General features: G+C 38.5%; 2 pseudogenes; both read right to left on the bottom strand.

Moving 5' to 3' along the window:
- Positions 1–35927: 35927 nt before the first annotated feature.
- LOC133754116 (heat shock protein beta-1-like) lies at positions 35928–36786 on the bottom strand (annotated as a pseudogene).
- A 17199-nt stretch (positions 36787–53985) lies between these two features.
- LOC133754047 (protein cornichon homolog 1-like) lies at positions 53986–54559 on the bottom strand (annotated as a pseudogene).
- Between the last annotated feature and the right edge of the window lie 17530 nt (positions 54560–72089).

The following is a 72089-nucleotide window of genomic DNA, read 5'->3' as shown; positions in this document are numbered from 1 at the left end:
CTTTAAGGATACGTGAACCAGGAAAATGAGAACTATAATAGGAATAAAAAGGCCCCATGAGATTCCAAATTAACCGTTTAAGTGCCTATTACAGAGTCCTCCACCTAGTGTCATAATTGAGATTTTTGTTCAAATAAATATACACCTTAATGAGTTTTAAGCTTTTTGAGCTGGTTTCTACCTTTTGAGAGTTATTTATCCAAAAGCAACACATTTTCTTGAACAAGGCAAAAGTACCTCACCTGCCTTAGCTTATAGTGTTGAGGGCATAGCAATTTTTTTTCAGATTCATTAATTTATTTATTTGAATGTTGGAGTTACACAGAGAGAGAAGGAGAAGCAGAAGCAGAAAGAGAGAGAGAGAAAGGTCTTTCGTCTGCTGGTTCACTCCCTAATTGATCGTGATGGCCAGAGCTGTGCCGATCCAAAGCCAGGAGCCAGGAGCTTCTTCCAGGTCTTCACATGGTTGCAGGGCCCCAAGGGCTTGGGCCATCTTTTACTGCTTTCCCAGACCACAGCAGAGAACAGAATTGGAAGTGGAGCAGATGAGACTCAAACTGGCAGAGAGCACAGCAATTTTACCAAACTACCTTTACCAGTGATTTGAGACTTTTTTGTGGTGCCTTGATTTCCTTGACCATAATCTCCTAGGATGCCTAGAATTCTAAGGAGAAATGTCAGTCAGAAATATCCTTGAAGCATTTCTCTTTTTGAGTTTATGTTGATACTATTATATCCTTGCTTTAAAATTAAGTAGAATAAATTATTTTGGATTTATGTTTTTGCCACTTATATGTATTTATTTGTAAATTAAATTGACAAATTTCATTTTAGAACTTTTAGAAGTATTTAATAGTATTTTCAAATTATTTTGCAAAATAAATCCTTTGCTTGAAAGTTAATAAATTCTATAAACTTACAAATTTATACTCAGAAAAATTATAATATTATATATGAGATTATAAGTGAATGACTTTTTCATTTTTATTTTATCTTTGAATTATTATCTATGTATATCATCATTCTCTCATTTTATGACATCTCTAGGACAAGACCAATCTTTTTTTCCAAAATTATTTGAAATGCAGTGGCACAAAGGGAGAGACACATACACACACACCTACAGAGAGAGAGAGAGAGAGAGAGAGAGAGAGAGAGAGAGAGAGAGAGAGAGAGAGAGAGAGATTTCATCAACTGGTTCAGCACACAAATGAATGCAATGACTGACTCAGTCAGACCAATTCCAGGAGCCTGGGAACACATCTGGGCCTCCTCTGTAGGTGTCAGTAGTCCAAGCATTTTGGTCATCTTCTTTTTCCCTCATTACCAGGGAGCTTGATTGGAAACAGGTCTGACAGAACTGGAACATGTACTCTGATATGACTATTGGCAATGCAAATGACAGCTTAGTCCACAGTGCCAAAAGGCAAGTCTGGCATATTTTTCTTTTAATTCTTTTCTACTGACTTCTTTTCTTTTTAAATAGTAAACCGATTTCATGTATTTCATATATACAGATATAGGAACAGAGCAATACTTCTCACCCTCCCCACCCTCCTCCATGCTCCCATAATTCTTCCTCCTATCTTTTTTATTGGTTTAATTTTAACTGTGAGATTGGCAATGACCTGTCCATTCTAGAAATTGTCTAGCTAATTTTCTATTCATAAACTTTCATTTGCACTTAGAATCTGTTTACATGCTCATTTTCAGATGACCTTTGCTTATTTTTTTTTTTTATTTTTGACAGGCAGAGTGGACAGTGAGAGAGAGACAGACAGAAAGGTCTTCCTTTTGCCATTGGTTCACCCTCCAATGGCCGCCGCGGTAGGCGTGCTGCGGCCGGCGCACTGCGCTGTTCCGATGGCAGGAGCCAGGTGCTTCTCCTGGTCTCCCATGGGGTGCAGGACCCAAGCACTTGGGCCATCCTCCACTGTGCTCCCTGGCCACAGCAGAGAGCTGGCCTGGAAGAGGGGCAACCGGGACAGGATCGGTGCCTCGACCGGGACTAGAACCCGGTGTGCCGGCGCCGCAAGGCGGAGGATTAGCCTGTTGAGCCACGGCGCTGGCCTTTTTTACCATTTTCATTCTTGTTAATAATGTCAATAAAAATCTGTAAATGAACTAATGAAGTTTTAGTTACACATTTTCTGAAAGTTGGATATAGGATTCATTCATACTTTGAATGATATATGTTCTTCTTATTTCATTTTTTTATTTGTAGACACCAAATTGAAACTGGTATTTAATTTTTCTTTTTTTGTTAAGATTTATTTATTTATTTGAAAGCCAGATTTACATAGAGAGGAGAGGTGGAGAGGCAGAGAGAAAAAGAGAGAGAGAAAGAAAGAGAGAGGTGTTCCTTCTTTTCCATCTGCTGGTTCAGTCCCTAATTGGCCATCACACATGGAAAAATTAGTATTGAATTTTTCAATACATTAAATTTACTTATTTTTGGCATAAATTTATTCATTTATTTGTTTATTTTTAATACATTAAATTTATACACTGATATGTTTAATTTATTCTAGCAAGTTGCAAGAATGGTTCTCAATTTATGTTCCTACAGCTTTCTATGCTTTGTAAATGAAATATTAGGGTTTTTAAAAAAATATTTCCTTTACTTGTTTGGAATTCTTGGACACATCTGTAGACATTTCTCTGTTACTTATAGCAATAACAATATAATATTTAATATATCTGAATCATTCTTGTTTGTGTTTGAGTTAATTTTCATGTATGACATGAATAATGAATAATCTGTCTTACTCCAATTCTGGCAGAGGGGACTTGGGCTGATTTCCATCTATGATTTTATATGAGATTATCAATGACATGGTAACTATGGATGCTATGCATATTATCTTCTCATTCATCACTTTGCAGAAGTCACTAGGTCCTACTGTCAAAATGTATGTTGCAGCATCACATATATACCATATTTACACACTATATATTATGTGTTATTTATATTACATATTATGTATATATTACATATTTATCCAAGCCATGCAAACACATGATTCTGTCATTTTCATTTTCATGAAATTGCTCAATTTCCATAAGATACACTATCAAATTCCATGTACTTTGTTTCTCAGTTTCTCAGAACTGTGCTTGAGCAGTCTCATGTCCTGTTTCTTTCTTTTTTTTAACTTTTATTTAATGAATATAAATTTCCAGTGTACAGATTATGGATTACAATGGCTTCCCCCCCCATAACTTCCCTCCCACCCGCAACCCTCCCCTCTCCCGCTCCCTCTCCCCTTCCATTTGCATCAAGATTCATTTCAATTCTCTTTATATACAGAAGATCAATTTAGTATAAAGATTTCAACAGTTTGTACCCACATAGAAACACAAAGTGAAACATACTGTTTGAGTACTAGTTATAGCATTAAATCACAATGTACAACACATTAAGGACAGAGATCCCACATGAGGAGCAAGTGCACAGTGGCTCCTGTTGTTGACCCAACAAATTGACACTCTAGTTTATGGTGCCAGTAACCATCCTAGGCTGTCGTCATGAGTTGCCAAGGCTATGGAAGCCTTCCAAGTTTGCTGACTCTGATCATATTTAGACAAGGTCATAAAAGACAGAGTGAGGATAGTAACCAATGATCCTAAGAGTGGCAAATACCAGGTTTGAACAATTATACAGCATTAAGTGGGGAAGAGGACCATCAGTACACACAGGTTGGGAGTAGAGCCATTGGTGGTAGAGTAGAGGTTATGATTACAAAGGAATGAGGCCCAAGTGCACTAGACAGGGCCTAGAACAAAGGACAGAGTCATTATTAGAGGAGCTAAGAAAGGTGCTGTCTAAGCTACAATTAAGTTTCTGATTGAGAGGCAAATAGAACCTGATAGAAGGGGCTTGATAATAATCTGGTGGGCCTTAGGCCTTGTAAATTCAGAGGCCCAGACCTATCTATCTCTTCACATGGGTATATCCTAAGGGAGGTGTGAACCTCCTAGTGGAAGGCACTCTGTTGACTTTCATTACTTGGCTGGCCTGGGAGGAGAGCTGGCCAGGTAAAGGCAGGGGGCATCTCTAACAAGAAATTGACAGTTCTGCCTGCAATGTTGCTGACCCTACTTGACCATCCCCTCAGCTGCAGTGGTCATTTTGGAAGTTGGGCTGAGTGAAGGGCTTTTCAGCTTAGAGCCAATAAGATCTGTGGCTCTGACCTGGGCATCCTTCGACTCCAGGGCAGGTCCATTTCCAGTGATCCAACTCTTGGCAGTGCTGCCAGGGCTCTTCACAAGCTGACTTCTGCTGAAGCCCAGGCTTACCACATTGAAAGCCACTGCAGTGGACTGGCCTGTTGGGTCTCCTTGAGGGCAGATCACTGTACAGATCAGCCATTAATAGGCCTGCCACCCATTGCTTCTGATGCTGAGCTATCTTTTCCTCCTGGTTTGTGTTAAAGCAGACCAGAGGATGCAAGTCAAGGGAGTGCCTGTGTGCCATCTCTAGTCTTCGGTGGCCTGAACTACAAGTCTATAGTCACAGGCATGTTCTGTAGTAGTTTTTCTAAGGTAGACAATGCCCATGAGGAAACTTATATTCTCACTTTAAAACTTTCTTTCCCTTTGGTCTGAAAGGGAGGTTTTTTCTACTTACTGTATACTTTGCTGATGGCGAAGTGAATCTAGCTATGAGATTATTATTTGAGTTCTTATTTTGGCTATGCTATTGCAGAAAAATGTTAGCCATCTCTTTTATAAGGTCTAAAGATTAAATTGTGCATCCTACAGATTCCTTCATAATAGAATTAGTTTCCTACCTTGAAGAGAATAGAGAAATGAAAGAACAAGTTGGGCTTAGAATAGAGAAATGAGGGAGCAAGTCCTAGATCGCTTGCTGACAATAGCAATATCACATGAATACTTAGCAAACCATTTCAACCATTAGATAACAACTTAAGGAAACATTTACCAGAAGGTCCAATGCCTTCTATAAATTTTAAGAATCATGTATTTGAAAACACCTCTTAAATATCTAACATGGTGTAGTTTGTTTAGCCAGTAAACTTAAGCACAACCATCTAAAATGTTTTTAGTTTCTTTCTACCAACAAGTCTAAAACATATGATACACAGATTCAGGTCACAAATATTAAAATATATCTTTGATTGATTTTAGCAGCTTAAATTTATGGACAATCTTATCTATAAGCCCTTTAAAATAAAACTCTTAATAAAATTTCCCCATGTGGACATACAATATGTACACACATATAATATAGCATAATAGACCAATATAGCAATTTTAATAATAGCTTTTAAAATCTTTAACTCTTTTGTAGATTGCCAATTGATTTGAATTGCTTTTTCTTTTTAGTAACCTCAGTTAACCATACTTTCTCTCAGTTGGTACTGTTAATACATTATTGGCTTCATCTGTTTACAGAGCCATCCCAAAGTACTGAATACAATAAAAGTGGCTGGAAAAAGTCCATAGGAACCTATAGGAGGACAGCTAAAGACAGAACCAACAACGCTTTAGTTTTATGAGCAGCAGATCATATATAACTGTGGATGACAAAAGACTTTAAGTCGCCAAGTTTAAAATTCTAAACTCATCAACCAACAAGAGGCACTTGCTTACTTCACAGTATTTTTGAAAGCACCTACCTGTAGGATTTTACAAGTATTTAACCCTTTAAGCCTCTGGGGCTTTCTCATTAAGATAACTATCATGTCTAGTAAAACAAGATCATTAGACTTTTTAATTCTCAAACATTTGTATTAATAGCATTTTCCATTATAGAAACTTAAAGTCTGGTACCACATCACATCTTGACAGTACTTCTAATATACTCCAAATAGACTGATTAGTTGGTGTCTCTATAAGATGAGAGACATAGGTCCTTCGATTTTTTCAGTTGGGACCAAACTGGAAAAACCAAATATCTGGTTTCTCTTCAGACCGTATAAATGTCCTGTTTTTAAAATAAATTTATTTGATTTATTTCTAAGGCAGAGTTATGGAGAAAGGACTCAGAGAGAAATAGATCTTCCATCTGCTGTTTTAATCCCCATATGGCCTCACTATCAGGCCAGGAAATATGTTGCTTACCTTTTATGGATATATATGGGATTCTAAATATTCCTTTAATTTCTAAAGTTAAAGTAGTTGTAAGTGTTGTTTTTAAATTTCCCTTCTTAATGAATTTCATTTGTCTATTTTTCACCCATGTTGCTTATGTCTCTTTTTCAGTCTATTTCCTCCACTGAGCTAGCTATTTCTACTCAGTTAACCACAATATATTTACTTCATAAGTATCCATTTCTTATTTTTTTATCTTATCTTTCAGATTACCATCACATCCTATAATAAAGTCAGTGGTACTATTTAAACCTGTGGCCAAATTGACTGAGTTTTTACTATGAGGTCATGCATTCTATTGAATTTCTTTATGTTCTGACAACCAACATGTACTTATATCCTCGAGGCATCATAGGCCTGCCTGATATTTCACACATTCTATATAATACATTTTAACTTATCTGAATTTTGAGGAGACTATATTTGCCATCAATGAATGAAAGTTTCTGCAGAATAGATCCAGATACTGGCTTCTTTAAGATTATTATATTAACAGGTTTGATCTTTGATTTAACATTTCATAGAAAATTTTTCCTTCATTTTCCCTTATAAGGCAATTGTAGTTATATTGTTTCCAGCCAGTTCCCTTATAACTACTTATTGCTCTATTAATTTGGTCAAATTATCCATTGTTTCTCATTGTATTTTTGATTTCATAACATTACTTCCTTATTTAATATTTCTGTGCTTGAGTTTTTAACTGTCATCTCCTAAAATTGTTTCTATGCCAATGTGGGTATGTTAACCTCAGGCCATCTTGCTTCACTTTTCATTATGAATTGTTAATTGGCACAAAGTTGTGTAAGTTCTGGGAACATTCATGCATATTTTTCAAATATATTTTAGGTAAATATGGTCATTACCCCTTTTTAGGGTACATATTTCTCAGCAATTGTGAATATTTCTGAAACTATGAGATTAACTTTGACATTTTTTAGAGTGTCAATAGATTGTCTCTAGATATGGTTATCTTTTTATTCCAGCAGCTGGTTGTTTTATTTACATTTCATGGTAATTGTTTATTATTATTTATTATAACTATAATAACCTAGTTTTCTTTTAAATCTACATGTCAATATTTTATTAGAGGTAATCAGTTTTTCTCATTGTAATCACAATGTATTTTATTATACATCTATATTTATTCCTTATTTTTGTATTTGATTTTATAACAAGTACTTATATATCTCTTTTATACTGCATGGTGGGCCAGAATGGGCCAGAACTAACACTGTGAATGTATGACCATCTTGTTGGTTACTTTAATTATGAGTTCATCAACACCATCAAAATATTTTCAGACATCTAAGGCTCATCTGGTCATTCTTTCTGTGTAATAATTTTTAAATTTTTTCTGAGTTTTTAAGAATTTTCATTTATCTTTGATTTTTGAAAATTTCTTTTTTTTTACTTTGAAAATTTATATTTATTAAATAAAAGCTTTCTACAGACCTACTATATGATCCAGGAATCCCACTCCTGGGAATTTATCCAAACCAAATGAATTCAGCACCTGAAGGAGTTATCTGTACCCTCATGTTCATTACAGCACAATTTTCAATAGCTAAGATATGGATTCACCCCAGATGTCCATCAGATGTTGACTGGATAAAGGAGTCATGGTATATATACACTATGGCATCCTACTCGGCTGTAAAAAAAATGAAATCCTGCCTTTTGCAATGATGCAACTGGAAACCATTATACTTAGTGAAATAAGCCAGTCCCAAAAATATAGATACCATATGTTTTCTCTGATCCAAGGTAACTAATACAGTACCTGAAATATAATGTATTGGAGTGAAACAAACATGTTGAGATTCGATGATTGTTTATAGCCCTTGTCTCTTCTGTTGAAGAAGAGAGAAGATTTTTCTCCATACTATTTGTTGAACTCTTTTACTTAGTGTAGGGTTAACTATTAGATCATTAAGTAAACTGAAAATAGATCTTTGCAAAAATTAAGAGTTGGAATGGGAGAGGGAGGAGGAGGCAGAGTTGGAGTGTGAGCAGGAGAGAGGATAGGAGGGGAATTATCACTATGTTCCTAAATTGTATACATGAAATACATGAAACCTATATAACATAAATAAAATTTCTTTTAAAATAATAGGTTCTGATAAATATGAGAATTATTAACTAAAAAATGTTCAGAGACTAAACTTAATAGTACAGATCTGATTACATGTTCATTTTACTTATTGTTTGTATGCATTTTTAAATATAAACATAAATGAGTGAAATAGATGTCCTGAGATTTGATTATTATTTATAGCCCATGTAGACTAAACTCCTAAGAAAGTGATGTACTTATTACTTGCTAAATTCCTCATTTTGTAGAGGTTTAAGCATATGATTATGAAGTAAGCTGAAAGCATGTTATCACAAAAATTAAAATAAAAAAAAGAAGGAGGATGAAGGGTGGGAGTGAGGGAGAAGGGGTGGGAAGTATTCTTATTTTCTTTTTTTTTATTAAACTTTTATTTAATGAATATAAATTTCCAAAGTATAGCTTATGGGTTACAATGGCTTCTCCCCTCCCACAACCTCCCTCCCGCCCGCAACCCTCCCCCCTCCCGCTCCCTTTCCCCTTCCATTCATGTAAAGATTCATTTTCAATTCTCTTTGTATACAGAAGATCAATTTAGTATATATTAGGTAAAGATTTCAACATTTTGCCCATATAGCAATATCAAGTGAAAAAACTACCATTGGATTACTAATTATAGCATTAAATAGCAATGTACAGCACATTAAAGACAGAGATCCTACATAATTTTTTTTCAAAATAATTAATTTTCTATGCCATTTCCATTTTAACACCAGGTTGTTTTTTTTTTTTTCATTTCCAATTCTCTTTATATACAGAAGATCACTTCAGTATATAATTAGCAAAGACCTCATCAGTTTGTGCCCACACAGAAACGCAAAGTATAAAAATACTGTTTCAGTACCAGTCATAGCATCACTTGGCTTTAGACGACACATTAGGGACAGATCCCGCATGGGGTGTAAGTACACAGTGACTCCTGTTGCTGACTTAACAATTTGACACTCCTGTTCATGGCGTCAGTAATCTCCCTAGGCTCTAGTCATGAGTTGCCAGGGCTATGGAAGCCTTTAGAGTTCGCTGACTTTGGTCTTATTCCGATAGGGTCATAGTCAAAGTGGAGGTTCTCTCCTCCCTTCGGAGAAGGGTACCTCCTTCTTTGATGGCCCCGTTCTTTCCACTGGGATCTCACTCACAGAGATCCTTCATTTAGGTCTTTTTTTTTCCATGATATCTTGGCTTTCCATGCCTGCTATACTCTCATGGGCTCTTCAGCCAGATCTGAATGCCTTGAGGGCTGATTCTGAGGCCATAGTGTTGTTTAGGACATCTGCCATCCTATGAGTCTGCTGTGTATCCCACTTCCCATGTTGGATCTTTCTCTCCCTTTTTGATTCTATCAGTTAGTATTAGCAGATACTTGTCTTGTTTGTGTGATCTCTTTGACTCTTAGACCTATCAGAGCTATCAATTGTGAGCTGAAATTGATCACTTGGACAAGTGCGATGGCATTGGTACATGCCATCTTGATGGAATTGTGTTGGAATCCCCTGCACATTTCTAACTCCACCATTTGCGGCCAGTCCGATTGAGCATGTTCCAAATTGTTCATCTCCTCCCTCTCTTTTTCCACTCTTAGATTTAACAGGGATCACTTTTCAGTTAAAATTTAAACACCTGAGAATAATTGTGTGTTAATTACTGAGTTCAACCAATAGTACTAGAACAACAACAACAACAACAAATACTAAAAAGGATAAAGTATTACATTGTACATCTAAAGTCAGGACAGGAGCTGATCAGTTCATTGTTGCTTATAGTGTCCATTTCACCTAACAGGTTTCCTCTTTGGCGCTCAGTTGTCATCGATCAGGGAAAACAAATGATATTTTTCTCTTTGGGACTGGCTTAATTCACTCAGCATGATGTTTTCCAGATTGCTCCATCTTGTTGCAAATGACTGGGTTTCATTGTTTCTTACTGCTGTATAGTATTCTATGGAGTACATGTCCCATAATTTCTTTATCCAGTCTACTGTTGATGGGCATTTGGGTTGGTTCCAGGTCTTAGCTATTGTGAATTGAGCTGCAATAAACATTAATGTGCAGATGGCTTTTTTATTTGTCAAATTAAATTCCTTTGGGTAAATTCCAAGGAGTGGGATGGCTGGGTTGTATGGTAGGGTTATGTTCAGGTTTCTGAGGAATCTCCAGACAGACTTCCATAGTGGCTTAACCAGTTTGCATTCCCACCAACAGTGGGTTAGTGTCCCTTTTCCCCACATCCTCTCCAGCATCTGTTGTTGGTAGATTTCTGAATGTGAGCTATTCTCACCGGGGTGAGATGGAACCTCATTGTGGTTTTGATTTGCATTTCTCTGATTGCTAGTGATCTTGAACATTTTTTCATGTGTCTGTTGGCCATTTGGATTTCCTCTTTCGAAAAATGTCTATTGAGGTCCTTGGCCCATCTCTTCAGTGGGTTGTTTGTTTTGTTGTTGTGGATTTTCTTGATTTCTTTGTAGATTCTGGTTATCAATCCTTTATCTGTAGTATAGTTTGCGAATATTTTTTCCCATTCTGTTGGTTGCCTCTTCACTTTCCTGACTGTTTCTTTTGAAGTACAGAAACTTCTCAATTTGATGCAATCCCAAATGTTAATTTTGGTATTGACTGCCTGTGCTGTTGGAGTATTTTCCAGGAAGTCTTTGCCTGTGCCTATATCTTGCAGGGTTTCCCCAATGCTCTCTAATAATTTGATGGTTTCGGGTCGTAGATTTAAGTCTTTAATCCATGTTGAGTGAATTTTTGTGTAAGGTGATAGGTATGGGTCTTGCTTCAAGCTTCTGCACGTGGACATCCAATTTTCCCAGCACCATTTATTGAATAGGCTGCCCTTATTCAAAGGACTAGTTTTGGATCTTTGATCAAATATAAGTTGGCTGTAGATGTTTGTGCATTGATTTTATATCCTGCTACTTTGCCAAACTCTTCGATGAGTTCCAGCAGTCTCTTAGTAGAGTTCTTTGGGTCCCCTAAATAAAGAATCATATCATCTGCAAAGAGGGATAGTTTGAGTTCGTCCTTCCCGATTTGTATCCCTTTAATTTCTTTTTCTTGCCTAATAGCTCTGGCCAAAACTTCCAGAACTATATTGAATAGCAGTGGTGAGAGAGGGCATCCCTGTCTGGTACCAGATTTCAGTGGAAATGCTTCCAACTTTTCCCCATTCAATAGGATGTTGGCCGTGGGTTTTTCATATATTGCTTTGATTGTATTAAGGAATGTTCCTTCAATACCCAGTTTGCTTAGAGTTTTCATCATGAAAGAGTGTTGTATTTTATCAAATGCTTTCTCTGCGTCTATTGAGAGAATCATATGGTTTTTCTTCTGCAGTCTGTTAATGTAGTGTATTACGTTGATTGTTTTGCGAATGATGAACCATGCCTGCATACCGGGGATGAATCCCACTTGGTCTGGGTGGATGATCTTTCTGATGTGTTGTTGCAATCTATTGGCCAGAATTTTATTGAGGATTTTTGCATCTATGTTCATCAGGGATATTGGTCTGTAATTCTCTTTCAATGTTGCGTCTCTTTCTGGCTTAGGAATTAAGGTGATGGTGGCTTCATAGAAAGAATTTGGGAGGATTCCCTCTTTTTCGATTACTCTGAATAGTTTGAGAAGAATTGGAGTTAGTTCTTCTCTAAATGTCTGGTAGAACTCAGCAGTGAATCCATCTGGCCCTGGGCTTTTCTTTGTTGGGAGGGCCTCTATATAATAGTTTCAATTTCTGTGTCAGTTATTGGTCTGTTTAGGTTTTCTATGTCTTCCTGGCTCAATTTAGGGAGGTTGTATGTGTCCAAGAATCTTCCATTTCTGATAGATTTCCCTGTTTGCTGGCATACAAGTCCTTGTAGTAATTTCTGATGATTCTTTTTATTTCTGTGGCGTCTGTTGTTACGTTTCCCATTTCATCTCTGATCCTATTGATTTGGGTCTTTTCTCTTCTTTTTTTAGTTAGTTGGGCCAATGGGGTGTCAATTTTGTTTATTTTTTCAAAAAACCAGCTCCTCGTTTGGCTGATTTTTTGTAGTGTTTTTTTGGATTCAATCCTGTTGATTTCTTCTCTGATTTTAATTATTTCTCTTCTCCTACTGGGTTTGGGTTTGGTTTGCTGCAGATTTTCTAGATCCTTGAGATGACTTGAAAGCTCATCTATTTGGTGCCTTTCCAATTTCTTGATGTAGGCACCTATTGATATAAACTTTCCTCTTAACACTGCTTTTGTTGTATCCCATAGGTTTTGGTATGTTGTGCTGTTATCCTCATTTACTTCCAGAACATTTTTGATTTCTCTTTTAATTTCTTCTATGACCCGTTGTTCATTCAGGAGCATGTTGTTCAATCTCCATGTGTTTACACGTGCTCTAGGGATTCCTGAGTTGCCAATTTCCAATTTCATTCCTTTGTGGTCTGAGAAGCTGCATGGTATGATTCTAATTCTTTTGAATTTGCTGAGACTTGCTTTATGGCCTAGTATGTGGTCAATCCTAGAGAGGGTTCCATGTACTGCTGAGAAGAATGTGAAGTCCTTAGATGTAGGATGAAATGTTCTGTAGATGTCTGTTAGATCCATTTGGGCTATAGTGTCATTTAAATCTACTGTCTCCTTGTTGATCTTCTGTCCTGTTGATCTGTCTATCTCTGAGAGTGGAGTATTGAAGTCCCCCAGTACTATTGTATTGGGGTCTAAGTCTCCCTTTAAGTCCCTTAACAAGTCTTTTAAATAAGCTGGTGCCCTGTAATTAGGTGCATATACATTGATAATCGTTATATCTTCCTGTTGAATGGATCCCTTAATCATTATATAGTGCCCCTCTTTGTCTCTTCTAACAGTTTTTGTGGTAAAGCTTATGTTGTCCGATATTAACATGGCTACGCCCGCTCTCTTTTCATTTCTGTTGGTGTGGTATATCTTTTTCCAGCCTTTCACTCTCAGCTTGTATGGATCATTGTTGGATAGATCGGTTTCTTGTAAGCAGCAAAAGGATGGGTTTTGTTCCTTAATCCAATCAGCCAATCGGTGTCTTTTAACTGGACAGTTCAAGCCATTAACATTCAATGTGACTATTGAGAAGGAGTAACTTTGCCCTGCCATTTGCCAAAGATATTTTCTAATATCTGGTTTGAGATTCCTGTGATCTTTTGCTCTGAGTTTTCCTTCCTTTACCTTCTTTCATATTGGTGACCGTGTTTCTGTGTTTCTGTATGTAACACATCTTTAAGCATCTTTTGCAGGGCTGGACGAGTGGCGACAAATTCTTTCAGTTTCTGTTTGCTGTGAAAGGTCTTAATTTCACCTTCATTCACAAATGAGAGCTTTGCAGGATATAATATTCTGGGCTGGCAGTTTTTCTCTCTTAGTACCTGGGCTATATCTCGCCATTCTCTCCTGGCTTGTAGGGTTTCTGATGAGAAATCAGCTGTAAGTCTAATTGGAGATCCTCTGCGAGTAATCTGTCGTTTCTCTCTTGCACATTTTAGGATCTTTTCTTTGTGTTTCACTGTGGTGAGTTTGATTACGACGTGTCGTGGTGAGGATCTCTTTTGATCATGTTTATTAGGGGTTCTCTGAGCTTCCTGTACTAGGATGTCTCTGTCCTTCTCCAAACCTGGGAAATTTTCTGCTAGTATCTCACTAAAAAGGCCTTCTAATCCTTTCTCCCTTTCCATGCCTTCAGGAACTCCTAGAACCCGAATGTTGGGTTTTTAAATAGTATCCTGTAGATTCCTGACAGTAGAATCTTCTTCTTTTCTTTGATTTGACTGTTTCCTTTCCTGTTCTCTATCTTCTAGTTCCGATATTCTCTCTTCTGCTTCATCCATTCTGTTTTTAAGGCTCTCTAATGTGTTTGCCATTTGATCTATTGAGTTCTTCATTTCATTGAGGTTTTTTTTTCATTATCGCAGTTTCCTGTTCCACTAGTTGTTTCATTTCATTTTGATTCCTCCTTAATATTTCATTTTCACGGGAGAGATTTTCTATCTTGTCCATTAAGGATTTCTGTAGTTCAAGAATTTGTTTTTGAGAACTTCTGAATGTTCTTATGAATTTTTTGAAATCTGCTTCTTGCATTTGCTCTATCTCTTCATCTTCATAATCTTGCATTGGAGTGTCTTGTTCACTTGGGGGCGTCATAGTGCCTTCCTTGTTCTTGGTACCTCCGCTTCTATGTTTCTTGCTTGGCATGTTAGAGATAATTTGTGGTGTTTTTGTTTTTTTTTTTTCTCTCGTTATACTATGCCTCTAAGTGAGCTGTCTGTTTTGTTGGAGCCTTAGGGGCTGTGATGGGTGTGGCCAGAGAGCTATGCTTGTTTCTTGAGGTTTAAGGCTGTGTAAAGAGCAACTCTCCCAGATTATTTGCTCCTTGCTGGGACGCTCTCTCTCTCTCTCTCTTTTTTTTTTTTTTTTTTTTTGACTCAGTTGGGAGTGGAGTTGAGGGTAGTTGAAATCTAGCCTCTGTGAGTATTCGTTTGATCTACCCCTGGGACCATACACAGAGTTTATGCAGCCCTCAATGTGTTCTCCAGTTTCGCTAAAGATACTGAGTTTGGCTGAGCTTTACATATGTAAAATCGCGGTGCTCTTTGTTTTGCTTGGTGAGTGAAGGGAGAGGCCTCTGTTCCCCCTCCCCCCAATGTCTCGGACTTCTCAGGTCTTTGTCTTTCTTACCCTCCTCCGTTCCCGCACTGGCGAGATTCTGTGGCTCTGGCTCGCCGCTCGGCTCGTCTCGGTTGGTTTTCCACGTGGTGGGTTCCCTGTAAGTCCTCTGTGTCTCCTCCACAAGGTCCGGAAGCGATTCCTCTGCAGTTTTTTTCTTGAGTCTTTTCCTGAGGCTACAGTAATTCCACTTTTATGAAAGTTTATTTTCCCAAACTAAGGCACACGTCCTCACTATCCGCCATCTTGGCTCCGCCCCCCCTGATTTTTGAAAATTTCAACATAACAATTCTAGATATATTCTTCTTTAATATCATTGTGGTAAGTCATATGATCTTTGGTTTAATTTTCCTCAATTTTTTATTTTAATTTTAAAGTGTAGTTTTATTGGCCTATTTCACACTAACATCTCTTACATATCCTTTTCTTACAATTATGAATCCCCCAAATTATTAATTTCTCCTCAGTAATTATAAATGTTTTTATTTCATCAATGTCCTTGATTTCATAACATATCCTTGATTTATGCTTCCTATATATAATGTAGTTATAACTATTTTTCAGCAGTTTATCTGAAACTGGCTTGTTACTCATCTGTTGCTTTTAACAAGCCTCTTATTTTTTCACAGTAATCACAATATGTATATCAACAATTTCATCCACTTACCATTTTGTTTCTGCCTTTGTAATTATAACCACTTTTGTGCATTGTAATATCTAGTTTAAGCTAATCCTGGTATTGTGATGCTGCCAAACATCTGTTGGCTTTTTCCTTATAATATGTCATAACCCCCCCCCTGAAATTATGTAACCCTATCTTTGCAAATTTTATGAATGCAATTGTCCAGATAAAATTTAGACAAGACCTGATCATTCACTCTTTCCAGATAACATATGTTGCAGATTTTGCTGATGAATTTTATGAGAATCTGTTTACCTTTTAATTTTGAAATTGTGTGACAGTTCTGGATAACGGAAACACATTTTTAAAATATCTATGTTATTCATCTTGTTTTAGCTTATTATTATATTTACTTATATAAGATGGACAAATGACTTTATTTAAGAGCTTAGTGATATTTCCCACCTTAACCCTCCCTCCTGCCCACATTCTCAACCTCCTTCCTTTTTCATTTCTTATTCTTTTTTTTTTTGACAGGCAGAATTAGTGAGAGAGAGAGACAGGGAGAAAGGTCCTCCTTCCATTGGTTCACCCCCCAAGTGGCTGCTATGGCAGGTGTGCTGTGCCAATCCATAGCCAGGAGGCAGGTGCTTCTCCTGGTCTCCCATATGGGTGCAGGGCCCAAGCACTTGGGCCATCCTCCACTGCACTCCTAGGCCACAGCAGAGTGGGACTGGAAGAGGAGCAACTGGGACAGAACCAGAGCCCCAACTGGGACTATTACCCAGAGTTCTGGTGCTACAGGAGGAGGATTAGCTTAGTGGGCTACAGTGCCGGCCCATTTCTTATTCTTTATTTTAACTTTACAATGACATATTTTTAGTTTATACTATACTAGTTACATTAACCCCCCATTAAGTAAAGAATTCAACAGATAATAAGACAAAAAAAAAAAAAAAACTGTTCCACAATGGTAGAGACAAAGTCTGTAAAAAGAACAAATTCTCAAAATATCAATTTTACTCATATACATTTTTGTACTCTGTTAATATTTATGTATTGGGATATTACTCAGCCATAAAAAGAATGACATCTTGTCTTTTGCAAGAAAATGAATGCAACTGAAAACCATTATAATGTTAAAATAAACAAATACAAAAGAAGACAAATTCCAAATGGTTTTCCTGAGCTGTTATAAGTAATAAAATATAAAAAAAAGATTTTTAAAGGCAGAGTGTAAAAATGAGAGATTAGAATATATAGAGAGAAATATTCCATCCACTTGTTTGCCCACCTAAGTTCCATAACTACTGGTACTGAGACAGTCCAAAGCCAGTAACCAGAACTCTACATAGTCTCCCATATAGATGGCAGGAAATTAACTACTTAGTACCTCCAAGGTATATTAGCAGTAAGGTTGATCATTATCTGAATGGATCATACTAAAGCCAGGTACTCGAATATGGGAAAAAGGAATCCCAAACATCTTTAACTTGTAATAGGGGGCATGATCTTTATTTGCTAAAACTCTAGAATTTTTTTCATTTATAGTTATTTGTTTTTAATAAATTTTTAAAAATTTATTTGACAGAGTTATAGACAATGAGAGAGAGAGAAGGGGGAAAGGTCTTCCCTACACTGGTTCATTCCCCAAATGGCTGCTATGGCCGGCACTGCACCTTTCTGAATCCAGGAGCCAGGTGCTTCTTCCTGGTCTCCTATGCAGGTGTAGCAACCCAAGCACTTGGGCCATCCTCCACTGCCTTCCTGCAGATAGCTGGACCAGAAGAGGAGCAACTGAGACTAGAACCCAGTGTCCATATGGGATGCCAGCACCACAAGCAGAGGACTAATCAAGTGAGCAATGGTTCTAGCCCCTTTTATATTCATTTGCAATGTATTTGTAATTGTGTGATTTTCAGACAATTTGCTTGTATTTACTCTTTTCATTATTTCCCCTCCCAATTATTAACTTTTTTCTCACAGTAATAACAAGTTTTTCATAACTGCATATCCTTTTAAATCCTCACTGTGTAGATATTATATCTATTACTAGTGCATATATGCAATATCTTAATCTAAACCAACCCAGAGCTATGAAACTGTGAATTGCTTTGCTAGCATTCTGATTGTGAAGTTATCAGTTAAAAATCTTGTAGGTTTCCTGGAAACTCCCATTTGCACAGCTTCATGGAGATGTTAGTCTACTGTGTTCATTCACTCTATCCAGATAACTCTTTCTGGATGTTCACAGAACTCTAATTTTGCCTTTGATTTTAAAGTTTCTATAGTATAACCCTAGACATTTAAATTTATTCTTTATATGTTGTAAAATCCGGCATGTATTTTGTTTTATGTTTTTGAGATGTTTTCATATTTTCCAATATTAATGTGCATACTTATCAGAAAACTCCCCATGTCTGCTTCTAATACTAACATTGTTCCTTTCAAAAAACACTTCTTGGTTCTTGCAGTAGTCACATTGTATCTGATTCATAACATGTACATCCTTTTTATTATTGTTTTGTTTTTGCATCTATTCCTGTAACCTGTGTATCAATAACATCTTAGTAAAACAATAGTGATATTGTGGACCAGTGGCAAATTTTGTAAATTTCTGATCTGTCTAAAATAATGTTTGCCTTCTTTGATTTTTATGACTCCAAAGTTATCAATGAAAAGTTGCAATATTATCCTTTACACTTTATCATGAAACTATTCCAGGAGGTATAATGCTGCTTTTTATACATTCACTGTTTTTTATGGTTTTACATACACTTCAATTTTGTTGCAATTAATGTTTTCACCAAATGCCATCATATCTACTTTTTAATATAATTTATAAAATATAAATTATCCTTTGGCTTTAGAAATTTTATAAAATGTACTTCTAGATTCTAGGATGCTTCCTTTAAAGTTATTTTCACTTTTTAAAAATTTATTTGACAGATCAAGTTAGACAGTGAGAGAGAGAAAGGTCTTCCTTCCATTGGTTCACTCCCCAAATGGCTGCCATGGCTGGTGCTGCACTGATCCGAAGCCAAGAGCCAGGTGCTTCTCCTGGTCTCCCATGCAGGTGCAGGGCCCAAGCACTTGGGCCATCCTCCACTGCACTCTGGGGCCACAGCAGAGAACTGGACTGGAACAGGAGCAACCAGGACAGAATCCAGCACCCTGACCAGGACTAGAACCCTGTGTGCTGGTGCCACAGATGGAGGATTAACCTATTGAGCTGTGGTGCTGGCCCCTCATGAATCTTAACCGAGCCTTTTAGAAACAATAATGAAGATGTTTAGGACCTAAGAGGTGGGGTAAAATATATACATATTGCTGATACCTCATGTTTGTGGTTGGTGTTTATTTTTAAAATAATTATGACCTTGCTTTCAATAATTTCTAACTTTGAGAGCAACTGGGCTGCAATGAGTCTGAGCTATTAGTGAGCTGGAAAGTGAGTTGTGGGCTTGAAGGGTCAGTGCCCATGTGGAAAGGGATGGAGAGGAGAGATGGGTAGGCAGGTGGATCAGAAGCAAAATGACTTCACAGGGACTTTGTTGGCTATCCTGACCCATTTCACAGGTGAAGAAATTAAGGCTCATTATGTTGTTGGCTTGTCCAACTGAGACCTCTGGACTCCCTGGCTCTCTCTGATCTCTGTACTCATGGGAACCTGGGCACCAGGCAGATGGCCAAGAATGCCTTACTGTGGACCCTGCGAGTAAGGACACTGGGGACCATTTCCAACTGTGCAACACTGCCAGTTAAGGATTACAACGGACCCTTTGCCCTCACTTTGAGATCTATCTTGGTGAGGAAGTCTCTACTCTCCAGTTTGCTCCTGTACTTCCCCAGCCCTGCACCTTCTTTCACCATTCCTATCTTCCTCTGAACATCCCAGGGCCAGAAGTCACTGGGGTGGTGTAGCTGACTAGATGCACATACCCATTCCCTGTAAAAAGACCCAAATCAGTAAAATCAGAGATGAAAATGGGAATGTAACAACAGACACAACAGAAATAAGAATCCTCAGAAATTACTACAAAGAGTTGTATGTCAGCAAACAGGGAAATCTATCAGAAATGGAAATATTACTGGAAACATACAACCTACCTAAATTGAACCATAAAAACATAGAAAACCTAAACAGACCCATAACCGGGTCAGAAATTGAATCAGTAATAAAGTCCCTCCCAACAAAGAAAAGCTCAGGACTAGATGGATTCACTGTTGAATTCTACCAGACATTTAAAGAAGAACTGACTCCAGTTCTTCTCAAACTATTCAAAACAATTGAAAAAAGAGAGAATCCTCCCAAATTCTTTCTATGAAGCCAGCATCACCTTAATTCTTAAACCTGAAAAAGATGTAGCCAAGAAAGATTATTACAGATCAATTTCCCTGATGAACAGACACAAAAATCTTCAATAAAATTCTGGCCAATAGAACACAACAACACATCAGAAAGATCATCCACCCAGAGGAAGTGTGATTTATCCCTGGTATGCTGGGATGGTTCAACATTTGCAAATCAATCAATGTGATACACCACATTAACAAACTGCAGAAGAAAAACCATATGAATCTCTCAATAGATGCAGAGAAAGCATTTGATAAAATACAACACTTTCATGATGAAAACTCTAAGAAAATTTGGTATAGAAAGAACAATCACCAATAGAATCAAGACAATTCATGAAAAACCCATAGCCAGTGCTCTACTGAATTTGTAAAAGTTGGAAGCATTTCCACTGAGATGTGGTACCAGACAGGGATGCCCACTCTCACCATTGCTATTCAATTTAATACTGGAAGTTTTAGAGCCATTAAGCAAGAAAAAAAATTAAAGGGGTACAATTGGGAAGGAAGAAGTCAAACTACCCCTATTTGCAGATGATATGATTCTTTAGGGGATCCACAGAATTCCACTAAGAGTCAATTGGAATTCATAGAAGAGTTTGTCAAAGTAGCAGAATATAAAGTCAATGCACAAAAATCAAGAGCCTTTGTATACACAGGCAATGCCATGGCTGAAGAAGAACTTCTAAGTTCAAGTCCATTCACAGTAGCTACAAAAATAATCAAATACGTTGGAATAAACTTATCCAAGGATGTCAAAGATCTCTATGATGAGAATTACAAAATCTTAAAGAAAGAAGTAGAAAAATGGAAAATTTTCTCTGATCATGGATTGGAAGAATCAATATCATGAAAATGTCCATTCTCCCAAAAGCAATTTATAGATTCAATGTGATACCAATCAAAATACCAAAGACATTCTACTCAGACCTGGAAAAAATGATGTTGAAATTCATATGGAGGTACAGGAGACCTCAAATAGCTAAAGCAATCTTGTACAACAAAAGCAAAGCCAGAGGCATCACAATACAAGATTTCAAGACATACTATAGGGCAGTTATAATCAAACAGCATGGCAATGGTACAAAAACAAATGTTTGCATTGATCTCTAATGATTATCTAGGATTAAGAGTCAAAGGGATCACACAAACAAAACTAGTGTCTGCTAATACTAACAGATAGAATTAAACAGGAGAGAGCAATACTGCATTGGAAGCAGGATAGAAGGCAGACTCAGAATGGCAGATGTCCTAAACAGCACTCTGGCCTCAGAATCAGCCCTTAAGGCATTCAAATCTAGCTAAAAAGCCCATGAGAGTATTTCAGGCATGGAAAGCCAAGATACTGTGGCAAAAATTTATTATAATAATGCTTTGTGGGGCACCTGCAGTACTAGCATCCCATATGAGATAGTCCAATGTGCCCTTGTGCATATAAGTTATGCAATCTTCTGTGAATCCCATGATTCTTTTTTTATCACCTAGTATTCAAAGCAATTCTTAGCTTACTTTTTCTATGTTTGTACATTTTACTAAAAAGAATTAAACTATCACATCTGCAGTTGTTAAATTGTGTACATTTTTGTTTTTAAAGATTTATTTATCTGAAAGGCAGAGTTGAGTGAGAGAGAGAGAGAATATCTTCCATCCCCTGGTTCACTCCCCTTAATGGCCTGATACAGGCCAATCTTAGGCCAGGAGCCAGCAGCTTCTTTTGGGTCTCCCATGTGAATGCAGGTGTCCAAGTATTTGGAGCAGCTTTCCCTGTTTTCCCAGGTGAATTAGCAGGGCGCTGTATCAAAACTGGAGCAGCTGGGATTCAAACTAGCATCCCAGTGTGATGCTGGCACCACAGGTTGCAGCTTTATCATCATACCACATTGCCAATCCAAATTTGGGAAATTTAAATCAGAAACTTAACTGAGTGGAAGTTAAAGGGTTTGATCATTCCAGGGCTGGTGCTGTGGTGCAGTAGGTTAATCCTCCACCTGTGGCATGGCATCCCATATGGGTGTTGGTTCTAGTCCTGGCTGCCCCTCTTCCAGTCCAACTCTCTGTTACAGCCTGGGGAAGCAGTAGAAGATAGCCCAAGTCCTTGGGTCCCTGCACTCATGTGGGAAAGCAGGAAGAAGTTCCTGTCTCCTGGCTTCTGATGTGCACAGCTCTGGCCATTGCGGCCATTTGTGGAGTGAACCAATTGAAGGGAGACCTTTCTCTCTGCCTTTCCCTCTCACTGTCTGTAACTCTACCTCTCAAATACAATAAACAAAATCTTTAAGATTTTTATCATTTATTCTCTATTAGATATCTGGCACAGTTTACACATAAACCCAGAGTGCCCAACTTTACTAATTGGATTGCTGTCTATACTGAGATGAATCCATTGGCAGATGTTACCTCCTTGTGAAATTTGTACTTAAAAACAAAGCAAAGGGCTGGCGCCGTGGCTCACTAGGCTAATCCTCCACCTTGCGGCGCCGGCACACCAGGTTCTAGTCCCAGTCAGGGCACTGATCCTGCCCCAGATGCCCCTCTTCCAGGCCAGCTCTCTGCTGTGGCCAGGAAGTGCAGAGGAGGATGGCCCAAGTGCTTGGGTCCTGCACCCCATGGGAGACCAGAAGAAGCACCTGGCGCCTGCCATCAGATCGGCGCCATGCGCTGGCTGCAGTGCGCCTACCATGGCGGCCATTGGAGGGTGAACCAACGGCAAAAGGAAGACCTTTCTCTCTGTCTCTCTCTGTCCACTCTGCCTGACCAAAAAAAAAAAAGCAAAAGAAATACCAGCACTGTTTGCAGACATCAGATTTATTGTAAAATAAACAATGTATAAACTTCCATCTGCAGCAGTCTGTAGTGTCTTACTCTTTCATGCTGTAAATTTGCAAAACATCAGAAAGACAATAAGAATAAATTAAGGAACAAAAACTCAAAAATACTTAACAGTACTGATAATGTCAATGATGTTAACATTTTATTTGCATGCCCTATTCTAATTAAGTTCTTTCAAATTCTGACCCAAGCACCTGGATCCCCATAAGCACCTTCATATACACTTAAAATCTGGAATCCTATGTAGAAAAGTGCTATTCTAACCCAGACCTCATTTGACAACATAAGACAAGGGAATCTACAAGATGTACACTGGTTTGTCATAGAAAGTGGGGGAGAAAAAAACATGTCAAAGCACTCCAAATGAGAAAATCTCACTCACTTGGATTTCAAATAATAAACTTTACAGATGTTTACATGGACAATCTATACTCACACAATTATCTTTACTTTTAATGCATTTCATTTTTTTTATAACTATCATGTCTAGTAACACAAGATCATTAGATTTTTTAATTCTCAAACATTTGTATTAATAGCATTTTCCATTATAGAAACTAAAGTTTGGTACCACATCACATCTTGACAGTACTTCTAATATAATCCAAATAGCCTGATTAGTTGGAGTCTCTATAAGATGAGATAAAAGGTCCTCCGATTTTTTCAGTTGGGCCCACACGGAAAAACCAAAGTCCAGGATTTACTGGAAATTTTAGAGACCAGATTGTTTGAAACTTTGATTTTTTGAATGCCTGTCAAGAATGCCAAGAAGGCTCAAAATCCAAAATATCTGGTTGAAATAAGATTCCTTAAAATCATGACATAACATAGACCAAATTTGATCATTGTTACAAGGTGATTATTCAAATCTTTGAAAATAAGCACATATTTACATAACCCATAGATCTTAATAAAAATTCAGCTGTTTTTGAACAATTAGAATTTAACAGACATCAAGAGAACATAATAGATTACTTTAACACATTGCTTTAACAGAGCATCAGAGTTTAATTCTATGTCAAAGAGAAATTGAGCTTCCTGTGATCTTTTGCTGTGAGGTTTCCTTCCTTTACCTTCTTTCATATTGGTGACCATTTTTCTGTGTTTCTGTGTGTAACACATCTTTAAGCATCTTTTGCAGGGCAGGATGAGTGGCAACAAATTCTTTCAGTTTCTGTTTGCTAGGAAAACTCTTAATTTCACCTTCATTCACAAATGAGAGCTTTGCAGGATATAATATTTTGGGCTGGCAGTTTTTCTCTCTTAGGACCTGGGCTATGTCTCGCCATTCCCGTCTAGCTTGTAGGATTTCTGATGAGAAGTCTGCTGTGAGTCTAATTGGAGATCCTCTAAGAGTAATCTGACATTTCTCTCTTGCACATTTTAGGATCTTTTATTTATGTTTCACTGTGATGAGTTTGATTACAACATGTTGTGGTGAGGATCTCTTTTGGTCATGTTTATTAGGGGTTCTATGAGCTTCCTGTACTAAGATGCTTCTGTCCTTCTCCAAACCTGGGAAATTTTCTGCTAGTATCTCACTGAAAATGGCTTCTAATCCTTTCTCCCTCTCCATGCCTTCAGGAACTCCTAGAACTCGAATGTTGGGTTTTTTAATAGTATCCTGTAGATTCCCGACAATATTTTTTAGATTTCTAATTTCTTCTTTTCTTTGGTTTGCCTGTTTCCTTTCCTGTTCTCTGTCTTCTAAGTCTGATATTCTCTCTTCTGCTTCGCCCATTCTGTTTTTAAGGCTCTCTAATGTGTTTGTCATTTGATCTTTTGAATTCTTCATTTCATTATGATTTCTTGTCACTATCACAGTTTCTTGTTCCACTAGTTGTTTCATTTCATTTTGATTCCTCCTTAATATTTCATTTTCATGAGAGAGATTTTCTATCTTGTCCATTAAGGATTTCTGTAGTTCAAGAATTTGTTTTTGAGAACTTCCTAATGTTCTTATCAATTTTTTGAGATCCACTTCTTGCATTTCTTCGATCTCATCATCTTCATAATCTTGCATTGGGGTGTCTTTTTCATTTGGGGGCGTCATAGTGTCTTCCTTGTTCTTGTTAGCTTGGTTTTTGCATTTGTTGTTTGGCATGTTGGAGATATTTGGTTTCTTCACTGTGGTATTTTTTCTTGTTACACTATTGCTCTATATTAAGTGGACTGTCTGCTTTTGGTGGAGCCTTAGAGGATTGAGATGAGTGTGGGCTTAGCACTGTGTTTGGTTCCTCAGGGTTGAAGGTGTGTCAAAGATGACACTCCCAGGTTAGGTGTCCATTTCATTTTTTAAACGAGAGCAAAATGGTGTCACTAAGCTTTTTGAATGATATTACGGTCTATTAACCAACCGTATATGAAAATATTACATACACATTCATTTCTGCAAGGTGGGTAAATAAAGGTATTTAACTAGAAAATAGTTTGAATCATGATTTCTAATACTCATTAAAATATTTTAGAAGAAATGTTTGCTTAAACTTTATTTATTGGTAGTCAAATAAGATAAAACTGAAAAGCAGAAGAGTGCTCTGAACTTCTATCTACTCTCACATTGTTCTAAACTCTCCATTCTGGGTCTAAAAAAAGTACATCAAAAATTTATTGTCAAGGCCGGCGCCATGGCTCACTAGGCTAATCCTCCGCCTTGTGGCACTGGCACACCAGGTTCTAGTCCCGGTCGGGGCACCGATCCTGTCCCGGTTGCCCCTCTTCCAGGCCAGCTCTCTGCTATGGCCAGGGAGTGCAGTGGAGGACGGCACAATTGCTTGGGCCCTGCACCCCATGGGAGACCAGGATAAGCACCTGGCTCCTGCCATCGGATCAGCACAGTGCGCAGGCCACAGCGCGCCTATTGCGGCGGCCATTGGAGGGTGAACCAATGGCAAAAGGAAGACCTTTCTCTCTGTCTCTCTCTCTCACTGTCCACTCTGCCTGTAAAAAGAAAAATTATTGTCAAAATCCATAAATGTTCAGAATATAAATTAATGATGCACAAGAATTTAGTTGGATATATATTTTAATTTTTAAAAAGGAAATAAAATATGGAGTGGGGAAACAGGCAGTATGGTTAAAGTAGTCTAAGATTAGTCTTATATGTGATTCACATTCAAAAACAGGCATACAGGAGGACAAAGCTCTAAAAACACCTTAAATTGAAAATGAATCTTAGTGGAGAATGGGACTGGGAATGGGAAAGCATGGAGGAGGAGGGGTGGGAGTATGGGTGGGAGGGCAGGTGTGGTGGGAAGAATCACTATATCCTAAAGTGGTACTTATGAAATGCCTGAAACTCGTATTCCTTGAATAAAAGATTTGTTCGGGAAAACCAAAACCTAAAATCTACAATGGTTTATTTTCATATGTATTTGTCTATGCTTTGTATTTTATTTCAAGAGAAAGTATTTTTTATGAATACATTCATTGTATTACACGTGTGATGCTGCATTATTAATTTATTGCTTAGGGTTCTCACCACATTCAGAATTTTAAGATCTTTGAATAGTTGTTATTGCCTTTTCATCCATGCTAGTTGGACACATCACTACAATTTCCACATTTACTTTTTTTTTTCCCACAGGCAGAGTGGACAGAGAGAGACAGAGAGAAAGGTATTCCTTTGCTGTTGGTTCACCCTCCAATAGCCGCCTCAGCCAGTGTGCTGCAGCTGGCGCACCACGCTGATCTGATGGCAGGAGCCAGGTGCTTACCCTGGTCTCCCATGGGGTGCAGGGCCCAAGCACTTGGGGCATCCTGCACTGCCTTCCTGGGCCACAGCAGAGAGCTGGACTGGAACCGGGACTAGGACCTGGTGCCCCAACCAGGACTAGAACCCAGAGTGCCTGTGTCGCAGCTGGAGGATTAGCCAAGTGAGGCACAGTGCCGACCTAAAACCTATATCAATCTACTCACCATTGTTTTCATATTTTTTCAAACTACATAAACTGCTTTTTGAAATTTAATTATTGTTAGCTAATTTGTAAAATGTAAATCTAATGCTGAACATATATCATGATTTTATATCACCTATATATTTCAAAGTGTACATTAATTTTTAAACTCCTATTCTCAACAATTGTGAAATCTGTACCTATCCAGATGCTCTGGAGAGTGATACTACTAATGCATTTCTTATACAGAGAGCTTGCACAGGAGGCAAAAGAGCCCATTTTTCTACATCTGGCTATGTCATCCTCAGAAGACATATGTTCTTATCATGAACAGAGAGTCTCACACTCCAGAAACAGCACAGGTTGGAATCATGCTAAGAGCTGTGTCACACTACAGCAGAACCTGGCCTCTGACCACTGCCCTTTTGCTGGAACTAAGATAGGTCAGCTCACAGAGAGAAAGCAGTTTTGCAAAAGAGAAAACTTCACACCATTCCTACATACTCATTTATCACTTGCTTCTGAAATAATCCTGCAAAACATTTGCATCCCTTTTATAGAGGCTATCCAAAGTAGAGCAATTAGAGAAATTGGTTCTCCTTGAAAGCAGAAGTATGATACACACTTGAGTTAAAATCAGCTAAAAACTAGATAAAGAAAACATAAATATAAGTTAATGAAGTGTTTTGCATATCTGTAATAGTGGGAAACCTTCAGAGTGTTTTTTTAACTACTCTGATGACAAATAAATCACATAAAACAATGTCATAACAGTAATACTGACATTCTTTACTCTTTCTTTAATGTGCAGATAATAAAGAATAGCAAAAGTAATAGAGTGTATTGCCCTGTTATCTGGGAAACTAAAGAGAGAAAGAGAGAGAGACTACTTTCAAACAGATAATAAATGCAAAGGACTACATATTTCCAATATATCTAGAGAAAAAATAATCTTCACAAAGTTACTAAACTCCTAGAATTTTTTTAACTTTTATTTAATGAATATAAATTTCCAGTGTACAGCTTATGGATTACAATGGCTTCCCCCTCCCATAACTTCCCTCCCACCCGCAACCCTCCCTCTCCCGCTCCCTCTCCCCTTCCATTTAATCAAGATTCATTTTCAATTCTCTTTATATACAGAAGATCAATTTAGTATAAAGATTTCAACAGTTTGCACCCACATAGAAACACAAAGTGAAACATACTGTTTGAGTACTAGTTATAGCATTAAATCACAATGTACAACACATTAAGGACAGAGATCCCACATGAGGAGCAAGTGCACAGTGGCTCCTGTTGTTGACCCAACAAATTGACACTCTAGTTTATGGTGCCAGTAACCATCCTAGGCTGTCGTCATGAGTTGCCAAGGCTATGGAAGCCTTCCAAGTTTGCCGACTCTGATCATATTTAGACAAGGTCATAAAAGACAGAGTGAGGATAGTAACCAATGATCCTAAGAGTGGCATTTACCAGGTTTGAACAATTATACAGCATTAAGTGGGGAAGAGGACCATCAGTACACACAGGTTGGGAGTAGAGCCATTGGTGGTAGAGTAGAGGTTATGATTACAAAGGAATGAGGCCCAAGTGCACTAGACAGGGCCTAGAACAAAGGACAGAGTCATTATTAGAGGAGCTAAGAAAGGTGCTGTCTAAGCTACAATTAAGTTTTCTGATTGAGAGGCAAATAGAACCTGATAGAAGGGGCTTGATAATAATCTGGTGGGCTTTAGGCCTTGTAAATTCAGAGGCCCAGACCTATCTATCTCTTCACATGGGGTATATCCTAAGGGAGGTGTGAACCTCCTAGGGGAAGGCACTCTGTTGACTTTCATTACTTGGCTGGCCTGGGAGGAGAGCTGGCCAGGTAAAGGCAGGGGGCATCTCTAACAAGAAATTGACAGTTCTGCCTGCAATGTTGCTGACCCTACTTGACCATCCCCTCAGCTGCAGTGGTCATTTTGGAAGTTGGGCTGAGTGAAGGGCTTTTCAGCTTAGAGCCAATAAGATCTGTGGCTCTGACCTGGGCATCCTTCGACTCCAGGGCAGGTCCATTTCCAGTGATCCAACTCTTGGCAGTGCTGCCAGGGCTCTTCACAAGCTGACTTCTGCTGAAGCCCAGGCTTACCACATTGAAAGCCACTGCAGTGGACTGGCCTGTTGGGTCTCCTTGAGGGCAGATCACTGTACAGATCAGCCATTAATAGGCCTGCCACCCATTGCTTCTGATGCTGAGCTATCTTTTCCTCCTGGTTTGTGTTAAAGCAGACCAGAGGATGCAAGTCAAGGGAGTGCCTGTGTGCCATCTCTAGTCTTCGGTGGCCTGAACTACAAGTCTATAGTCACAGGCATGTTCTGTAGTAGTTTTTCTAAGGTAGACAATGCCCATGAGGAAACTTATATTCTCACTTTAAAACTTTCTTTCCCTTTGGTCTGAAAGGGAGGTTTTTTCTACTTACTGTATACTTTGCTGATGGCGAAGTGAATCTAGCTATGAGATTATTATTTGAGTTCTTATTTTGGCTATGCTATTGCAGAAAAATGTTAGCCATCTCTTTTATAAGGTCTAAAGATTAAATTGTGCATCCTACAGATTCCTTCATAATAGAATTAGTTTCCTACCTTGAAGAGAATAGAGAAATGAAAGAACAAGTTGGGCTTAGAATAGAGAAATGAGGGAGCAAGTCCTAGATCGCTTGCTGACAATAGCAATATCACATGAATACTTAGCAAACCATTTCAACCATTAGATAACAACTTAAGGAAACATTTACCAGAAGGTCCAATGCCTTCTATAAATTTTAAGAATCATGTATTTGAAAACACCTCTTAAATATCTAACATGGTGTAGTTTGTTTAGCCAGTAAACTTAAGCACAACCATCTAAAATGTTTTTAGTTTCTTTCTACCAACAAGTCTAAAACATATGATACACAGATTCAGGTCACAAACATTAAAATATATCTTTGATTGATTTTAGCAGCTTAAATTTATGGACAATCGTATCTATAAGCCCTTTAAAATAAAACTCTTAATAAAATTTCCCCATGTGGACATACAATATGTACACACATATAATATAGCATAATAGACCAATATAGCAATTTTAATAATAGCTTTTAAAATCTTTAACTCTTTTTGTAGATTGCCAATTGATTTGAATTGCTTTTTCTTTTTAGTAACCTCAGTTAACCATACTTTCTCTCAGTTGGTACTGTTAATACATTTTTGGCTTCATCTGTTTACAGAGCCATCCCAAAGTACTGAATACAATAAAAGTGGCTGGAAAAAGTCCATAGGAACCTATAGGAGGACAGCTAAAGACAGAACCAACAACGCTTTAGTTTTATGAGCAGCAGATCATATATAACTGTGGATGACAAAAGACTTTAAGTCGCCAAGTTTAAAATTCTAAACTTATCAACCAACAAGAGGCACTTGCTTACTTCACAGTATTTTTGAAAGCACCTGTAGGATTTTACAAGTATTTAACCCTTTAAGCCTCTGGGGCTTTCTCATTAAGATAACTATCATGTCTAGTAACACAAGATCATTAGACTTTTTAATTCTCAAACATTTGTATTAATAGCATTTTCCATTATAGAAACTTAAAATCTGGTACCACATCACATCTTGACAGTCCTTCTAATATACTCCAAATAGACTGATTAGTTGGTGTCTCTATAAGATGAGAGACATAGGTCCTTCGATTTTTTCAGTTGGGCACAAAATGGAAAAACCAAAGTCCAGGATTTACTGGAAATTTTAGAGACCAGATTGTTTGAAACTTTGATTTTTTGAATGCCTGTCAAGAATGCCAAGAAGGCTCAAAATCCAAAATATCTGGTTGAAATAAGATTTCTTAAAATCATGACATAACATAGACCAAATTTGATCATTGTTACAAGGTGATTATTCAAATTTTTGAAAAAAGCACATATTTAAATAACCCATAGCTCTTAATAAAAATTCAGCTGTTTTTGAACAATTAGAATTTAACAGACATCAAGAGAACATAATAGATTACTTTAACACATTGCTTTAACAGAGCATCAGAGTTTAATTCTATGTCAAAGAGAAATTGAGCTTCCTGTGATTAAACTCCTAGAATTTTTAACCTTGTCAAAATAACAAAGTTTCACCATTTGACAATTTTTGACATGGTATAACTATGAACTTAATAACTGAGAGAATTGGAAAACCAGACCCTGTAAGCATGCCTAGAATTTCCAGGCCTTCTGAACACTGGAGCCTGAAATGGTGGTGTCCATTCTACAAATTTATATTCATTAAAAAGCCAAAACCTCTTCTGAGAGCCATTTCTCTCTATTGAATATAAAATGTCAACAATTGGAAAGAGTTGAACCTTATACTATGGGATGCACTAATGTTAAGAAATGTCAAAGAATTTAAGTACAGATTTGCATTTTTATGCTCATTTAATTATAGCGTGGTAATTTCAAGTTCATCAAAACACTTACATATCTATAATATTTTAGAAATGAGATGAAATGGTAAGTGGACAACTATAAAATTATTCATGGGCAGATTTTATGCATTTTTTAAAAATTAGGGTGTTTTCATTAAACTGTTTCATCAATAACTTCAAACTTTCATTAATTATATTCTTATTAAAATGTCTAAGAGAAATTAAGCTACATTGTTAAGCATTTTTTTTATTTAAACACTCAAGTAATCTTTGAAGTTAATTTGCTTTGTGGAAAAGTTAAAAATGAGGATCTTAGGGCTAGCATTGTGGTATAGTGCATAAAGCTGTTCCTTGTGACTTGGGCACCACATGTGGGTGCTGTTTTGTGTCTGAATGCTCCATTTCTGGTCCAGCTGTCTGCTAATGTGCCTTAGAAAGCAGCAGAAGATGGCCCAAGTCCTTGAGCCCCCTACCATCCATGTGAAAGACCCAGAAGAAGCTCCTGGCTCCTGGCTTTAGATTAGCGCTCTCTCTCTCTCTCTCTCTCTCTCTCTCTCTCTCTCTCTCTCTCTCTCTCCCTGTCTCTCTACAATCAAACTGAGGATCTCCATCAAACAGTAAATTCATATAGTGTAGCATATTTCCTAGGAATATACAGTGTACTATGACAGTATACTACAGTGTTTTGTGTTCTTTATTTCTGTATAATTTTCATTATTCCCATGGTAAATTCGGGAACACAATCATCAGAGTTATACAACTGTAATAATTTATGTCATGGTTCATTTTCAGATATAGTTGAGAAAATTTTCCCCAAAGTTTTTATTTTCCGAAATTATGCATTTTACCACTTCTGAATTGCTGACATATAAATCAAACAGTTCTATTTGTTGCCTTCATTTTGTAACAGTAGACTGTCTTGTGTCATGATCAGGCACTATCAAGTCCTAATAGTTTATTGCATCACTGTTTGGTGTTTTTTCTTTTTCCAGAAAGACAATGAAATAAATACGGGAGATGAATAGAAGGGATAAATACAAGTGCATACACATAATGAGAAAAGACCACAAGCTAAGGTGATACTGAGAGGCAGATCACTGCTCAATTGAGCACAGATACAGGAAAGGAATGGGGGGAGCATGTAGAAACATTTCTGCAGCAGTAAGCATGCATCAAAAACTCTCCGGACTCAGGATGAGCAGTGAGCAGAGGATTAAAAAGCTGATCTTGCTGCATCTTCTCCAGTTCAAATCCAAGTTCCAGATTGGGTAGTAGAAGGGTGTGTAAAGGGCAAAATTAACTCATCCCAAATTATCCAGACAGAGGATATCATGTGAATGCTTTCAACATAGAACAAGTCATTTTATGCCACAGAATTTTCAGAGTTCTTTGATCCAGCTCTAGAAATATCATCTAGTCACTCACTTTTTTTCCTGATGCAAGTTTCAGTTTTGGAGGCTATTTTTTTAAATTTACTCTTTTAAAATAGCATCCCAGCAGATCACTCAAACCACCTTCATGTAAATTAATCCTTCTACTATATTCATTCTGATATTCAGAATATCAGTTGTTATAATCATTGTTACCAATAATACATAAATAATTTATGATTTTTATAACTTTATTTTTTTAACTTTTTCTCATTTTAGAACCATGACATAAAAATTCTTTCTAGCATAAGACTCAGATTTGTTATTTTGATTCTATTTCATGCAGTAGGTGCTTTTTGTCACTTCACATGTTATTACTTATTCCTCTTAAGAGAGTGTTTAGCTGTTAGTCAACTATTCCTATGGAAGCCTGCATCAGGTGATTTGGATCAGATGCCTGACAGTCAGTGATACCAGAGGGTCAGTGCAGCTGCTGCTTTCTGAGCCTGCTGCAGTCAGAAACCCTCTGAAAGTTATTTTCAGTGAAGAAATACATCTTATCACTCTATCAGGAAATCACGTAAGGACTTCATGCTATTTCTTTTTGGTCACCATTTTTTGTCTTCAAAGAAAGTGGCAACCCACTTCATTTCCTCTTTTCAAGACAAACATGGATCTTCAGAAGGAGATTTATGATTCTGGTTACTAAGCCCAGTTCTCATAACTTGAAATATGTACTGTTACAGAAACCTGGGGTGGGAAACACGCCTCATTCAAACAAGCATCAGAGACAGTAGAGAATCCAAGCAGTTTATAATGCCAGTAGGCTCAGCTGGAATCATTTCCTGAAAACTGAGCAATAATCCCCAGTTTATTACAATATTTATAGGTTCAGAAGCATCATGCTTTACCTGTTATAGCATTGTTAGTGTTAAATTGCAGCCTACCTGACTTAGGACCACTCTTTCAATGGTTGGGGGGTCTTGTTTGTTTGTAAAAGAGATACCAGGGGCAGATTTATTAGGACAGATTTGTGAACGGAGTTACAGAAGCAGAACTTAGTACATCTTCCCTCCCTAGACAACACTAGGTAGCTGTTTCACTAGTTAATTGTGAGCAGCCACTATTCAAAGTTTGTGTTGGGAGGGGAGGTCCATTTTTCTTTCTTTGTCTCTGGTTGCAGCCACATTTCCTCTACAGAACAAGTTATAAACTATGATTTTAATTAGTTCAGTGATAGCCTTCCACACTCTAGGAGATAGATAAATATCAAGGAGAAACTGTGCTTTTACATGAAGATGCTTCGTGAAAAGAAAACATAACAATTTTATTTGTAAAAATCTTGTTTGTTCAAATTTCTACTTAAGAATTCCATACTCCTGATTGGATTCAACATGGCTGAAAAAAATGTAGCCACACTAACTTAAAATGCTTCAGGGATGTGAAAAGAAAAAAAGGAAGCATCACCTTAATTCCCAAACAAGGAAAAACATAAGAGAAGTATACTTCAATATTCCTGATGAAAATATATGCAAAAATTCTCAATATAATACTAGCTAATCTAATGCAACAACAAATCAGAGAGATCATTTATATGGAACATATGGGATGATTAAACATATGCAAATCAATAAATAGGATACATCACATTAACAAGTTGAGAATGAAAATCACGTGATTATCTCAATACATACAAAGTGAGCATTTGATAAAATATAACATCCTTTCATGATAAAAGCCTTAAGAAAATTGGGTACAGAAAGAACATACCTCATGAGAATCAAGGCCACCTATGACAAACCCACAATCAACATCATATTGATTTTGAGAATTATGGAATCATTTCCACTAAAATCTGAAACCAGATAATGCTTACTTTCACAATTGCTATCTAAAATAATTCTGGAGATTTTACCCAGAGCCATTAGGCATGAAATAAAAATCACAGGGATACAAGTTGGAAAGGAGGAGTTCAAACTATCCCTCATTACAGGAAACATGATTCTATATAGAGAGGAACAAAAAACATTACACTAAGAGACTATTGGAACTCATAGGAGAGCTTGGTAAAGCTGCAGGATATAAAATCAGCACTCAAAATCAATTGCCTTTGAATACACAAATAATGCCACAGCTGAGAAAGAACATAAATATCACTACCATTCAGAGCAGCTACTACAAATCTATACACCTTTGAATAAATTTAACCAAGGATGTGAAATTTATAAATTTTTTTTTTGACAGGCAGAGTGGATAGTGAGAGAGAGAGACAGAGAGAAAGGTCTTCCTTTTGCCGTTGGTTCACCCTCCAATGGCCGCCGCGGTAGTGTGCTGCGGCCGGCGCACCGCGCTGTTCCGATGGCAGGAGCCAGGTGCTTCTCCTGGTCTCCCATGGGGTGCAGGGCCCAAGCACTTGGGCCATCCTCCACTGCACTCCCTGGCCACAGCAGAGAGCTGGCCTGGAAGAGGGGCAACCGGGACAGGATCGGTGCCCCGACCGGGACTAGAACCCGGTGTGCCGGCGCCGCAAGGCGGAGGATTAGCCTAGTGAGCCACGGCGCCGGCAATTTATAAATTTTTTAAGAAAGAAATAGAAGAAGAAGGAAAATTGGAAAAACCACCTGTGATCTTGGAATGGAAGAATTAATGTCATCAAGATATCCATACTACAAAAAGAAGTTTACATATTCAATGAGATTCCAATAAAAATACCAAGGACATTTTCTCATATCTAAAAAAGTAATGCTAAAATCCATATGTAAGCAAAGAGACACCAAATACCAAACACAATCTTAAACAGCAAAAACAAAGCTAGAAACATCACAAGACCAGATTTTAAGACATTCTACAGGACAGTTACAATCAAAACAGCCTGGTACCTGAAGTACATGAAGTCTGCTCTCTTTATTTTAATAAAAATTTTTCAAATGATCACATCATGGCCGTGAATGGACTGATTACACACTCACTAACATAATGAGAAGATTTTAAGGAACTAAACAAGCTGAAGTCAGTGTTCAAGTGTTCAAAAAGGACAATTAAAAATGCACAGCAGTGATTCTTGGGAAAAATGAGAACTAATGCTGAAATATGTATTGCTGAATTAGAATAGAAAATACATACATAAATAAAAGTCTCTAAAATGTTTACTAGAATTTGGTGTACAATAGTTGTGGGATTTCAAATTAATTGAGATGGCTTTCAAGAAATGTTAAAGGAAATGGACTAGCCACCTAGAGGGAGGAGGTGTTTAAACCACACAGTTGAGGCAGGAAAATAACACACAGCTTGAATAAATCATAAAATACTATGTTTCAGTGAGATAAAGCCACTTCAAATGTGCCAGTAAATCCAACAGACTCAAATACTGAAATATTTAAATTCACAGAAGTAAACATTTTAACACACAATGCATCATAAGGAATTTTTTTTGCATCTGCTTAGATCTTTATTTGTGAACAGCAAAAGCTTAACAGTACCAAAAGGGCGCACAGGGGGTGCTGGGGGCTGGGCGATGCAGGAGGCAGCTCTACTTGGCCGCAGGCTGCTGCAACTTCCCGGCTTCTGGGCGCCGATCTGGGCACGGGCCTCGAAGGTGACTGGGATGGCGATCTCCGTGACTGCGTGGCCGGCTTGGGCAGCAGCGCTTCTACGGGGAGCGCACCCTCCGGGGATCAGGAGGAGGAGACCAGCATGGGGTCCACGCTGGGGGCAGCGTGTACTTCCTGGTGGAACAGCGGGTGAGGTAGCCGTGCTCCTGTCGCTCTTCGTGTTTGCCCGTGATCTCCACCACGCTGTCCTCGGTCTTGACCTTCAGCTCCCGGGGGTGAAGTGGTTCCTGTCCAGGGACACGCGCCAGCGGTTGGCCCTGTGCCAGATCTCTGAGACGCCGCTGCTGAGCTGTTGACTGAGCACAGGGCTGTGGGCGGGTGCGGCCATGGTGTGGGGCTCGGCGGAGGGCAGGGGCCGCAGGTAGCCCGGCCCGCCGCTGGCGCTGAACCACTGAGCCCACTCCTCCGGCAGCCACGGCAGCCCAAGGCCTGGTCGAAGAGGCCACCCTGTGTGCCCTTTTGATACTGTTAAGCTTCTGGTTTTTGCAACTAAAGTTCAAAGCAGCTACAAAAAAAAAATCTTAAATATTTATAAGATATGAATCATACAGTTTATCCTCTAGATAATGGGTGACTTACTTCATTACATAAGAAACTGCAACAAATCAATGTAAAAATTTAAAAACCAAACAGAAAAAATGGACAACACTATGTATATACATCATTTGTATGACTGTTTAAAGAAAAGGACAAATATCTTTAGATTTATGAACAGGTCAATCTCACTTGCAGAAATAAAAAACCAAAAAAGTAGCAATCATCATTTTTACTTGTCATATTGGTAAATTTCCTAAAAGTCTGAAAAGATCATGTTGGCAGGGCTGACTGGAGAAACAAACCATTCTAAGCAAACCCAGCAAACTGGAGTATTCAGTTCCAACGATCACATCTACAAAAGGCAGTATGACTTTATGCATCAGAATTATGAATGCCTATGCTCTTTAACTCAGCAATTTTAGTTCTAGTAATTTAATCTGGAGGCTTACTTCACCTATGTGAATGGGCATATATCAATGGTGTCTATTACAGCATGTATTGTTCTAAAAATAAGATTGGATTAAGCAGCTAGTTAAAAACTTAAACATCTGTATGATAGACCTTGAGTTTCAAAAAAAAAAAAATGAGGAAGCACTTCAGGCAATGATACTCTGAGGGCATGAGCACCATGTATTATAACTTTTGGAAATTTTATTGCCTTTTAATTATATAAATAAAGGAAGTACAAGCCACAATAAAATTATTACATGATACCATAGAAAAGCAAGCTTGTACATTTTAAAGAAATAGAACAAAATTTCTAGAGATGAAATATTGTCAGTTAATAGAAAATTATTGAATAGATTAAATAGGGCAGTGCACAGAGCTGAATTGGGCCAGTACAAGATGCATCTGAAGAAATTATATAGAATACACCAAAAATAAAGAGAAGAAAATATAAACAAATTGTTCCCAGACCTGAAGTAAATATCAAGAAATCTAAAGTTAATCTTATTGGAGATGCATAAGGAGACACTAGGAAGCAGTGGCTGAGGTGACAGCTGAGGATGATCTAGAATTGATGATGGATGTAGGATTATCACATTCAGAGAGCACAAATTAGCTCAAGTAGGATGCAAAAATAATCTACACCTAGGCACATTGTGCTGAAACCTCAGAACACCAAAAACTTAAAATTTAAGCAGTGTCAACAGTAAATAGATAGAGGACAGAAATCACCCTATATACATCAGCTGACATCACTTGGGGTCTTTCCTCTTCAAGGACTGTAGCCAGAGGACCAGAGTTGGCATCTTCACATGTTAAGGGTACAGGTCATTCCAGAATTACACACATGGAAATTAGGATTCTATAGATGAAATTTATCTTTCATATACTTATACAAAAGAAACATTGAATTGCATTGTTCAGGACAATGAAATTTGTTGTGCCATGTTCCAATGACTTAACACTTTGTTTATCTAATCTCCCTTGGTGATCTTTTGGGTTGTTTCTATTTTGAAAAAAAATGGTAGTTTTAAGTAGTTCTACAATTATGAATAAGCTATGAACCTTCCAGTTAGGTCTTTAAGTAGACTCAGACCTCTACTTCTCTGCATACACCTAGGAGTCTCATGAAGTAAGCCTGTGTTTAATGTTACTAGAAACTGCCAAAGAGTTTTTTCTTTATGCTAATTGACTAACAATAACTGAGGATCTCTACATTTAAGAATAGGAAGGGAAATACAACACCTGCCATGTGCATCACGCTCAGTAATGAAGCATGGGACATATGAGGCACTTCAAAGCACTTTATGGGAAAACAGAATTAAAATATCTGTTGATTGGTGCTAACATTTCTTGAAATCTATGAATAATATTTGCATAGCATGCACTTTACATGAACTTTTTGAAAGCCTCACAAAAATGATCACTATCATAATATTTATACAATATTGCCTCAAAAAGGTTTACAAAAAGAATAGTATATGATACAAAGATTAGAAATTATAAAAAGTATATTATTTGCAGATTAATATACAAATAAGGTTAATATACAAGACAGTTATATGCCTATACAACAATCAGCTAGAAAATACAATTTAATATAATCCCACTTACAGTAACAATAAGAACTATGAGGTACCTCATAAGAAATTTATGAGAAAATCTTTTTGAAAAATATCATTACAAACCATTTCAGTAGGACATAAAGAAGATGGAAACAAATGGAGAAATTTAGTACATTCATGGGGAAAAGATAATGCAGCAATTAATTAATCTATACTCAATAAATTTAATGTAATTCTACTTAGAATCCCGCAAGGATTTCTGAAATATGTTGATAAGCTCATTAAAACTGCAAAACTAAGCAGGACACTAAGTATAAGGACAAAGTTCAAGGTCTTACAGACCCCTGTTCTAGTATCATTACAGAAATTAGGGCCATGTGGTGTAGTGCAGGGTTACAGAACTCTTTCCTGAGACAGAGTAGGATGCTTGGAAAGAGCCCAGGTACATACAGGGATGTGGTACATGACAAAGAGGCTATTAAAATTTCAGTGGGGACTGAGCCAAAATATATTTTACTTGAAACTAAGCCTCTAGATATAACTTCAAAATTTTTAGGAAATATGAGGTTAACCTATCATTAATTGATAACAATAGAAATACTCAGGCAAAACTCAATATGATACATTCTACAAAGGCATCGATTTTGGCCCTTAAAATAATTAAAACAACATTTTTGTGACAGTGAGGAAAATCTGTTTGTAAATTACTGCTAGTGTTTCAGGTGTAATAATAATATTGTGTTTATATAAGAGACTTCCATATTTTTAATATGCATAATGATATACTGAGGAGTGACATGCCATGATGCTTGCATTTTATTTGCAAATCATTCAGTAAAAAATGTACCCACAAACCAATTGATACACAACAAAATGTTACAAATTACAAAATCTACATGGCTTATATGCAGAATGTCACTGTATGATATTTGATTTCTTTTTTTTCCTTTTTTATTATTATTAAACTTTTTTAATGAATATAAATTTCCAAAGTACAGCTTATGGGTTACAATGGCTTCCCCCCTCCCAAAACTTCCCTGCCACCCACAACCCTCCCCTTCCCTGCTCCCTCTCCCCTTCCAATCACATCAAGATTCATTTTCAATTCCCTTTATATACAGAAGATCAGTTTAGTATATATTAGGTAAAGATTTCAACAGCTTGTACCCATATAGCAACACAAAGTGAAAAAAAATACTGTTGGAGTACTAGTTATAGATCCTACATAATATTGTTTTAATTAATTTTCTATGCCATTTCCAATTTAACACCAGGGTTTTTTTTTTTTTTTTTCATTTCCAATTATATTTATATACAGAAGTTCTAGTACTAGTGGTTGAACTCTGTAATTAACACACAATTATTCTTAGGTGTTTAAATTTTAACTGAAAAGTGATCCCTGTTAAATATAAGAGTGGAAAAAAGAGAGAGAGGAGATATACAATTTGGTACACGCTCAATCGGACTTGCCCCAAATGGTGGAGTTAGAAATGTGCCAGGGGATTCCAAAACAATCCCATCAAGGTGGCATGTACCAATGCCATCTGACTAGTTCAAATGATCAATTTCAGTTCACAATTGATGGCTCTGATAGGTCTAAGACTCAAAGGGATCACACAAACAAGACTAGTGTCTGCTAATACTAACTGATAGAATCAAAAAGGGAGAGAAGGATCCAACATGGGAAGCGGGATACACAGCAAACTCAAAGAATGGCAGATGTCCTAAACAACACTCTGGCCTCAGAATCAGCCCTTAAGGCATTCGGATCTGGCTGAAGAGCCCATGAGAGTATTGTAGGCATGGAAAGCCAAGATACCAGGGGAAAAAAAAGACCCAAATGAAAGATCTCTGTTAGTGAGATCCCAGTGGAAAGAATGGGGCCATCAAAGAAGGAGGTACCTTTCTCTGAAGGGAGGAGAGAACTTCCACTTTGACTATGACCCTATCAGAATAAGATCAAAGTCAGCAAACTCTAAAGGCTTCCATAGCCCTGGCAACTCATGACTAGAGCCTAGGGAGATTAATGACACCATGAAAAAGAGTGTCAAATTTTTAAGTCAGCAACAGGAATCACCGTGTACTGACACCCCATGTGGGATCCTTCCTTAATGTGTTGTCTAATGTGCAGTGATGCTATAACTAGTACTGAAATAGTATTTGTTATACTTTGTGTTTCTGCGTGGGTACAAACTGATGAGGTCTTTACTAATTATATACTGAACTGATCTTCTGTATATAAAGATAATTGGAAATGAAAAAAAAAAAAACAACCTGATGTTAAATTGGAAATGGCATAGAAAATTAATTAATTAAAAAATATTTTATGTAGGATCTCTGTATTTAATGTGCTGTACACTGTTATTTAATGCAATAACTAGTACTCCAACGGTAGGTTTTTCACTTTGTGTTGCTATATGGGGCAAACTGTTGAAATCTTTACCTAATATATTGTTGTTGTTGAATTCTCCACAATGTAGCAGTGGGTTCGTTTCTGAGAAGAGCAGCGTGGTGGGGGCAAGAGGCGCGGAGTCAACACACAGACCCCGGGAGTCCGGTGAGAGCAGGCTTGAGGCGAGCAGCCTGCAGACTCTTTATTACAGTTGGTACAACAGCTTATATAGCCAAGACCAGCCAATCTGGTCAAGGGGCGGTCTATGCCCCAACCAATCACAGCCTGTCGCCAGGCAGTTTCCACAGCCATCCAATCACAGCCTGTCGCCAGGCAGTTTCAAATCCATCCAATCACAGCCTGTTGCCAGGCAGTTTCCAGAGCCATCCAATCACAGCCTGTCGCCAGGCAGTTTCAAATCCATCCAATCACAGCCTGTCACCAGGCAGTTTCCAGAGCCTTCCAATCACAGCCTGTCGCCAGGCAGTTTCAAAGCCATTCCTGACTGACACTCGCTTGCCAGTGGCCACCTTGGCATGGCCTTCTCATTCCACTACATTTCCCCCTTTTCGTTTATTTTTGAGCAACGGGAGGCATGATTCTTGGCCATACCATTGTTGACCCCGTTTCCATGTGGTCTCCGTACGCAGCTGTGCCTGTCTTAGGTTGTCCCCAGGGGATCTTACCCATCATTGACTAACCAGCTCTCAAATCGAGAGACCACAGGATTGCTTGCTCAGATAGCGGTAGGAATGAGGAATAACGGTTATCAGGAATGGCATGACCACACACAGGCTGTGGGCCATTGGAGTGGCTGACCAGAGCTAGTGGGGTACACAATGGTAACAGATGTGGCTTTGGGCAGTTTCTCAGGGTAGGATGATAGGGCAGGTGCGTCTGCTAACAAGGCGGAGTCTCGGTCTTGTTCAGCTGGTTCTGGTTGGCTGTCAGTTGCAGGCTTGATGTTTCTGGCTGGTACCCAAATGGGCTGTTCCGCATTCTCTGGAAAGACACAAGCATATCCTCGACCCTTGGTTAATAGAAGCCTTTTTATAGGCGTTGGAATCCAGGGTCTGAATTTTGCATACACTTCGACATTAACAGCAAATGTGCAGGTGGGACGGGGTCCAGCTGCTGCCCTAAGAGCTTGGGGTGCCCGAGGACTGCCACAAATGTGGGGATCCTCACTGGGTGTGGATGGGATGACCTCGCATGAGTTATTGTGTAGAGGTCCTCTTAGTTCATCCCATGGGTATGTGGGGGGTAGCTGACTAGGCATTGCTACCTTGTTTGCTACGTTGTTTTTTTCACTGTCGGAGCTCTCTCTCCCTAAGTCAGCAACCGTTGTCTGTGAGACAGGGACCTGGAGTGTCAGGCTCCTATCACTCACAGATTCATCATCTTTGATAATCTGCACAGGATTCTGAGAGGGGGGTATCTTTCCCATGTCTGAGCGCTTAAGAGCGGCACGGTACGCCAACTCTAGCCAGAGGAAAGACACGTATAGCACTGCTACCGTAACAAAGCAAATTCCTAGCACCTCAGCTGTTGATGGCATTTTGCAGGAGGTTTCCCTATGTTAGACAAACAGATAGTGGTGTATCAGATCGTACGTATGTCCTGTGCTTAGTGGGGGACTTCCTTGATTCGTTAGGTCAAGGCCATATGCCCACACGGTGTCTCCGGAGCGTCACCTCTCTCGAGTGAGGGAAGATGACTTGGTTCCAAATTCTGGGATGATCAGTCCCTTATGTGAATTCGCCGGGCGAACCGAAAGTAAAAGGAGGAGCCGAGAAGCGACGTACGCTTCAGGGCGGTGTGTGCTAACCTGGGGTCACTTAGACCGAGGACAAGGACAAGGAAAGGGGCGTAGGAGGGGGTTCTGTGCTCACCCTCACAGAACCGAACAACACACAGAACACCGAGGGGCCTACTTGCCGAAATCCAGGGGGGACCTCGCCGAGTCCGACACACTGTCTCTTTCTCAGTCACGTTGGCGCGCCAGATGTTGCCGTTGAGTTCTCCACAATGTAGCAGTGGGTTCGTTTCTGAGAAGAGCAGCGTGGTGGGGGCAAGAGGCGCGGAGTCAACACACAGACCCCGGGAGTCCGGTGAGAGCAGGCTTGAGGCGAGCAGCCTGCAGACTCTTTATTACAGTTGGTACAACAGCTTATATAGCCAAGACCAGCCAATCTGGTCAAGGGGCGGTCTATGCCCCAACCAATCACAGCCTGTCGCCAGGCAGTTTCCACAGCCATCCAATCACAGCCTGTCGCCAGGCAGTTTCAAAGCCATTCCTGACTAACTGACGCTCGCTTGCCAGTGGCCACCTTGGCATGGCCTTCTCATTCCACTACAATATATACTGAACTTATCTTCTGTATATAAAGAGAATTGAAAATGAATCTTGATGTGAATGGAAGGAGAGAGGGAGCAGGAAAGGGGAGGGTTGCAGGCGGGAGGGAAGTTATGGGAGGGGGGAAGCCATTGTAACCCATAAGCTGTACTTCGGAAATTTATATTCATTAAATAAAAGTTTAATAAATGAAAAAAAAAAAAGAAAGGGCCACTCCAGAAAAAAAGAAAGTTACCCCATTATTATGCTTTAATATTAAATATTACCATTTAGTGAGGTCTTTCAACCTATTTAGCTAAACTAATATTTTCCCCTGTGCTAGGGCCTAATTGTCACATTACAGATTTTTATTTTCTTCTCCAGAGCTCTTTAAAAACATAAACAATTTTTATACAAATTTTTAGTTTGTACCTCCTTCTTGAAATATATTCTATGAGTATAGTTTTGACATTCAGCTCACTCCAGAATGTGAATTATAGAAAATTCAGATATATGAATCTCATTTTCAATACAACTTAGCAATTAACAGGTAGCTCCATAAAGTAAAAACCAAACCAAAACAAAAAAATCCAAAAAACTAAAAATCAGAGCAATTGCATTTGTTATGAAAGAGTGATTTATAAGCTGACAAAATAAGGAAATGTCTACCTTTAAATTTCTGGGAAATTTATTGGCTCCTCTAAAAAAAGCAGGAGGGACATGGCTCAATACGGATGTGTTATATTTTGAGAGGCTACAGTCCTTTTGCCCACATGGAAAGGGTAGTTGATGGGCTGTGATTACCTGGGTGCACAAGTGTAAAGAATGAGTCTCTAATGGTTGAAGCACTAATTCACCAATTAAAATAGATGGATTGCAGGAACAAAAATTGAGACACATATAGCGGACAGGCCTTTTTTTTCTTTTAGACAGGCAGAGTTAGACAGTGAGAGAAGAGAGACAGAGAGAAAGGTCTTCCTTCCAAATGGCTGCCACAGCCAGCATGCTGTGGTGATCCAAAGCCAGAAGCAGGTGGTTCCTCCTGATCTCCCATGTGTGCACAGGACCCAAGCACTGGAGCCATCCTCCACTGCCCTCCCAGGCCACAGCAGAGAGCTGGAACAACCGGGGCAGAATCTGGCACCCCAACTGGGACTAGAACTGGGGTGCCAGCACCACAGGCAGAGGACTAGCCAAGTGAGCCACAGCACTGGCCAGACAGGCCTTGCATATATAGGGTTTGGAAATACATGAAGGAATAAATAAGATACAAATAAACCAGTGCTTAAAGATAATTTTAAGCCCTGATGATTATGCTAGAATAAAACAATGAAAGGCAATCATTATAGCTTCCTTGTCAAGAATCAAAAAGAAAAAACTGAAAGTATTGAGTAAAGGTAAGAAATTATAAAAGGAGACATTTATGAAATGCCATTAAAATACTACACATAAATGAGGATCCAATGATTTTTTTAAGAATAATGTTAATAAAGTTAACAAGCAATTAGGGCAATTAGTAAAACAGAGAGAAAAGTAGCACAAATCACCAATTTCAGTAATTAATACAGGATCATCTTTCTTTATAGGTCATAGCATTCACCAAAAAACTGGGGTTAATGTGTGAAATTCTTAGAAGTAAAAATTTGACTACAGAGATCAAAATTCACCATATTTTGAAAATCAAATTTCAAAAACACAAGTATAAGATAAAATAGGGAAACTCCTGTATAAATCCAGTAAGTTGAATCATTTCAAAAATCCCAAACAACCAACCCAAAAAAACAAAACAAACAAACAAATAAAAAAAAACGCTCACACAATAAAAATTTCAGGTCCCTACTTACAAAATCCTCCAAACCTTTAAGGAAGACAAAACAGATCCACATTTTCCAAATCTAGCCACAGTGGAAATAAGCAGAGAACATTTTTAAATTTCCTTTAGAAAACCAGAATTTCATTGATGAAGCAAGTGGACCAAGGCATGAAATAAAAAATTAAGTTTTTTAAAAAGCATCCATTCCATAAACTGAGCTAGAGGTAACCTAAGCAAAGTAATAATGTAATAAGTGAAACCACATAAAAAAGCATATCAATAGCAAGCAACATATAATAAAAATTGAAACAGTGGTTAATGTTCTCAGACAAGTCATCCAGGTAGGTAAAAATTTACAAGAATAAAAACCACATGATCATTTGGATTGCACATTGTAAATCATTTAATAAGGCACAGCATCTAGTAGAAAAAATAAAACTGCTAGCAGAACACTGAAAAATAAAAGCCAGCGGCTGCATTACCCTGATCAAGATTGAAGGGAACTTACCAAAACAATGCAACTAATAATACAGGATCACTGGATATTTTCCCCCTCCTGGGAGTAAACCTGGACAATGATACCTGCTCTATCTCTCTTCAACTTTCTAGTGCAGGAGTAGTAAGAAAAATGACAGTAAGAAGAAACTATAAGATGCAAAGATCAACTTCTAAGTAACAAAATGTGAATATATTGCATGTTGTTTATATACAGAGATGAACCATGAAATCTAAAAACACATACAAGGGATAAATAAAAGTACTAGAAAGATCAATATATAAATAATACATTAAATATATGAAATCCACTAATTATTAAGTACAGCAAAAATAGAAAATAATATTAAAGGGCAATAGACAGACTAGAAAAAGTCTATAAGAGAAATGGAAAAAAGGATGAAAGTATTCAGTATCTTTAAATATTCTTAAAATTAAATTTAAAATGAATTAAAAGAAAAACGTACCACAAATACATCATGAAAAACAAAGGCTCGGAAGTCAATAAACAGCCCCTAAGTTTTAACTGACCTGAATGAAGTCGGCTGCTGCGACCCCCAGGCAGGATCCTCTCAGGAACAGGGACCTGGGAGGCAGGAGGGCCCAGCAGGTGGCAGGACCTGGAGGTGAAGACCCCTCCTCTGTTGGCAGGTGATGTAAGGACTCAGTGTCAAAACTGACTCCAGGACCGGCCCCTACTTTTCTCCCCTGAAGATGCGGGTCTGCACTGTGGAGGGTGTTGATTGGCTCCGTTCTTTATGACGTAGGGCGTGCCCTCCGCTACCCAAACTGCCCAATCAGGGGCGCTTGTGCAAACAACACATAATCACGCGGGATCTTAACGTCATAGCAGTCTTCCGGTTTTGCGGTGGAGAGAGGTCCAGGGAGGAGTTTTCACGGATGGGAACCTCCGATGGTAAGGAGCATCCATCTGTTTTCTGATCTTCTTCACGCAGGACGCCTGGCAGAGGTGAGTGTGCGGGACAGGGAGTGCGGGGAGGGGAAGCGGGGTTGGCAGAAGTTGATGGTCTGCCAGGCAGGACTCCCAGGGCTCCCAGGGGTTGTCCCTGGGCCTCATGTCACTGCTAGCACCTCACTGCCTTCGCCCCCTCTGGTCCGCGGTGTAGGGCTGGACTGGCACCTGGGACTCCAGGCTTCCTGTCCCTTCCTCACAGAGACTTGTCAGCCCGGGAGCCATCTCTGGGAAGCTGTGTGGCAGCAGTCGCCCATCTTCCCCAATTGTGCAGTGGGGATGAGCGTTCATTTGGGAGAATACGTGCTGGGGGTGGGAGGGTGCGTACAGGTGAGCGGCTGTCCTCTATGGGGTCCTCGGTTCCCCTTTTCATCCCAGGGCTGACCTTACTCATTTTAGTTTTCTGTTTATGTCAGACACGGGGTCTCATTTCGCAAACTCTGACCTCTCAGCATAGCTCGTTCTGGGAGTCTGATATCAGTGTTATAGACTAGGCAAGTTAAAATCAAAACTGCTTAATTTGGCTCAAGGCTTTTGGTCCAGGTTTTAGTGGGGCAGGAGGACACTGTGGTTTGATACTTGAATGTCGTTTTATCACATACACATTCCCTTAACAGGCTGTCATCTGTGTTTGAATGTTCAAAATAGAAACTTTGGTCACATTTATGAATGTTGTAAAAAAGATGTCTGTTCCATGATAACCTTTCCAATCCTGAAGATAGAAGGTATTACTTAGATTCCTAAATTATTTTTAATTTATATTTTAGCAGGGTAACTTTTCAAGATTAACAGTATAATTGACAAAATTTCTGTTTATTGAAGGTGTGCAACCTGATATTTTGATACATGACTGGAATTTCAAAAGTTTATGGAAAATTCAGATTATCTTTTAATCCATTTTGCACATACCTTTTGTAGTCCCCTGTGCATATACATCATGAAATTATTAGGACAATTCAAGTAACATATCCATCAACTTACATAGTTCTAAAAAGAATACTTAAGATCTTAATAAGTTCAGTATCTAACACCGTATTCATCTCATTACTGTGCATATATTAGATCTCAAGGAGTTAATTTATCTCATAAGAGTAAATGTGTGTTGTTAAGTAACGTCTTCCCATTTCCTCCATTCTCAGACCCCTGGTAACCACCATTCTCTTCTGTGTTTAAATTCGACTTCATTATATCCCACATATAAGTGAGAGTATGTGGTATTTATCTTTCTCTTTGGTATTTCAAATACTGTAATGTCCACATTGATACTTTTGGATCCAAGTTGTGAAAAATGTCAGAATTTCCTTTTCAGGGTTGAGTGGGATTCCACTGAGTGTGTGCATTACATTTTCTGTATTCAGCTGTTGGCAGACAATGTGGTTATTTCCATATCTTTCTCTTGTGAAAAAATGCTAATTGATTTTATTTTCTTTTAATACACATCCTGTAGTGAGGTTGCTTTTTTCAATTGTTCCAATTTTAATTTTGTTTGAGGCACCTGCATACTGATTTCCATCATGGATGTACCCAGTAACATTCCCACATTTTTAAAAAAGATTTTATTTATTTATTTGACAGGTAGAGTTACAGACAATGAGAGAGACAGAAAGGTCTTCCTTCTGTTGGGTCACTCTCCAAATGGCCACAACAGCAAGAGCTGTGCTGATCTGAAGCCAGGAGCCAAGTGTTTCTTCCTGGTCTCCCGTGCAGGTGCAGGGGTCCAAGCACTTGGGACATCTTCTACTGTTTTCCGAGGCCACAGCAGAGAGCTTGACTGGAAGAGGAGCAACCGGGATTAGAACCAGCACCCATATGGGATGCCGGCACTGCAGGTGGAGGATTAACCTAGTGTGCTCCGGCGACAGCCCCAAATATTCCCACAATTTATGTGTTTCCTCTTCTCCACATCTGGTTCAACATATATATATAATTTTTTTTCTTTTTGATAATACCTATTTTAGCATATGTGAGGAAATATATATGTGGCCTTTATGAGCAGTGCTGAGCCATTTTTCATATGGCTGCTTACATATATGGATTGGAAAAACTGATCAAATACTTTGTCCAGATTTATTGCAGTATTTGCTTTTGGGATATGTATGTTCTTTGTATTATTCCCTTAATCATACTATCATTTGCTAATATTTTCTCCCATTTCTTTCTCTTTAAATTTTTCCCTTAGTATGCAGAATTTTTCCTCAGTTTTTTAAAAGCTTTATTTGTTTGAAAGGAGAGTTATAGAGAGATAGAGAGAGAGAGAAAGAGCAAGGGAAGTCTTCCATCCACTGATTCACTCCCCAAATAATGCAATGGCCATATCTGTACTAATGTGAAACCAGGAGCCAGGAGTTTCTCCCAGGTCTCCCAAGCAGGTGCAGGGGCCCAAGCACTTGGGCCATCTTCTACTGCTTTCCTAGGCCATAGCAGAGAGCCAGTTCAGAAGTGGAGCAGCCGAGACTCAAACTGGTGCCCACATGGGATGCCAGCACTGTAGGCAGGTGGTTTATCTGCTACGTCATAATTCTGACAACTTCCTCAGTTGTTTGTTTGTTTTTACCTATAAACCTTTTATTTAAGATATACAACCTTCAGGCATTTCATCAATACAAATTTAGGAACATAGTGATCCTTCCCATCCTGCCTTCCTTCCCACATGCACCCCCACCCTTATTCTTCCCATCCTATTCTCATTCTCGTTTTTTGCTAAGATTTATCTAAAATCTATTTTATGCTAACTTTAAACACAAAAGATTCACCCTACAGTAAGAGTTCAACAAATAGTATAGAAAAAAAAAAAACTGTTCAACAGTCGAGACAAGGGCTGCTCGAAGTCATTACATCTCAAAGTATCAATTTCACTTCTTTTTTTTTATTTAATGAATATAAATTTCCAAAGTACAGCTTATGGATTACAAAGGCTCCTCCCCATAATTTCCCCCCACCCACAACCCTCCCCTTTCCCACTCACTCTCCCATTCACATCAAGATTCATTTTCAATTCTATTTATACAGAAAATCAGTTTAGTATATATAAAGATTTCAACAGTTTGCCCTCACATAGCAACACAAAGTAAAAAAATACTGTTGGAGTACTAGTTATAGCATTAAATAACAGTGTACAGCACATTAATGACAGAGATCCTGTATGATATTTTTTAAAAAATGTTGATTACTTTTCTATGTAATTTCCAATTTAACACCAAGTTTTTTTTTTTCATTTTCAATTATCTTTATATACAGAAGATCGCTTCAGTATATACTAAATAAAGATTTCATCAATTTGCACCCACACATAACTACAAAGTGTAAAAATACTGTTTCAGTACTAGCTATATCATTACTTCATCTTGGACAACCCATGAAGGACAGATCCCCCATGGGACGTAAGTACACAGTGACTCTTGATGTTGATTTAACAATTTAACACTTGTTTATGGCATCAGTAATCTCCCTAGCCTCTAGTCATGAGTTGTCGAGGCTATGGAAGCCTTTAGTGTTCGCCAGTACTCTGTTAGTTGCCACAGATCAGAGAGTCCATTTGGTATTTATCTTTTTGGGACTGACTTATTTCACTAAATATATTTTCCAGTTTCAAATGAAAGGATTTTATTTTAATTTTGTTTTTTTTTTGCAATCTTACTTCCTTATTTTTGCTTTTGTCACCTGTGCATTTGGTGTCATATCTAGATTATCACTGAGGCTAATGCCAGTGGATTTGCTCCCAGTATTTAAGAGCTTTAAGCTCTGAGATCTTTTATGTAAGCCTTCAATCCATTTGGATAGATTTTCAGGCATGGTGTAATATAATTCACATTCAGTTTTTGGCAGGTGGATGTCCAATTTGCCCCTGCCTCCAATGCTGGCCCCCAAAATGTCCAGTGAGTACACTCGGTGAACCCAATCTCACCTGCTGGATCCAGCACTACTGATGCTGTGCCTGGAGCTGGGCAGTGATAAGGTAGAAACTGGCAGAGTCCAGTTTTGCCCTCACTTGCTGTCTCATCTCCCAGGCCCATCCTGCTGTGCTCTGCTGCTCTGCCCTGTCTGTAACAGGAGATCTCAGAAGGGGAGCATTCAGGGAGAGGTACATGAGGAGAGTTTGTGAAGTTGGGGAGAAACAGACCTTGCAGTGATGGGGTTGGGCTCATGGGGCTGTGCCCCCTCTCTGCAAGTCAGAGATGTGGAGGTACTTCAAAACTTTCCAGGAGGAATGGACATTTGTCATTGTGTTGCAACCCTGCTCAGGATGCCCACATCCCATATTGGAGTGTCTGAGCTGAAGTCACATCTTCCACTTCCAGCTTCCTGCTCATGTGTGGTCCTGGATGGGGGGGGTGAGAGTTGTAGTGAATCCTTGCCACCCAACTGAGAGACCCAGGTTGACTTCCTGGATTCAGCATGGTATGGCACAGCCATAGCTGTATTGGGCATTTGTGAAGTGAACAAATGGATGAGGGTGTTCTCTCTCCCTCTCTGTCTCTGCGCATGTCTCTTTTTCTTCCAAACTAATTAACAAATTTGTAAAAACTACTTGGAATAATTGGTACCAAGTCAGAGTTAAATTATAGAAGTGAATTCCTCATGTTACATAGCATATTGGTGTAACTATACTTCATAGTAATCTTATTTTATATTTTATTAACAAATAGAAGAATGGAGCACCAAGGCTCCCATTGTGAAGTGTAATGTCAGAGAAGGGAAAGTGTTGTTTACCCTGATTTAATCAGCACACATGGATTAAAAGCCCATAGATATGTACAATTATTGTCAATAAAAAATAAAACACAATTTTACTTTGTGTATAACATTACAGGTTGTTAAATATTTAAATTAATATCACAACTAATATGATCTTTAGAAATAGTTTATTAAGATAACATAATCTAGAACACATGAACTGGCATTTTGTCCTGCTAAGTGGAGCAATGAGGAGGCAGTGTTTTACCTTAAATTAATGATTAATACTTTTAAATTGTTTCACATAAGAAAAAAGGAAGTATTTCTTAAAGTGTACATGGAATTACTTAGAATTAGGGCAATATCAAACATAAAATATGGAATTCAATGGCAGGTTAATTTTGATGCAAAAGCTTCTTGAAACACATGTATAGTTCTTTCATACAAAATATTGTCCATGAATTTTAAGGCCCCTCATATTCATGGTTTTGAATATTTTTGAAGTAAAATGAACATATTTTAATTTCATGTTCCACAAAATATTTGAAGCCCCCTGATATATTTATTGGTCTTTAGTTTCTTCTGTGAAGCCCAAACTCAGGAGCCTATCTGCCCGGTCCTAACTGTCCCATGTTTTCAGTGAGTGTTCCATGCTTTGTACTGTTTTGGGAGTCATATAATCATATGCACAGTCTAAGATAAGCCTATTTTCATTATTCATCCAAATACTTCATATTATTTACACTAACTCTTCATTGATTATCAGTCCCAGACAGCTTTAGTCTAAAATCTATCTCCAGATACCGACCTTTTCTGCACTGTCCTATACATGGACTCACAAAATGTTACAGTACGTGGTGTTTTGCTTTTGATTTCTTTTCTCTCTTTTTTCCCTTTTTTGGGTCTCATTACTTTTGTGATCTGTCATTTCTTAATCAACTTTGATTTCCAAATAGTTTAGCATTATAAAATGTATACTACATACTGTTTTTTTCCACATCCGTATTTGGGTTGCTTTCACATTTGGATTTCATGAATATTGCTGCAGTGAATATTTGTGTGCATGTGGGCTTTGTATCTTTTAGTGACATATCTTGCAAGGAAACTTTTGAAGCATTAAATAATCCTATGTGGAGCATGCTGAGAAACTGCCAAATTATTTTTCCTAGTGGCCTCACAGTTTTACTGAAAGTTTGTGAGGGTTCCAGGTTCTCCATAACCCTGTCAATGTTAATCTATGGCTGAATCAGTCATTTTACTGAATGTGAAGTTGGATCTTCCAGAGGTTTTGATTTGCATTTCTACAATGACTAATGTTAAGCATAGCTTTTTTTGTAATATTAAAATGTCTTACTGAAATCACTGTTTCATTTTATTATGCTTGTTAATTATATTTTGTATTTTTAGTATAAAATCCAAGGTCTTTTATTTTTTAATTTTTGTGCTATTTTCATTCTGTGATGCAACATTGAATGTTCTCATTGATTATATTTTCAGAATGTTCATTGCTACTATACAGAAATATAATTGATATTTGTATCTTTTATATTTTGCAACATTACTGAATTTTACTTTGAATGGGTTTGTAGTAAGTTCCTTAGGATATATTTTCTTAGTATATACTAAGTTAATCTTCTGCATATAAAGATCATTGAAAAATGAATTGTGATGAAGAATGGAATGGGAGAGGGAGTTGTAGATGGGATATTGCAGGTGGTAGGGAGCTTATTGAGGGGAAAGCCGCTATAATTCAAAGGTTGTACTTTAAAAATTTATATTTATTAAATAAAATTAAAAAAATAGTGTGCCTTAGGCACTACAAGTCAAGTTGGCTCTTTTTATTTCTAATCTGACTTAATTTTGTATTATGATTTCTTTAGCAGAATCCTCTAGTGCACTGTTCAATAGAACTTCTATGAGTATTTGTGTTTTGTTCCTATTTTATAGTTTACTATAGATTTCCCATAGGTGTTCTTCCTGAAATTCTATTTTAATTCCTACTGTGTTTAGTGTTTTTTTTTTGCACTAAAGGAACAGCAGGATGGTGATACAGTTTTCTCTCTCATTCCATTCTGAACATCTAATGTACTTGCAAATTCTTAAGAATACCGCTACCACCAGATTAGAACAGTAAGCATAACCAATTTCTTATGTTTTACAATTAAAAACACATTTAAGATAGCTTTAAATGCATTCTTCACAAATAATTCAGCATATATTTTTATATCATGTTCACTTATGCTTAAGAATCGAAGCACGTATATTACTCTGGTGGAACTATGGGAAATATTTCATTCATGCAATATACAGGGATAATATTCAAGTCGAAGGGAAAAAAATCCCACTCTTCTTATTTGTCTAAGTGTATCCATAATCATCTACATGATAGAATAGGAAACCCATGAAGTTTCCCACAAGTCAGATATACATTTTCAGTTCATCAGAAGCACCTGATATCTACAGCTAATTTATAATTAGATGGCATTTCAATAAAACCAAAATAAGCCCTAGAAGTTCCTATAAAGAAATGCTTCCAATGGACTAAGGACAGTCAGCAATTGATGCAGTCATTCAGAGGATTATGGCTGTTCCTTAAAGAGTGCAAGTTCAAACTTGTCAACACCAGAGGTAATCATTTTATATTAATTTATATGTAATTCCATTTAAATTCTTTATCTGAATGTAACATATGAAAACAGTCTTTCCACAAGCCAAAAATGTGGAAACATTTAAAAAATGAGGAGTCATTTTTAAAGTAACTGATCAGCTTCCGTAGGCTACTCTTGGAAACAGGATCTTGCTGGAAGGAATCCCTTCATGTGGTGGCTTTTTGCATGCACTGAACTGGACCAAGTCTTCTGTGTGTGGTTCTAAGAGCTCATCAAAACATAGATCATGCCGTATAGGCAGTAAAAAAATGCTAGAAGATAAAAAGCTAATTTGGACCATCCTTCTTTCTGACAATATGCTAGGATATCTGCATTCATGATGGTTGTGGGGTCATAGAGTCCCGGGCCACTCATCACTGGTCTACTCATGTACCTCCAAATATGGTATGCCAAGAGGGGCATATTGAGACCCAGTGTAAGCCATTCTGCTGCACAAAGAAACATGACACAGAAGAAAGCATGGATGAGGTACTCTGGAAGTACAAGAGGATTCAGGGTATTACACTGGTCTATAGGGTTCTTGTAATCAGTCTTCAGCTCATCAAATACAATAATGTGCCAGATGGCGAAGAAGATGGCGCCGCGGTGAGCAGCAGCGCCAGCATGTAGCAGAAGGCCGCGAACGTGAACGCCATGGCCGGGCAGGAGGAGCAGGGAGTGGCGCCGGTGCCAGTGGGAGAAAGGCGGTGCAGAGCCCTCTGGGTAAAACCATTCACTTCCCCGGGCTGCAGCTAGGACCGCCGCCGCTGCCACCGTGGTGCCCGCCTCCCAGCGTGCCTGCGCACCTGTGTTTAGTGTTTTAATCATAAACTGAATTGCTCAAAAAATTTCCTCTATCAATGAGGCTATCCAAACTTGATTTCCTTTCATTAGCATAAATTATTACATAATTATTTATCTGTAACATTTTCTTTGTTTAAATTTGAGAAGCAAAGAGATATAGAGCTCCTATCTTCAGGTTCACTCCCCAGATATCTGCAGTAACCAGTTCTGGCTAGAACTGAAACCAGAGCCAGAAGCCAGCAACACAATCATGGTCTCCTATTTGGGTGGCAGGGACCCAGTTGTACCATCACCACTGCCTCCCAGAGTCCAAATTGACAGGAAACTAGAATCAGAATTCAGAGCTAAAAACTGAACTATAATATAGAATGAAGGCATCTTAACCAGCATTTTAAAGGATAGGCCAAATGCCCACCCTTAACCTCTCTAGTCTGTTCCTTTGGGCTGTCTATCTGTTTTTACACAAATAATACACTGTTTTGATGACTTTTGCTTTTGAATTAAGAGAATGTGAAAATTCCAGTTTGGAACATATTTCTTTGGTTAAGTTTATTCCTAAGTATTTTATTTCTTCTGATGCTTTTGAAAATTCAGTTTTTCTTGCTATTTCCTTTTATTATTGTTAATTTTTAGTTTATAGAAACGCAGCTACTTTTACTATGCTTATTTTGTACTCTGAAATTTTGTTATATTTGATTATATTAACGATTTTACTGGAGAATCTTTAATATCCTCTACTTGAAAGGTCATGTTAATGAGGCTGCAGAAAGGTTCTGTTGTTTGTCCTGTGAGTCAGAATACTATTTGGTGGACATTGGGCTAACACTGCTAAGAGACTCCACAGAATCACCTAGGGCATCACACCACCTCTGCTGCATACACTCCCAGTTAGACACTACAGCTTCTTAAGCGATATCCTACACTCTAGAAGGTGTGCTGGGTGTTCCCAGCAGCAATCTATAAGGATGACTGGTCTTATGAGCTTATTTGAGACTCAGGTCCTCCAAGCTGCCTGAAAAAGAGTTTTGGGAGCTGTGGAATAGTGATTCTGAGAGCACCAGGTGACTGCTGCCTGCACTTCAGGTTATTACTGTTCCAGCCTAGCACATAAGCAACAACCACTTCTATAGCCAGTTAGGAAGAGGAAGATTGTTGCCCGTACCAAGGAACTCCATCCAAGGTACAACCTTTGATAGAGATGGAAATACAAAGCCTGTTCAAAAACCCAAGGCAAAGACTCAGTGAGAAAGACACATTTGGTGCACATATGTTCCTGACAGGAAGTGATCTGTAACTCAACAGACAGGGATGGAGAGCTGATAGTCATCACTGAAAAGATGCCAAGATCATCTTGAAAGTGCAGTTGATGGTGTTCTAGGTGCAGAATGCTTGTTTGGAACCTGACAAATTGCATATTTCAGCATACATTTTCTTACATCAAATGATGGTGCATGATTGAGAAAAGAGCTACTGATGCATTTAGGTGTTTTTTTTTTTTTTGGACAGGCAAAATGGACAGTGAGAGAGAGAAAAAAAAGGTCTTCCTTTTGCCATTGGTTCACCCTCCAATGGCTGCCGTGGCCAGCGCACCACGCTGATCTGAAGGCAGGAGCCAGGTGCTTATCCTGGTCTCTCATGGGGTGCAGAGCCCAAGGACTTGGGCCTTACTCCACTGCATTCCTGGGCCATAGCAGAGAGCTGGCCTGGAAGAGGGGCAACCGGGACAGAATCCAGTGCCCCAACCGGGACTAGAACCCGGTGTGCCGGCACCACAAGGTGGAGGATTAGCCTATTGAGCCATGACACTGGCCTCATTTAGGTGTATTTCATAGAATTTATCTGACTGCCATCCCCATGGGACTGGAAGACCAGAGTAGTCCCATTCTGCCACATTTGGGCTCAGCAGTTTATTAAAACTTTAATGAGTTTTTTTTTTTCATTTTAAAGGCACTAAGACAGATATTCCATCCACTGAGTCTCTCATCAAATGCTCACAACAGCTGGGAATGAGCCAGTCTGAGGTGAAGATCCCAGAACTCAGTCTGGGTGGCAGAGACCCAAATAGTTGAGCTATCACTTGCTGCCTCCTAGAGTGCATTTTAACAAGAAACTGCATTGCTAATAGGGAGGGGTCTCAAACCTATGCACTCAGACACAGGATGTGGGCCTCTAAAGATCTATCTTAAGTGTAGTGCCCAAATGCTGATTCATCTATTATTTTACGAGGACTGCCCCTGGAGGCCAAACCCACTCTCCTGGCTCTGATGATCACAGCCCCTAAAGTTCCCACGCAGAACCATCCATGGAGTCTTCAGAGCAGCAGACTCCTGCTGTGCTCCCTATCCAGTGTACCACCAGGTGCTGTTCTCGCTGACTTCTTTCCATCCATTATCCACAGGCTGGCACCCAATCTGGCCATCCTCAACAAAGAATGCTTTCTACTGATGTGGTGATGAGGGCGGCTTCTAAGATTACTCATTTCAGGTAAATCTCATGGGTTTCTCTAGGCCTTCCTTGACCTCTATGTGGCCCATCTACCTCATGGCAGATGAGTGGCATACTAGGTCTGGAACCCCACAGGCACCCCTCTGAGAGACAGTCACCTATTTACTAGCTCATGGCATAGATAATCATGGCCTTATTGGGCACTGAATCATAGGCCTTTAGCTCTTCAATTCACTAGTGCAGTGCACTAGTCCTGCTGGGTCACTGCCTAAGAGGAAGACTAGCCCTTAGTATACTTTTATGGTCATCGCTATTAAGGCAAGACATGTTTTCCCATGAACTCTGGTGTTGTTCTTCCCCACCTTTCATTTACCATTTCTGATCCTTGGTGTGGTTTTACTTTGTGATAGTCTAATATCATTCTCCAGTATCTGCTTTTCTAATATTTCAACTAATAAATTAAATCTGGATATGTTGGGGTTCACTATATCTGCTTCCTGTTTCATTTAGTTTTTAAATGTAGCTCTTTAGCAGATAATGCTTTTTAAAAACATAAATCCAGTACCTTTATCTCATCTTTCAAAATTGATAATTTAATATCTAATACCCATTGATTCTGATTGTCACATAGGTTTTGACTTAGTTATGGCTGGAAGAATGGTTAGAGGATTTTACTTGGACTTACTTTTACACTATAGGCCATGAAACCAATGTTTTTCTTCCCATTACTATGTATTTCCCCTCCAATTACACAATTTGAGACCAGGGAAATTAAATATGTTGGGTTTGGGGAACCTGTAGACTCTTTGAAACCTGAACTTTGTAACACTTTATGAGTCTTGGATAAGCTAGTGGGTCCTTGCTGTCTATTCAGATAAGAATTCTGAATATCAGCTAAAATAAAGTAGGTGACATGGTAAGGTTTTTAGCATTTATTCAGGTTTTATAGTGTGGGCATGAAAGCACAGAAGAAGGCCTGAGTGCTCCGAGTCTTTTATCCACTTCCAAAAAGGGAGTTGCTACATAATCTGATTGGCAGGTGGGCATACAGGTGAGGTCAGAGAGGGGCATGAGATCATGGCCAGCGCCATGGCTTAACAGGCTAATCTTCTGCCTTGCAGCGCCAGCACACCAGGTTCTAGTCCCGGTTGGGGTGCCAGATTCTGTCCCGGTTGCCCCTCTTCCAGGCCAGCTCTCTGCTATGGCCCGGGAAGGCAGTGGAGAATGGCCCAAGTGCTTGGGCCCTGCACCCGCATGGGAGGCTGGGAGAAGTGCCTGGCTCCTAGATTCGGATCAGCACGATGCTGCTGGCTGCAGCGGCCATTGGAGGGTGAACCAATGGCAAAAAGGAAGACCTTTCTCTCTGTCTCTCTCTCACTATCCACTCTGCCTGTCAAAAAAAAAGGGGGGGGGGAGAGGGTAAAGATGTGGTTTCCAGCTCACAAATTTAATCATTTAATCCTGTCTGCCTGTCTATATCAGGATTTACATCTATGACCGAGAAAGGAGAACTAGATGGTAGGTATTGCATTTCTACATTGCTTCATTTTCCTCTTGACATGAATCCTAAGCAACCAACTCTATGTAAAGTACCCAATGAAGGGAAAAACCATGATATATAATTAGGATTAACAAAACCCTTTGGGGGCCACTGCCATGGCTCACTTGGTTAATCCTTGCCTGCAGTGCCAGTATCCCATATGGGTGGAGGTTTCAGTCTCGGTTGCTCCTTTTCCAGTCCAGCCCTCTACTGTGGCCTGGGAGAGCAGTGGAGGATGGCCCAAGTGCTTGGTCCTCTGCACCTGCATGGGAGACCAGGAGCAAGCACATGGCTCCTGGTTTCAGATAGGCATAGCTCTGGCCATTGCAACCATTTGGGGAGTGAACCAATGAAAGGAAGATATTTCTCTCTGTTTCTCACTGTCTGTAACTCTACCTGTCAAATAAATAAATAAAAATCTTAAAAAAAAACAAACCTCTAAGACTCTGACATCTGTATATAAGTATCCAAGTAAACAGAAAGTTTAGCAGATCAGTTCCTGCTAGTTTGGAATCATATAACAATGGTTACAAGTTTGTAAATATTTTTTGACAGGCAGAGTGGACAGTGAGAGAGAGAGAGACAGAGAGAAAGGTCTTCCTTTGCCATTGGTTCAACCTCCAATGGCCACTGTGGCCAGCACGCTGCTGTCAGCACACCACGCTGATCCGAAGGCAGGAGCCAGGTGCTTCTCCTGGTCTCCTATGGGGTGCAGGGCCCAAGCACTGGGGCCATCCTCCACTGCACTCCCGGGCCATAGCAGAGAACTGGCCTGGAAGAGCGGCAACTGGGACAGAATCCGGCACCCTGACTGGGATTAGAACCCCGTGTGTTGGCGCCACAAGGCTGAGGATTAGCCTGTTGAGCCATGTGCTGGCCATAAGTTTGTAAATTATTAAAATTTAAAATTAAAACTCAAAATTTGGTCTCTGAGCTCCCAGGGCTGATTGTGTACTTAATGTGTGCCTGGGATGTGCTTGTGTTTCCTTGTGTTGGTGCATGCATAAACATATACATGTGTATCTGTACCTTGTTTCAATGTTATTCTTTGCATAGAATTATTTATTGACCTCTTTTCCTTTTCAGTTTTTTTGGTAAGATGACTTGCTTTATGCTTTATCACAATTGGAATCCCACCCCCTAGAGGCTTATGCTGCTGTTATAGTCCTGCCCACCTGAATCATTAAAGAAACCTCAAGTAACTGGCAGAAACTGGTGCTGTTGGCTCAGTGTAGAGAAAAAATAACTACGGCTTCTTGCTTTTCTCCTCTTCATTAGACTTTGGGTTGTTACAGCCTCTGCTGAGACCTTGCAAACATCCAAAATGTTCCATGCTTAGGTTCCAACTTCATTCCATTAGTCCATCACTTGGCTCTGTTGGGCTCTCTCATGGACCCAGCCTCTCTATACTAATTAAACCAACGTTTCAGAGCAGAAATGATTCTTCCTCATTCAAAAATTCAACAATACTTCAAGGTTTAATAATAAATACCCACTGAAGTCAATGTCTTAGGATTGAATACCTAGGGTTTTTTTTTTATTCTTTTTTTTTAGACAGGCAGAGTGGACAGTGAGAGAGACAGAGAGAAGGGTCTTCCTTTTGCCATTGGTTCACCCTCCAATGGCTGCCGCGGCTGGCGCACTGCAGCCAACACACCGCGCTGATCCAATGGCAGGAGCCAGGTGCTTATCCTGGTCTCCTATGGGGTGCAGGGCCCAAGTACTTGGGCCATCCTCCTCTGCACTCCCTGGCCACAGCAGAGAGCTGGCCTGGAAGAGGGGCAACTGGGACAGAATCCAGAGCCCCAACAGGGACTAGAACCTGGTGTGCCGGCGCCACAAGGCAGAGGATTAGCCTGTTGAGCCACGGCGCCGGCCAAATACCTAGGTTTTATCTGGAGGCCTACTACATATGGTGACATAATACATGATCCTTGCTCAGATACACCTTGCAGTATCTCAAAGAGAGATATAGAGAAGGATTTTATGATTTTTAAAGATAAGTAGGATTTAGTTCAATAAAGAGAGTAAGCAGGCAAGAGAGTGGCATAAACTAGGGTACTGTTTTCAAAATTATATTCATGAGACATTGGGACTTGTTTTACTGAAGAAATGTTTATATAGAGGGTATGCAGACAAACAGGAGGTTACTCAGCCCTGATTGTGGAGGATTTTTTTTTTTTTGGACAGGCAGAGTGGACAGTGAGAGAGACAGAGAGAAAGGTCTTCCTTTGCCATTGGTTCACCCTCCAATGGCCGCCACGGCTGGTGCACTGTGGCCAGCACACCGCACTGATCCAATGGCAAGAGCCAGGTGCTTCTCCTGGTCTCCTATGGGGTGCAGGGCCCAAGTACTTGGGCCATCCTCCCCTGCACTCCCTGGCCACAGCAGAGAGCTGGCCTGGAAGAGGGGCAACTGGGACAGAATCCAGAGCCCCGACCGGGACTAGAACCTGGTGTGCCGGCGCCACAAGGCAGAGGATTAGCCTAGTGAGCCACGGTGCCAGCTTTCTGGAGGATTTTTTAATACATGTGTGCTCTATCTTGAAGTAGTGAATTCGCTTAGAAACAAAGGAATGATAAAGTAAAAGCAAAATCTATAAGACAAAACTGGCAAGAGTAGGTAGGATGACTTAATGGTGTGAGATTTTCAAAGTATAGAGGGAGATCAGTTAAGAAAACCAGATGATACTACTTTTCAGGGAAATTGTTAATTGTACTCTTCTCAGCTGAAGATATCCTATTTTGTAAAGGAGATTTTCTTTTTTTATAACTTTTATTAAATGAATATAAATTTCCAATGTACAGCTTATGGATTACAATGGCTTCCCCCCATAACTTCCCTCCCTCCCATAACCCTCCACTTTCACGCTCCCTCTCCCCTTCCATTCACATCAAGATACATTTTCAATTCTCTTTATATACAGAAGATCAGTTTAGTATATATTAAGTGAAGATTTCAACAGTTTGCCCTCACATAGTAACACAAAGTGAAAAAATACTGTTGGAGTACTAGATATAGCATTAAATAACACTGTACAGCACATTAAAGACAGAGATCCTACATAATATTTTTTAAAAATTAATTAATTTTTATACCATTTCCAATTTAACACCAGGTTTGTTTTTATTTTCAATTATTTTTATATACAGAAGATTGTTTCTGTATATACTAAGTAAAGATTTCATCAGTTTGCACCCACACAGAAACACAAAGTGTAAAATACTGTTTTAGTACTAGTTATAGCATCACTTCACATTAGACAACACATTAAGGACAGATCCCACATGAGATGTAAGTACACAGTGGCTCCTGTTGCTGACTTAAAAATTTGACACTCCTGTTCATGGTGTCAGTAATCTCCCTAGGCTCTAGTCATGAGTTTCCAGGGCTTGGAAGTCTTTAGAGTTCGCTGACTTTGATCTTATTCTGATAGGGTCATAGTCAAAGTGGAAGTTCTCTCCTCCCTTCAGAGAAAGGTACCTCCTTCTTTGATGGCCCCATTCTTTCCACTGGGATCTCACTTGCAGAGATCTTTATTTGGGTCTTCTTTTTTTTTCCCCAGGGTGTCTTGGCTTTCCATGCCTACAATACTCTCATGGGCTCTTCAGCCAGATCTGAATGCCTTAAGGGCTGATTCTGAGGCCAGAGTGCTGTTTAGGACTTCTACCATTCTATGAGTCTGCTGTGTATCCCACTTCCCATGTTGGATTGTTCTCTCCCTTTTTGATTCTATCAGTTAGTATTAGCAGACACTAGTCTTGTTTGTGTGATCCCTTTGAGTCTTAGACCTATCAGAACCATCCATTGTGAACTGAACTTGGACTAGTGAGATGGCATTGGTACATGCCACCTTGATGGGATTGTATTGGAATTCCCTGGCACATTTCTAACTCCACCATTTGGGGCAAGTCCGATTGAGCGTGTACCAAATTGTATATCTCCTCTCTCTCTTTTTCCCACTCTTAAATTTAACAGGGATCACTTTTCAGTTAAAATTTAAACACCTAAGAATAATTGTGTGTTAATTACAGAGTTCAACCACTTGTACTAGAACAACAACAACAACAAAATACTAAAAAGGATAAAGTATTACATTGTACATTATGAGTCAGGACAAGAGCTGATCAGGTCATTGTTTCTTATAGTGTCCATTTCACTTCAACAGGTTTCCCCTTTGGTGCTCAGTTAGTTGTCACCGATCAGGGAAAGCAAATGATATTTGTCTCTTTGGGACTGGCTTAATTCACTCAGCATGATGTTTTCCAGATTCCTGTAATGTAGATTTTCTATAATAATTATAACCAACAACTTTTCTGCCTTTCTTGTTTAATCTGTCTCTGTGACATCATAATTTTGTTTTATTAGTCGTTTCATTTTGAGATGCACATGTGACTTTAAGAAATGACACAGAAGGATTCCTTCTCTGCTCATGGTCACAACTTGTAGTATTGCAGGACAGTGTCATGGCCAGGATGTCAGCACTGACTCAGTGAAGGCACAGAGCAGCTCTATTATCATGATGATTCCTTGTGTAACATTTTCATGACCACATCCATTTTCCTCCTGACCCCATCCACATCTATGGCATTTTCCCAGAAATAGAAGCCCTAAATCTTTGTTTGTATAGCTAGAATATTTTACAGTAAATCCTAGCATAGAATTTACTCTGAAATATTTCATTTTACTTCTTGAAAATAAAAGAACACTTTAAAAAGATAACCATGCTTCTACTCAACATCAGCACTTTATCCAGTACTTTATTTGGTGGTCTCAAATGTATTGTTTCTATAGCTAAGGTTTTCAAATCAGAATCTAGTCTCAAACTGCTTTTTGTTAACATACACCTTAGGTGTGTGCATATTTTAGTCTTATTTATTTTGTTTGAAAGGTATAGTTGGAAGGAAGACAGAGAAAAAGCATGAAAGCAAGCACTTCCTGCTCACTCTTGCTATTTGGTTTATTCTCCAAATAGCTGTAAGAGCCATGGCAAGGATCCCAGGATTGTATACAGCTTTCCCACATGGGAGAGAGGGAACCAAGAACTTAGACCACTTTCTGTATCTTTCTTAGGTATATTAGCATGGACCTAGATCAGAAGTACAGAAGTGGAGCAACCAGTACATCAACCAACATCCACATGGATGTTAGCATTACAGTTAGTGGCTTAACCCACTGTACCAAAATGCAAGGCCCCTCTCTTAAATGTCATTTAAGTATTTGTGAGTTTGATGCAGAAAACAGTATCATTTTAGTTGGCAATAGTGCTTAAATAGAATGAACTATAAGCTGTGTATGGATTTCAAATTTTTTGTACCAAAATAAATTCATCTTCCATTTTTTCTATGAAATTTTTGAAGTCTCTGTGTACATAGGAACATATGGACCAACAGCGGTTTTTCCTTTGCTCACAGGAACTACATTTTATTTTTTTAAACAAAGTTCTTCTGGGCTGACACTGTTATGTAGCAAGTAAAGCTACCACCTGTAGTGCTAGAATCCCATATGGGCACCAGTTAGACACATGACTGCTCCATTTCTGATCTAGCTCTCTGCTTTGGCTTGGGAAAGCAGTAGAAGATGGCCCAATGCTTGGGTCCCTGCACCCACATGAGAGACCTGGAAGACCATCCTGGCTCCTGGCCTTGGATTGACCCAACTCCAGCCATTGCAGCCATTCGGGGAGTGAAACAATGGGTGGATGATCTCTCTCTCTCTCTCTCTCTCTCTCTCTCTCTCTCTCTCTCACTGCCTCTGCCTCTTTGTTACTTTGCCTTTCAAATAAAAAATATGTAAAAAAATAAAGTTTTTCTGTGGCTGAATAGTGTCAAGAATGCTAGTGCCTGCTCTGTGTCACTCCAAGTGGCTCACATAAATCAGGTGACAGAAAACCAGAGATACTGAGCTTCTATACTCTAGACTTACATGGAACTTACTGAAATAAGCCAATACTAGACCTGTTTTCACTACTTACCCTGGCATGCTCACTGAGTCTCACTAAAAGCACAATAAAAACTATTTGAAAAATTTTATTGCATTATACACCTTTGTAGGTCACAGTGCATAAACACAGTATGAACTGGTCACAGCAAGCAATCAACCTCTCAACTTCACCACCACTTTTATTTAGTACCTTAGTCCTCTCTTACAGTTCCTTATAACACATATACCAGAATTCATGCATGAAGACATAGAAAATTTGAATAGACCAATAAGCAAGTTTGAGATTAAGAGGTATACACTTCCTATAAAACTAAGCTCAGAAATGAGTGGCTACACTGATTAATTCTACCAGACTTTAAAGGATGAACTAATGCCATTTCTTCTTAAACATTTCAAAACAATGGATAGGGAGGGAACCATTCTAATCTTACTCTATGAGGCTGAAGTTACCTTAAAGACAAAGCCAAACAAGGATACAACAAAAAAAAAGAACTAGGAACCATTATCCCTAGTGAATGTAGATGCAGAAATACTTGAGAAAATGCAAGCAAACTGAATTCAGGGACACATCCACCCTGACAAAAATAGAATTTACACCAGTGATTCAGGACTGTCATAGCATACACAGATTAATAAATGTGATATATACAATGATAAAATGGGGATAAAATCCATACTATTTCCTCAGTAGATGCAGAGAAAACATTTGGTAAAATACAATATTCTTTTATGATAAAACAATAAAAATTGGTTATAGAGGGAATGTACCACAGCACAATACAGCCAACATCATATAGAATGGGTTAAAGCTGGAAATATTTTGACTAAGATCTGCAACTAGACAAAGATCTCCACTGTCACCACTTTTATTCAATAAAGTTCTGGAAGTTTTAGTTGGAGCCATAAGGCAAGAAACAGAAACTAAAAGTATAAAAATTAGAAAGCTGAGAATTAAATTATCACTGCAGTTGATACAAGTCTTATATTGGGAAACAAAAAGATCCCCCCAACACACTATTAGAACTTACACGAGAATTCAGCAATTTCAGGATGCAAAGTGAACACACAAAAATTGATATCACTCATACAAATCAACAATTATCTGCCTGAGAAAGGACTTAAAAGAAATCTTCCCTTCATAAAATCTACCAAAATTAAATAATGGAATAAATTTAATCCAGGGTGTGAAAGATCTCTACAATAAAAATATTTTTAAAAATGAAAGAAACAGAAGGTACAAACAATGAAAAAAATCAATGGTTCAAGTATTCCAAATGTCCATATTATCCAAAAAATTTACAGTCAGTGCAATCTCCATCAAAATGTCAAGGACATTCCTTACAGAAAAAAAATCTTAAAATTTAGATGGAAATATGGATGATATTAAATGGACAAAGCTGTCTTAAATGATAAAAATAAAGCTATAGGCATCACATATCAGATTTCAAGACACTTTACAGGGTGATTATTAACATAGCATTGTGCTCCAGGCCAGCACTGTGGCACAGCGAGTTAACACCCTGTCCTGAAGCACAGCATCCCATATGGGTGCCGGTTCTAGTCCCAGCTGCTGTTCTTCCAATCCAGCTCTCTGCTGTGGCCTGGGAAACCAGTAGAAGATGGCCCAAGTCCTTGGGCCCCTTCACCCGCATGGGAGACCTGGAAGAAGTCCTGGCTCCTGGCTTCAGATTGGCACAGCTCTGACTGTGGTGGCTATTTGGGGAGTGAACCATTGGAAGAATGATCTCTCTCTCTCTCTCTCTCTCTCTCTCTCTCTCTCTCTCTCTCTCTCTCTCTCTTTCTCTCTCTTTGCCTCTCCTCTCTCTGTGTAACTTTCAAGTAAAATAAATAAAACTTTAAAAAAATTTAAAAATAAAATAGCATTGTACTGGCATATAAATTGACATGTAACCCAAAGGAACAGATTATAAACACCAGAAATAGCTGCACATCTACAATCGAATAATATTTGACAAATTCTGCTAAAAATGTTCATGTATTGAGAAAATTGGATTTCTACATGCAACTGTTTGAAACAAGACTCCTACTTTATCTCCTATACAAAAAAATTTACTTGAAATGAATCAAGCATCTAATCTTAAGATATTATTAGAGGCGGCCAGCTCCACAGCTCACTAGGTTAATCGTCCACCTGCGGTGTCATCACTCTGGGGTTCTAGTCCTGGTTGGGGCACTGGATTCTGTCCTGGTTGCCCCTCTTCCTGTCCAGCTCTCTGCTGTGGCCCAGGAGTGCAGTGGAGGATGGCCTAAGTGCTTGGATCCTGCATCCACATGGGAGACCAGGAGGAAGCACCTGGCTCCTGGATTCAAATCAGCACAGTGTGCCGGCAGCAACACACCAGCCATCGCAGCCACTTGGGGGGTGAACCAATGGCAAAAGGAAGACTGTTCTCTCTGTCTCTCTCTCTCACTGTCTAACTCTGCCTGTCAAAAAAAAAAGATATTATTAGAGGAAAACATAGGGAAAATGTCGCAGGACATTGGCCTAAGCAAAGATTTTTTGTATAACATCCCAGAAGCACAAGCAATAAAGAAAAAAAAAAATAGAGAAATGTGATTATGTCATGCTTGAAATGTTTATGCACTGCAAAGAAAAAAATGAAGAGAAAAATGACAGAATGGAAAAAATATTGGCAAACTATGTATCTGATACATGATTAATATATAGACATGACAACCTATTGAGCAAAATAGAAGCCCCAGAAATTAACCCACACATCTACAACCAACTAATCCTTCACAATTGAGCTAAAATAAATCCCTGGTGAAAGGAGAGTCTCTTCATTAAATGAAGTCTCTTCATCAAATGCATACAGAAGCATGAAACATGACCCCTACATTACATCTTATAAAACAATCAACTCAAAATGGACCAAACCTCTAAATCTAAGACTTGGTACAATCAATAACTAAAGGAAGACTTTAGGGAAACTGCAAGACATTGGCATTGGAAACAAGTTCTTGAAAAAGACCTCAGAAATACAGGTAATAAAAGTAAATATACAAGTGGAATTAACTCAAGCTAAAGAGTTTCTGTCTTGCAAAGCAAATACTCAATAAAGTGAAGAGGCAATCAATGGAATGTGTTCAATTGTTTGCAAATTATGAAATAAAGGATTATTATCCAGAATATATTAAGAGCTCAAAAAACTCAATAACATCAAAACAAACAATCCAGTTAATAAATAGGCAAAGGACATGAATGGGCATTTTTCAAAGGATGGAATTCAAATGGCCAACAAATAAAAAGTGCTCAGAATCACTAGCCATCAGGGAAATGCAAATATATACCACCATGAGAAGTCAGCATTGCTGCTGTATCATGTATATCTTCCATCTGCAGCATCCCTGTGTCAATTTGAGTTCTGGTTGCTTCACTTCTGATCCAGCTGCCTGCTAATTCACCTCAGAAAGTTGTAGAAGATGGCCTATATCCTTGGGCCCCTGTGCCATATGGGAGAGCCAAAGCCTCTAGCTTGTGCTTTAATCTAGCCTAGACCTGACCACTACAGCTGCTTGCAGAGTGATCTACTAGATGGAAAATCTCTCTCTTCCTCTGCCTCTCTTTCTCTGTAACTCTTTCAAATAAAAAAAAAAAAACTTTAAAAAAGTACAGTGAGGTTTTACCACTTCCCAGTTCGAATGGCTATTATCCATAAATAAATAAATACATTAACAAATTAATTAAATGCTGGTGAGGGTGTAGGATAGTAGATAAACTAATGGGCCTTTGAAATGACGTAAACTAGTGTAACCATTATTGGAGATAATAGCTCAATATCTCTGTAATCTGACAATATACCTACCATATGACTCAGACATCCCACTCATGGAAATTTACCCATAGAATATGAAATCAGCATATGAAAGAGTGATCTGCACCCCCATTTATTGCAGCAAAATTCACAATAGCTAAGATGTGAAATCAACCTAGCTGTTAATCAACTGAAGACTTGATAAAGAAAATGTGATACACATTCTCATACACACACACAACACACACACCACTACACACACACAACACACAGTCTTTGAACTAGTACTCACCTTAAATATAATGAAACCTTGTCTTTTGTAATAAAATGGGTGGACCTGGAAGCCATTGGTAAATGAAATAAGTCAGTAGCCAAAAGAGACAAATATCTTATATTTTCTCTGATTTGTAGCAACTAACATACACAGTACAAAAAATGTACTGTAGATGAATGAAAATTACATTTTGAGATTTGACTATTGTTTACAGCCCTTGTCTACTCTATTGAGGAATTGTGTTTTTCTTCTACTTACTATTCTTTGAATTATTTACTTAGCGGAAGGTTAATTTTGGAATTATAACATAAAAAGTATGTAGTTCAATGTAAAGATTAAAAGAAAAAAATAAGAAAGCAAGGAGGGAGGGAGGTTGGACACATGGGTATGAGAGAGGGTAGGGCAGGATATATCACAATGCTCCTAAATCTGTGTGTATGAAACATCAAATTTGTTCACCTTATATAAATAATTAAAACAGAAAATAATAAAAGGATCTAAGTGATCTATAGTTTCAGATGATTCCTTATAATACTCTAATTGTTATATTTTAGTGGAATATTTTAAAAAAGGAAATCCAGATGGAATGTCAAAGGATCAAAGTATCCAACATATTCTCAAAAATGAGATTAAAGATGGAAGTTTCACAATCCCTTAATTTTCAAAATGAAAAGTAATAAAAACTGAGGAAGTAGCATAAAAACAAGGATCAATGCAATAGAATAGAGACTGAGGGTGTGCATTTGGTCCCTCAGTTAAGATGCTGTTTAAGATGCCTGCATTCCATACTACAGTATTTGGGTTTAATTCTAGCTCTGGACTCAAATTTCCTGTCAATGCCAAATATGAGAAGCAATGTGATATGACAAATAATCAGGTCTCTGCCAGTCACATAGGGGGCCATGATTATGTTTATGGCTTCTGGTTCAGGTTCCAGTTACAGCCCAGGCCTGATCATCACAGACAACTGGAGAGTGAACCAGAAGTTAGGAACTCTCTGTCCCTCTCAATCTGCCACACAAATTAACATACTACTACTAATAATGATAAACATTTAATATCATTGGCTATGTTAATAAATGAAAGTCAAGATCTGTTTATCTTATTTATCAAAAAAATTGACTGAATTCAGCATATCATTAAAACCTTAAACAAACTATGACTTGAAAAGAAGGGCACCTATAGGAAATCTATGTCAGACTTCAATAAATGGGGATAAGGTACAAATACTTCTAACACTTCTATTCAACAGTTTAGTAGAGGATTCTGCCAAAGAAACCACACAAAGAAAAAAAACTCCACAAGGGACTATTTATTGCCTCAGCAGTTTCCCAGCTATGCCACTAAAATATCAAAATCCACATGCACACAAAGGTTCACAGCAGAAATATTTATGAAAGCCAAATCTAAAAACAACACAAACACTGATGTATAAGAAACACAGCATGCATTACGTCTTTTATAATGGTATGCTATTTGGCAATCAAAATTAATAATGAAATGGCATGCTACAAAATAATGAAACTCAAAAAATAAAGAAATCAAAAATAAAATTTCACATAAAGTAACACTATGAATCCAATTTTAGGACATGTATAGGGAAATCCAATCTCTAAAGACAGATTTTAGATTAATGCCTGTCTGTCACTGATGGTGAATGAGGATCTATTGTAGATAATATTAATTATTTGGGAATTAATGAAATGTGCTTATATTAGACTGTGGTTATGATTATGTAATTTCTAAAATTTTATAAAATATGGAATATTTGGGGCTGGCAACATGGTGCACTAGGTTAATCCTCTGCCTGCATCACCGGCATCCCATATGGGTACTGGTTCTAATCCTGGTTGCTCCTCTTCCTGTCCAGCTTTCTGCTGTGGCTTAGGAAGGCAGTGGAGGATGGCCCAAGTGCTTGGGCCCCTGCACCCACATGGGAGACCAGGAAGAAGCACCTGGCTCCTGGCTTCAGATCAGTGTAGCTATGGCTGTTGTGGCCATTTGGGGAGTGAATCAATGGAAGGAAGACCTTTCTGTCTCTCTCTGTCTCACCGTCTGTAACACTACCTGTCAAATAAACAAATAAAATCTTTTAAAAATATGGAATATTCACTTAAAATATTAAACAGTTAGGTCTGGGCATATAGGTTCATGAGTTTGGTCTTCACAGAAGATATTGGAGATTAATAAATATGAGGGCATTTCAAATATTTGGTGGAACATGAAATTAAAATACACTAATACTCATTTGGTTAAAAATATATAAAACCATAAATATGAGGGACCTTACAATTCATACACTATGTTTTTCTACAAATGAACTATGCATGTGATTCAAGAGATTCTTGCACCAAAGTTAACCTTATTTGTTACTTGATATTGCTTGATATAGCTCTAATTCAAATTAATTCATATATACTTGAAAAATACTTCATTTTCTGTATGTGAAACAATTTAAAGTATATATTAACCACCAATTTAAGGAAAGTACTGTTTCCTAATCAGACAAAGTACCATGACAAAATATAAATCCAGTTTTTTCCAAATTGTTGTCTTAATAAACTTCTTCCAAGGATCATAATTTTAGCTGTGATACTAATTTCAATATTTCAACACCCCTTAAACTTATACAATAAGTGAAATGCTTGTTTGGGCTTATTTTTTGTTGCCTATAATTACACATATCTATGTTTTACAGTGTGAAAATTTAATCCCTGAAAACAGTGTCTACTGACCAAATCAGGGTAAACAACATTTTCCCTTCTCTGGTATTACACATCATGATCAAGCCTTGTAACACATTTTTTCTGTTTGATCATGAAATATAGACTACTTTATGATGGACTATAGTCACCCCACCATTCTATGTAACACTAGGAACTCACATTTATAAACTAAGTCATATTTGGTACCAATTATCCAAATAGTTTTTACATACCAGATTTCAAGACATACTACAAGGCAGTTGTAATCAGAATAGGCTGGTACCAGTACAAAAACAGATGGAGAGAATAACAGAACATAATAGAAACATCAGAAATCAACCCAAACATCTGCAACCAATTTATATTCAACAAAGGAGCTAAAATCAGTCCCTGGAGCAAGGACAGTCACTTCTGGTGCTGGGAAAACTGGATTCCCTCATGCATAAGTATAAAGCAAGACCCCTATCTTACATCTTATACAAAAAGCCACTCAAAATGGATTAAAAACCTAAATCTATGACCTGACACCATCAAAGTATTAGAGGACATTGGGGAAACCCTGCAAGACATTGGCATAGCCAAAAGCATCTTGCAAAAAACCCAATAGGCACATGCAGTCAAAGCCAAAATTAACAATGTGATTTCATCCAATTGAGGAGCTCTGTACTGGAAAAGAAATGCCCAAGAAACTGAAGAGTCAACCAACATGGGGC

The sequence above is a fragment of the Lepus europaeus genome, chromosome Y, assembly GCF_033115175.1.
Source record: "Lepus europaeus isolate LE1 chromosome Y, mLepTim1.pri, whole genome shotgun sequence".
Taxonomy (NCBI): domain Eukaryota; kingdom Metazoa; phylum Chordata; class Mammalia; order Lagomorpha; family Leporidae; genus Lepus; species Lepus europaeus.
Note: the sequence above shows the minus strand (reverse complement) of the source record. Positions and strands in the feature narration are given on the sequence as shown.